The sequence below is a fragment of the Nyctereutes procyonoides genome, unplaced genomic scaffold (genome assembly GCF_905146905.1).
Source record: "Nyctereutes procyonoides isolate TBG_1078 unplaced genomic scaffold, NYPRO_anot_genome, whole genome shotgun sequence".
Taxonomy (NCBI): domain Eukaryota; kingdom Metazoa; phylum Chordata; class Mammalia; order Carnivora; family Canidae; genus Nyctereutes; species Nyctereutes procyonoides.
In genome coordinates, this window is record NW_026575125.1 from 73,970,072 (window position 1) to 74,041,914 (window position 71,843).

At 40.2% G+C, this 71,843-nt stretch overlaps 3 protein-coding genes and 1 pseudogene across 3 annotated transcripts; 1 reads left to right on the forward strand and 3 right to left on the reverse strand.

The window, feature by feature from the left end:
• Window positions 1–1,274: 1,274 nt before the first annotated feature.
• Window positions 1,275–44,669, reverse strand: LOC129517994 (nuclear RNA export factor 2-like). The gene is given in 22 exon segments (XM_055338067.1): window positions 1,275–1,319; window positions 1,458–1,518; window positions 10,349–10,531; window positions 11,062–11,104; window positions 11,107–11,133; window positions 11,722–11,764; window positions 11,866–11,981; window positions 12,079–12,137; window positions 12,259–12,366; window positions 12,515–12,570; window positions 12,654–12,722; window positions 13,165–13,201; window positions 14,901–15,010; window positions 15,177–15,284; window positions 15,402–15,490; window positions 15,619–15,688; window positions 15,810–15,890; window positions 16,008–16,112; window positions 16,222–16,305; window positions 16,882–17,011; window positions 43,905–44,356; window positions 44,598–44,669. Coding segments are annotated over 22 exon segments (2,148 nt in total).
• Window positions 7,270–9,286, reverse strand: LOC129517631 (aspartate aminotransferase, mitochondrial-like; annotated as a pseudogene).
• A 13,882-nt stretch (window positions 44,670–58,551) lies between the features above and the next one.
• Window positions 58,552–59,830, reverse strand: LOC129518414 (histone-binding protein RBBP4-like). The gene is given in 2 exon segments (XM_055338550.1): window positions 58,552–58,761; window positions 58,763–59,830. Coding segments are annotated over 2 exon segments (1,278 nt in total).
• A 2,172-nt stretch (window positions 59,831–62,002) lies between these two features.
• LOC129517995 (breast cancer metastasis-suppressor 1 homolog) lies at window positions 62,003–67,824 on the forward strand. Its single transcript, XM_055338068.1, has 2 exons — window positions 62,003–62,022; window positions 67,170–67,824. The coding sequence occupies exons 1-2, from the start codon at window positions 62,003–62,005 to the stop codon at window positions 67,681–67,683; spliced, it is 534 nt and encodes a 177-aa protein (XP_055194043.1). The 3' UTR covers window positions 67,684–67,824.
• Window positions 67,825–71,843: the final 4,019 nt, after the last annotated feature.

A 71,843-nucleotide genomic window follows, 5' to 3' on the forward strand; every position in this document is an offset into this window, starting at 1 on the left:
TTACCCCAAAGATACAGATGTAGTGAAATGCCGGGACACCTGGACCCCAGTGATCATAGCACCAATATCTACAATAGCCAAACTGTGGAAGGAGCCATGATGTCCTTCGACAGACGAATGGATAAAGAAGATGTGGTATATATAAACAATGGAATATTACTCAGCCATCAGAAAAGATGAATACCCATGATTTGTTTCAATGTGGATGGAACTGGAGGGTATTATGCTGAGTGAAATAAGTCAATCGGAGAGGGACAATCATCATATGGTTTCACCCATACGTGGAATGTAACGGTGAAAAGAGATTACAAGGGAAAGGAGAGGAACTGAATGGGAAAATTAGAGAGGGAGACAAACCATGAGAGACTCCTAACTCTGGGAAACAAGCAGAGGGAAAATGGGTGACAGGCAATGAGGAGGGCACTTGATGGGATGAGCACTAAGTGTTATACTATATGTTGGCAAATTGAATTTAATTTTTAAAAAAATGTAAAAAAAAAGTGTACCAGGCAAACAGGCTGACTCTTCCTCACTCTCAGGAGCTAATGTGAGATCCCTCCCACCCACAGTGCACCTTCAGAGCCGGGTGTGGGCAGTACAGTAGATGGATGAGAAGACAAATGCAAGCATGGTGAGAGGTGTGAAAGGCCCATTTCCCATTCACCTGTGTGCAAATCATAAAATTGTTGGTGGTATGCCTTTGGATGAATTTAAATGATTAGGAATAAAAAGTGAAGTATGTGACTCCTATCTTCCTTTCCACCACCCTCACTAGCAGGAAACCCTTGTAAATCCTCTGTTGTTCCAGGTCACATGTCTGCTTCTAGAGACCTCCAAATAGAGCATGTGACTGAGTCACACTCTTTCCAAAGGCCAATCCCTGGGAACAGCATGTGTCCCCTCTCATCAGAATTTACTGAGATACTACCTATGGAGTCAAGCCTGGTGTACCTGTCAGGGACTGCCAGGGTGAATAATGTGGGAGAGAGGGCAAGGCCTTTCAGTCTCAGACCCATTAGCTCATGTTGGGACAGGGGACGAGTGATCCAGGACACACAACATTCAATCTACAGCATCACTTTTTATTATGAAAATAAACAGCAAACATGAATGGGGAAAATACATGGAACAACTGATCCTTCAGGTGGTTATAATACCTGGCCTGCAAGGTAATTTTGGCTTCTTGGTCAGCCAGGCCTCTATCCCCAGTTATGGGCATGGCCTTAGACTAGAGAAAAGAGAAACAAAGATGATATGAACATCCAAGGCTTCTTTTAGGTGATTTGTTTGAAGGCCTCCTCTGGGATCTTGCTTTCCTTCTGGAGGGAAGGAGTTGAGACATCAGAAGAGCCAGATACCAGAGTTTCATCCCCAAGCCACCCAGCCTCCATCTTCTTGGCTTTTCCATGGCCCAGAAACACCCTCCTCTAGCCTGCTTAATGATTTCCACACCTCACCTTGAGCTTTGTGAAGACCTGACCAGCTTTGGTGTAGTCCCACTCGTTGTCCTCAAGGTACCTGGAGTGGGAGAACAGGTGATCTCCATTAGTACTGCAGCACAGACATGCTGACCATGCAATGCTTAATCTATGCTACTTTTTTGATGGGATACATATACTGGTATGAGCACAATGTGTAATGATGAAGAAAGACCTAGTGAAAATGACTATTACTAGCTTCCATACCCACTAGAATTAAAAAGTAGAGTTGTTAAATATGTATATATATGTATATATAAATATATATATACATATAAATGTATATATGTTAAATATGTATATATACATATATACATTTAAAACTTAACAAGTCGTTTTAAAATACAATCATTTTAAATTGATTTTTAATATACATACCAAAGTATTCACCATTCTAAGGTGAATCAACTGCATTTCAGTGGCTTTCTAGTATATTCAGAAGATTTTGCAATAATCACAAACCCACAACCTAATACCAAAGCATTTTTTGTCACTGTAAATAAAACCCCTTACTCAGTAGCAGTCACTCCCTAGTCCCCCTTTTTCCTTGACCTTGCTAATAATTAATCTGATATCTGTCTCAATGGATTTGTCTATTTGGATTTGAAATATTTGGGTATTTCATATAAATCGACTCATACAATGTGTGGTCTTTTGTGCTTGGCTTCTTTTACTGAGCATAATAATTTTAAGGTCTATGCATGCAAAAACATATATGAGAGCTTCATTCTATTTTATTGTTAAATAATATTCCATTGTATGGGCATAACACATTTTATTCATCCATAAATAGTTGGATGTTTGGTTTGTTTTCAATTTTTGGTTATTATAAATAATACTGCTATAAATATTTTAATATGTTTTTGTATGAACATATTTTTTCAATTCTCTAGTAGTAGACTGGCTGGGTCATATGGTAAACATATGTTTAATATTTGGAGATACTACCAAACTTTTTTAAAGTGGATATACATTTTCCACTTCTACCAGCGATATATGAGGGTTCCAATTTCTCCACATCTTTACCAACATTTATTTCCAGTTAAAAATTACAGCCATCTTAGTGTGTGAAATGGTATTTTGTGAAATGATACAATGGTATCATTGTATTTTGATTTGTTTTTTTTTAATTTTTTTTTATTTATTTATGATAGTCACAGAGAGAGAGAGAGAGAGAGAGAGAGAGAGAGAGAGGCAGAGACACAGGCAGAGGGAGAAGCAGGCTCCATGCACCGGGAGCCTGACGTGGGATTCGATCCCGGATCTCCAGGATCGCGCCCTGGGCCAAAGGCAGTCGCCAAACCGCTGAGCCACCCAGGGATCCCTGTATTTTTATTTGTATTTCCCATATGACTAATGATCTTTCCATGTGCCCTTTGGTCATTGACATGTCTTTTTTTTGATGAATGTCTTTTGAGATTTTTGATCATTTTAATTGAGATACTTTTCTTTTTTAAAAAAATTCTTTTTTTTATTTTTTATTTTTTTTTATTTATCTTTATTTTTTTTTCTTTTTTAAAAAAATTCTAAGAGTTCCTTCAATCACAAAAGGAAATTTGGAAGGAAATAAAATACTTGAAGGTTAAAGAGCATCCTATTAAAGAATGAATGAGTCAACAAGGAAATTACAAAAGAATCAAAAAAATTCATGGAAACAAATAAAGTGAATACACAACTGTTCAAAATCTTTGGGATACATCAAAGGCAGTCTTAAGAGGGAAGTACATAGCAATACAAGCCTTTCTCAAGGAACAAGAAAAGTATCAACTATGCAATCTAAACACACACCTTTAGGAGCTAGAGAAATAACAGCAAATAAAGCCCAAACCAAGCAGGAGATGAGAATTAATCAGATTAGAGCAGAAATCAATAAATAGAAACCAAAAGAATAGTAGAACAGATCAACAAAATTAAGAGCTGGCTCACTGAAATAATTAATAAGATCAATAAATCCCTATCCAGATTTATCAAAAAGAAAAGACAAAGGACCCACATTAATAAAAACATGAATGAAAGAGGAGAGATCACAACCGACACCAAAGAAATACAATCTGGAAGAAATGAATGCATTCCTAGAAACATATACACCAAAACTGAAACAGGAAGAAACAAGAAACCTAAATAGACCCATAACCAGCAAGGAAATTGAAGCAGTAATAAAAAATCTTTCCCCCAAAAAGAGTCCAAGGCTGGATGGCCTCCCAGAGAATTTTACCAAATATTTAAAGAATTCATACCTATTCTTCGGAAGCGGTTTCAAAAAAATAGAAATGGAAGAAAACTTCCAAACTCTTTCTATGCAGCTAACATTACTTTAATCCTAAGACCAAAGACCCACCAAAAAGGAGGATTACTGACCAAAATTCCTGATGATCATGAATGCCAAAATTCTCACCAAAATACTAGCCAATAGGATCCAACAGTACATTAAAAAATTATTCATCACAACCATCCTGGAATGCAAGGCTGGGTCAACATCCACAAATAAATCAATGTGATATACTACATTAATAAAAGAAAGGACAAGAACCATATCTTTTCAATAGATACAGAAAAAGCATTTGACAAAGTACAGTATCCTTTCTTGATTAAAACTCCTCACATTGTAGGGATAAAGGGAACATACCTCAATATCATAAAAGCCATCTATGAAAACCCCACAGCAAATATCATTCTAAATGGAGAAAGAGAGCTTTTCCCCTAAGGTCAGGAACACGACAGGGATGTCCACTCTCACCACTGCTATTCAACACAGTACTAGAATTCCTACTTTCAGCAATCAGACAACAAAAAGAAATAAAAAGCATCCGAATTGGCAAAGAAGTCAAACTCTCGCTCTTTGCAAATGACATATTCTATGTGGAAAACCCAAGACTCCATCCCCAAATTGCTAGAACTCACACAGGAATTCAGCAAAGTGGCAGGATACAAAATCAATGCACAGAAATCAAGTGTGTTTCTATACATGAACAATGTGACATAAGAAAGAGATATTGAGGAGTCAATCCCACTCAGCGCTTGGGTGCCTGCCTTCGGCTCAGATCGTGGTCCTGGGATCTGGGATCGAGTCCTGCATTGGGTTCCCTGCATGGAACCCTCTGTCTGTGTCTCTCATGAATAAATAAATAAAATCTTTAATTTAAAAAAAAATGTTTGATGAAGTCCAATTGGTCTAAATTTTCTTTTTTATTTTGTACTTTTGGCATTATACATCAGAAAATGCTGCCTAACAAAAACAGACACATAGATCAGTGGAACAGAATCCAGAATCCAGATGTGGACCCTCAACTTTATGGTCAACTAATATTCGACAAAGCAGGAAAGACTATCCACTGGAAAAAAAAAGACAGTCTCTTCAATAAATGGTGCTGGGAAAATTGGACATCCACATGCAGAAGAATGAAACTAGACCACCCTCTTGCACCATACACTAAGATAAACTCTAAATGGATGAAAGATCTAAATGTGAGACAAGATTCCATCACAATCCTAGAGAACACAGGCAACACCCTTTTTGAACTCGGCCACAGTAACTTCTTGCAAGATACATCCATGAAGGCAAGGGAAAAAAAAGGAAAAATTGGGACTTCATCAAGATATGAAGTTTTTGCACAGCAAAAGAAACAGTCAACAAAACTAAAAGACAACCTACAGAATGGGAGAAGATATTTGCAAATGACATATCAGATAAAGGGCTAGTATCCAAGATCTATAAAGAACTTATTCAACTCAACACCAAAGAAACAAACAATCCAATCATGAAATGGGCAAAAGACATGAAGAGAAATCTCACAGAGGAAGACATAGACATGGCCAACAAGCACATGAGAAAATGCTCCGCATCACTTGCCATCAGGGAAATACAAATCAAACCCACAATGAGATACCACCTCACACCAGTGAGAATGGGGAAAATTAACAAGGCAGGAAACAACAAACGTTGGAGAGGATGTGAGGAAAGGGGAACCCTCTTACACTGTTGGTGGGTATGTGAACTGGTACAGCCACTCTGGAAAACTGTGTAGAGGTTCCTCAAAGAGTTAAAAATAGATCTGCCCTATGACCCAGCAATTGCACTGCTGGGGATTTACCCCAAAGATACAGACGCAGTGAAACGCCGGGACACCTGCACCCCGATGTTTCTAGCAGCAATGTCCACCATAGCCAAACTGTGGAAGGAGCCTCGGTGTCCATCGAAAGATTAATGGATAAAGAAGATGTGGTTTATGTATACAATGGAATATTACTCAGCCATTAGAAATGACAAATACCCACCATTTGCTTCGATGTGGATGGAACTGGAGGGTATTCTGCTGAGTGAAATAAGTCAATCAGAGAAGGATAAACATTATATGTTTTCATTCATTTGGGGAATATAAAAAATATTGAAAGGGAATAAAGGGTAAAGGAGAAAAATTGAGTGGGAAATATCAGAAAGGGAGACAGAACATGAGAGACTCCTAACTCTGGGAAATGAACTAGGGGTGGTAGAAAAGGAGGTGGGTGGGGGGTGGGGGTGACTGGGTGACAGGCACTGAGAGGGGCACTTGATGGGATGAGCACTGTGTGTTATTCTATATGTTGGCAAATTGAACACCAATAAAAAATAAATGTATATAAAAAAGAAAATGTCTAATTCAAGGTCACAAAGAATTTACCCTTATATGTTAAGATTTTTTTTAAAAAGTAAGCTCTATACCCTATGTGGGGCTTGAACTCATGATTCTGAGATCAAGAGTTGCATGGTCTACTGACTGAGTCAGCCAGGTACCCCTCTTTTAATATTTTTTTGGGGGTCTGCAGTAACTTTAACAGAGAAACCAGGCTGCAATAAGTCTACGTGTTTGGAGCAGATGGTGGTTATCTTTTCAAAGGGTGAAGTGTTGTTATCCCAGTTGCCAGCACACAAAGTCCAATTGGGTAGAGGCGACATCCTGACAGGAGACAATTAAATGATCATTGCTGTTTATAAAGTACAGTTACCTACTCTCTGATACTCTTTGATGAGGAAGGTGAGGATATTGGATGAAAAGTAAATTATATTCTTCATTCTTTAACTAAGTTAATCCTACAGGATTGGGTTGATGGTTAATCAAGCAGTAGAATAGGATGAAAATCTAGACTAGTTATATAGATCTCTGTGCTTAAAGAAAAGAACAGCAATGATAAAGAAGAGAGGAACATTAAAATGCCCGAAAGTATTAAAAAGAAGAGCACTTTTTTCTTAAATAAGACAGGAAACAGCATCTTTTATTTTCCTCACTGCAATGGCAGCAGACTTACTGGTTTTCATGAATCATGATTTCTGAAAGTTTGTTGATAAGATTGCTCAATCACAGGAGGACAAACATGAGGCTGACTGCTAATGTTAGAACTACATCTTCCCACAAAGCCTCTTGTAGGTGCTATTCTCATGCTGGCTCTACAGAGGTACCCTCAGCACCATAAGGTTCTTCATTTAAAGCCTCTGCAATGACATGATTGACAGGTTTTTTGTGGGCTATGTCTTTCTTGTACATGTAAACTCTTTTGGTTCAGCTGGAGTTAAAGATGAGCAGGAGTTTGGTTTTGAGAGACAAAGTTTCAGACACCAGCCACACATGCCTCTGCCCTATTTCATTACATGTTCTTTTCTGAGAAACACATTCAGTGATTGAGTGTTAAGTCCTGTGGTTGAGAGAAATGACCTGCTCACCACCATCCACCCCCCCGTTTTTCCCTCCAAGTGAATCTCACAACAGTGAAGGCTATAGATAGGAAAGTTGTCTGTGTTTCCTTTTAACCAGGGAAATTACATGGTGACCTTGTGAATGGCATGGGCAAGATAATCCATGTTCCCCAAGGTGAGCCCTGCCACAGAGATGTGGCCATCCTTTGTCATGTAGATGGGAACTCCTTGGTCATCCCTTCCACCTGTTCAGGCTTTATTCTTGTGAAACAAAACCTGCCAATCTGGTCAGTGATGTGCTGTCAGTAGTGTGGGGAGCCTTCCTTCTTGAGGTTGGAGACCAGCTGAGTCCACATGCTAATGATGTGTTGGGCTATGCCTTTTACTTCCTGAAACTATTATTTTGGGGATCCCTGGGTGGCTCAGCGGTTTGGCGCTGCCTTCGGCCCAGGGCGTGATCCTGGATTCCCGTTATCGAGTCCCATGTCAGGCTTCCTGCATGGAGCCTGCTTCTCCCCCTGCCTGTGTCTCTGCCTCTCTCTCTCTGTGTGTGTCTCTCATGAATAAATAAATAAAATCTTAAAAAAATATCTTGTTTTCACAGGTCAGGGCTGATCGGATGGTCAAGGTAATCCAGGCTCCGTTGATTGGAGAGTTGGAATACATGAGACGAAACAAGATCTTCAACTGTTACTCCACCCTTTTGGCTTCATCAGTGTCTTTGCAGACCACAGTAAAGGCTCCCACATGCTTACTGTATAAGCCCAGGTTCTTGGTATAGGTTTGGCAGAGACAAACATTAATGCCCTGCTCAATGAAGATGAAGTGGCATATAGCCCAGGCTTCCTTGTTGCAATCACTACTGGCAAAGTCTTGGCAGGCCATGCCAAAAAATGCAAAGAGATTATTTTTCTTCACGATTGTTATTACTTCCTTCTATTGCCCAGGATGAAGTCCACTCCTATGTGATTGTGGGCACAGGCATGCAGGAGAACATTTTACTGTAGCATTTTTGAAATGTTCTTTATAGTGCCTATGAAGTCACAGATGCATGTCTTGGTTCTTAGTGTTGATAACCATGTAGCTGCATATCAGTTTCCCTAAAGAATGGATGTATGATTTCCTAGAATTCTTTAGGCAGAAAGACATCTCTGCTGAACTTAAAAAATCTTTGCAATAAACTGTCTCCAACCTTCAAGTTCCAGGTTCCAGAAATGATCTGCATAGTGACATATTGTCTACTTTTCAACACTTCATTGTTCTCAACCAGGGCTAGTTCTACAGATGCCTTACAAAATTCAGCTAGTTCCATAATGGGCAGGTATTCTTTGTCCAAAATTTTTTCAGCAATGTGGGTCTTTGCCTTCTGGACACTAAGGAGCACATAAGGCTTTCCATTATCATCCTGGTAGGCACCAACTCCCAGATTCATTTTCTTTTTTTTTTGCTGTTGGTGTCTCTCTTAAAGGCTTCTGTGACGCCCACGATGGGCTCTGGGGGCACAATCTCCACATGGATTCACCAGGAGCTGGCTCTGGCAGAAGTCATGGCAGTGAGGCCTGGGTAGAAAGCAGTGATGATCCCAGAGAGGACGTAGCTGGGGTTTGTAGGAGGCCCATAGTGGGTGGTGAGAAGATAGTGGGTAGCTGAGAATGGAGCAGCAGGCACAGACGTCTTTTTAAATATTTTTAGTAATTTGTTTGTATATGGTGTGAGATAGGGGTACAAATTAATTCTTTGGTGAGTGGATGTCCAGTTGTTCCTTAACTAGTTGTTGAAAAGACTATTCTTTACTCTGAATATTTTTGGTCCTCTAGTTGAAGTTAAATTGTCCATAAATGTGAGGGATTTTGCGTGTGTGTGTGCACGTGTGTGTATACTTTAATTTTATTACATTAATTTATATGATATCTTTAAGTCAGTACCATTTAGTGTTGATAACTTTAGCTTTGTAGTAAGTTTTGAAATAGGGAAGTATGAGTCTTCCAACTTTGTTCTTCAAGAACATTTTGTCTATTCTGGGTCCATTTCCTTTTCATATGAATTTTAGGATTAACTCATCAATTTCTATAAAGAAATGAGCTGGGATTTTGATATGAAATACACTGAATCTGTATATTAATTTGCGGTATATTGCCATCTTAACAATATTAAGTCTTCTGATTCAGGAGTATGGGATTATTTCTACTTACTTAGGTCTCTTAAAATTTACTTCAACAAGGTTTTACAGATTTTGGAGTATACATTTGGTATTTCTCTTGTTAAATTTGCTTCCTAAGTATGTTATTTAAATTTTTTATTGAAGTATGGTTGACACACAGTGTTACATTAGTTTCAGGTGTACAACATAATGATTTGATAAGTCTATACATTATGCTATGCTCGCCATAAGTGTAGCTACCATCAGTCACCATAAAATGCTACTATAATACCATTGACTATATTTCCTATGCTGTACCTTTTGTCTCTGTGACTTATACATTCCACAACTGGAAGCCTGTACCTCCCACTCCCTTTCGCCCATTTTTAAAAAAGATTTTATTTATTTATTCATGAGAGAGAGAGAGAGAGAGAGAGAGAGAGAGAGAGAGAGGCAGGCACACAGGCAGAGGGAGAAGCAGGCTCCTTGCAGGGAGCCTGACATGGGATTTGATCCCGGGACTCCAGGATCACATCCTGGGCCAAAGGCAGGCGCTAAAGCATGGAGCCACCCAGGGATCCCCCCTTCACCCATTTTGACCACCTCCCCACTCCCCTCCCCTCTGGTAACCATCAATTTGTTATCTGTATTTATGGGTCTTTTTCCTAAATATGTTATTTTTCAGTGCTGTTATAAATGGAATTATTTACTCAATTTCATTTTTTTTGATCATTCATTACTAGTGTATAGTAATAAAATTTATTTTTGTATATTGATTTTATATCTAGAAACAATGTTGAACATGTTTATTAATTCTAATAGTTTTTTATTTTCCTTAGGATTTTACATATATATGCTCATGTCATCTGAACATTATATTATTTAAAAATTATTTACATATGTCACAATAAAATTAATATGTATTTTTCATGAGATTATTTTTTGGAAGCACAGCATCCAAATAGTTATTTTGTTCAAATTAACTACAGTTCCTATTATTCTATCCTTCACTTTTTCATTCTTCCCAGCTCCCTCCTATCCTTAGAGACTCTAAGCACTCACTTCTGAGACCACTGGAGGTTTGTTCCAGACTGAGCAGAGAAAGCCTGCACCATTTCCTGCTGCTTCTGGGAGAAGGTAGGCATGGAGCTTGTGGAGGGCATGGGCACTGGAGTGGAGAAGGTGCTTTGTGTTTCTTTGGTCCTGGCATTTCCCACAATGAGTTCATCATTCATGATGCGCAGACTAGAAGAAAGTTGGGTCCTCAGACAACTGGAGAAATGGATAAACTCCACCCCCAACAACCCTCCTGCTCCCAATGCCACTCAGCAACCAGATTCCTTCCATATCCCTACTGTGCCTGATCCCTGGATTCCTTGGTTGATACCTCTGGCCTCCCACAGAGCCCACTTTTGGAGGGACTGTCTACTAGATTCACCAGATTTATAGATTTAATTCTAATGTATATGCCCTTTATAGCAGCACAAAGAATGGTCACTCCAATCCCTATTTTCAGAACAATACATTGAGTCACTGAGGTATTATAACTTGACAATATCATTCAGCTAGCTAGTAAGTGTTGAGGTCAGGAAAAGAATCTGGTATTCTGACTCCAGAGTCCACACTCTTAACCACACTCTTAGACCTTTCCTTGGGTCTGCCTGTTGGCTTTCCACTGAGGAAACCTCTAGGCTGTACCACTATATTCCTACACCATTGTCCTCAGGCCGGGATGGGTGTTTGTCCCCGTGCTGTACCCACAATACAGCACTTACCTGGAATTGCTATCAGAAGTCAAGATGAAGGTCCGAGTGAAAACATGACAGAACCTTGAGAATTTCCTTCTACTTCAATGACAACAAACAGCAACATCCCTTTAGAGTTGTACTTTTCACACAACCAGTATTCCCCTTTCAGGGACTTACTTGATAATCTTGTAGCACCCTTATGGGAGCCAGACAGGGGCAAATTTTCACTGGGAGGTAGAAGGGGGCTTTAAGGACTGAGAGGGCAACAATAGGGATAATCAGGGATAGGACCCCCAATATGTATCAGATCCTCTGACAAATACATGTTCACTTGATTCATTTATTTTAGAGCAGCCCAAGATAAGGGTATTATTAGCCTCTTTTGCAAATAAAGAAACTGAAAGGTTATATATTTGACCCAAGGTCACAGAGTAAGGAACTGAAATGAGAGCTATAAAATGCCACAGCCTGTGCCTCTAACATGTGAGCTGGGTTGGGTCGGAAAGGCATGGATGTATGTCAGACCACGATAGTCTGTGGGCAAGGTGGGATGGGAGAACACAACGGGAAGGGATGGAAAGGAAGGGACGGAAGGGAAGCAACTTGGAAAGCTGGGAGAATTGGGAGGTAGTCCAGCCAGGAGAAGGACATAATGGGGGATCTGGGGAGGACTCTACAGATACTTACCATCCTTAAAAACCCCATTGACAGAAAAAACGAGCATTGTTTCCTGAAAGGGGAGAACAGTTACTAAGGCTTTCAGTATCCTTCTAAACCTCCTACCCACTTCTGACTTTCTTGGTTGGCCCAAGGGAGGAAACCCATGCTCACCGTCTGGACGCTCAGGTCAACCACAAAGGAGTTAAGGTCATGCTGAGTTTTGGGCAACATATTGAGGGAGTCAACAATGTCATATTTTGTATGCTTTAGCAGTAGAACTCGCAGGACTTTGGAGGAAAGAAGGAAAGGTCAGGCCCATGGCCCCTATATATGTTCCCTTCACACCCCTTTTCCCATGTTGATCTTTTTGCTTTTCACATTTACCAGGGTCCTTGACCTTCTTAATATCCCTGCTATCCTTGAAGTATTCTTCTAAGCCATTTCTAGGAAAAATAGAGGAAAAGGAGGTGGTGGCCCAGGCAGTGTAGATGTTTACAGGAACTGATTATGTGTTTGCTGGGGAGACACATGGCCCAGGAGCAGAGTCTGAGCTGTGATACTCACAAGGCTGCATCTTCAGGGTTGAAGGGAGTGGTCAGGGAGAAACAGGCCTCATCATGGTAAGCATTGAGGAGACCCTGTCGGTCTCCAGAGTCAAAGATCAAGTAATACCTGAAGAAAAACAAAGACAATAGGCTATCTCTGTGGTCTGGGCACCCAAAGGGACTTGAAAGCTCCTCTTAATCCATTAGCATACCTATGCTTGGGTGGCCTGTCCCATTCCAACCCTCTTCTGCCTCATGGCCCCAAGGGTACTTACTGAAGCAGGAATTGAAGGATTAGATTCTTAAGAATCTCGGATCCTTTATAGCTTTCCTGGAATCAAAAGATACCTTGAAACTATGTGGTAGACAAAGCTTCCATTGTAATATCCTAAATCATGCTTGCTCCATCCTCACCTTACAATGTTTTATTATTTGGGGGGCTTCAGTGCAAATTACAGTTCTTGCTGGTAACACCTGGCCATCCTGAAGAAAGGAAGAGGAAATCAGAAGTGCAGACCATGGAGATTGCAATGGGTGAAAAGGGGCATATATAGGTGCAGGGGAAACAAGAGCTAGGGTCAGGTGTGAAATGGCCCCCAAAATTCTATCAGCAAGACTACAGTAGGAGTCTTCAACAGAGGGTCAGTCCTGTAAGCCTCTATTATTATATGCAACTTTGGGTAAATAAGTGAATGACAGAAAGTTTGTGAGTAAGGGTGTGTGTGTGTGTGTGTGTGTGTGTGTGTGTGTGTGTGTGTGTGAATGGGCATTTTCTAGGAAGAATGGTCATGCTTTTTTCAGGAGTCTATGCACCCCAATGGGTCAGATACAAAAACATAACCTATGTAAGTCCGCCAAAGCTTCCCGCTGGTGTGAAGGTCATCACTATTAAAAAGAGGAGACAATGATGAATGTAGGCACTTACCAGGTGTAACAATGTGGGGAAACAATCCCTGATAGCACTGTTCAAAACCAAAAATAGAAAGAAATGAACTGCAGTTTAATTTTAAAGGTTTTCTGTCTTTCCTTCCTCTTGGGTAACTCCTACCTAGATTGCCCTTACTCTCTTCCCAATATCTCAAGAAGCAAGATTTGGAGCCCAGGCTCTAGGGATGCCTTCCCCTCCCGGCCTCCCTTTCTCCCCGCAAGTTCCAAGTCCCCACTAAAGGCTCAAGAGAGAAGAGGGAATGGGGTGGGAGCCCAGGGCTCTGTTACCTCACTGGGGGTCCAGCATTCTGCAGGACCATGATCTGCCGGCCCCAGTGATGGTCCTGGATGTTGGGCCAGGAAGGTGAGTAAGGCAAGACCCAGGGTACAGGGAGAGAGAGGGAGGGGGAAGAAGACAGAAAAGGGGGTAAAGGTAGGAGGGGAGAGGTAAGAGAGACATAGGGGAGTAGAGACAAAGGATGAAGAGAAAGCAAAGTAAAGGGAAAGGAAAGAAGCTCTACCATGGTGGTGGGGGTCAGGAAGGAAGGAGAATGAGAAGGAGAACTCCATATTCTCCATATCTTCTCTCAAGGATAAAATGGCTCCATGGCTGCATCCCTTTCCTTCATCTGTCCTGGCAGGCCCTGGAACCTGAGGTAGGAATGGAAAGCATGCCAGTGTTGGGCTGGGGGCCCATTGGTGCTGTCTGAAACTGTCACCTATGTGAACTCAGTGTGAGCTGGGCATGGGGAATGAGTTAGCTATTTGGGCAGACCTTCCCCAGAAGGAGTAGAGGGTGAAGCCCCAGGTCAGCATGGTGATGAGGGTCTGTGGCCCTGTCTTATGATCACTGCCTTCCTTCCTGATGGCCCCACTGCAACTGTGCCAGGGGACACATTTTCCCACATTGTTCCTGGCACAATTCATGTCCAGTTCCTAGACTAAGGGATTATACCTGTGTCAGGTTATCTAGGGCTTCTCTGAAGGACCAGTCAGGATTATGTGATGTATGGAGGGAAGAAAAGGGGAAGTACTTGTGAGAGGTTTGTCTTCTCTCCTCAAGCACCTCTGCCATCCACCCTTCATTTATGCCTCAGGAAGCCCTCTGCTCACTGGCAGTCACCCACTTCTAGCCTCTCGACTCAGGGAACCCTGGTTTCTCTCAAGGAGAGGCCAGCTCCTGACATTGGGCGAGAGGAACATGACCTCAAGGAACAGCCCCCTAGGATCTTAGCCCTCAGCATGAGGCAGAAAAGCCATCATAGCAGCCTGGAATTAGAGAGTGGACCCATTTGTTTCAAGGGAAAGAGGGCTCCTCTTGGGGATGAGGAGGGAACCCCATCTCAGCAGGGAGTAGGAAGGCCTGTATCGGCATGAGGCCCTGGGCTGGAGGACCTTTGTCAGTTCAGGTCACAGTATCTGGCTCAAGGTGGTCACTCCTGGTCCTGGAGAAGATGATCCTTGCTTCCTGGAGCATTCTCAATGGAAAGAATGCTAGAGACAGCTGGGTGCAGAGTGAGGAAACAGAGCCCAGGCCAGGAGAACAAGTGAGTAGGTCATAGGAAGGAAAAGACCTCTAAGCACAGGTAAGGGACACAGAGAGAAGTGTGAGGGGGCCCATGATCCTCCTAGAGGACCAGGGCTGCCACCTCCTGCAAGGGGGCACTGTCAAGGGTAATTTAGGCTCCCAAGGTAAAAAGGTCCCCAGGAGGGGTGACAAAAGTTACCACAGACCTTACATAGGTGTACTGGTTTGGGAAAGTGTTGCACAGAGGGTTCCCTTTCAGCCACAGCTCTTCAAGCTTCAGCCCTTTTATCTTGCATAACTCCAAGACTGACTGCACCTGAAAAATATGGGAAAGTAACTAGAAAAATGTTCTGGAAATAGACACCCTTGAACACCTAGTCTCCACCCTCCTGCTCAGGTAACTTCTCTTGACACCTGTCATCACTCTGATGAGCATTACCACCCACTCTCAACCCCAAATTTAATATGCACCCCCTTCCTACCGCATTTTTTGAGAGGTTCAGACTCTTGATTGTAGGGGACATCTCCACAATGTCAGACAAGCCATCCAGCTGGTACAGTTTGTTCTTGCATAAGTTCAAGGCCAAGAGCTTTGGGGGAAGAAGTTAGAGTGACATTTACTATCTAGGGACTCAGAGACAAATCTTCTCTCCACCTCATGTGTTCCATCCCATATCATAATACCAGCACTGGGCAAAATGCCTCACCTCAGGGAAATTCTCTTTGATGATCTGCAGGGTGGCAGCCATGCAGTTTCTTCGATTCAGGATTATATCCATATCATGGTCCATCAACTCTTCAAAAAGGTGGGAGGAGGCATCAGAAGGCTGAGAGGGGTCCAGGGCCAGTACCAAATTTACCCTCATTACCACCCCTAAGTGTCACACCCAAGAAGACCCCTAGAATTACTGCTGTCATTCGTACCTGGGTCAAAGCGGAGTTTATGGAGGTCAAGAGCTCTTTGGGAGATATCATAGCGTTTGCTCATGGTCAGCTGCAGAGAGGGATGGTTAAGAGCCACTGTGAGTCTGTCATGGTGATAGGGAAACTGGGGGCTGGGAGAAGAAGAGGTAGGTATGGGTGTTTGCACACAATGGGCCTTGTGTCTTAATTACCTTTAGCTGCTCCATTTCTTCTGGATCCAATTTATTCTGTACAGAGTAGGGTACAGCAGAGGGACTGACATGTATAGATAGCTACAAGAAGGAGAAGTGGGATAAGCACTAGGAATTCTCATTTAAGGAAGATGATCAGCCACTTTGGTCTGTGTTCCTGCCTTGGGACCAGGTATGGGTAATATCCTCAACACATACCTTTTGATTTTCCTCATCAGAAATCTTGCAGTTGATATCCTTCAATGCAGAGGCAGCACAAGCATCCTGGATAAAGAACTGGGCCCCGTCTTTTAAGTAATGGAACTACAGGGATTGAAGGCAACGGCAATAGTGTCAGAGGCCAGTGGCCTCTGCTTAGCTGTCTCTCCCCCTTCCCTGAGCCCACTCATCTGACTTCACCATTCTTTCTTACATCAACCACGGTGAAGGGGACACTACAATGGCTTTGTATTGAATTTATTATCCATGTCTTGTTATACTTTATTCCATAAGGAATCTAAGGATAAAAAGAAGGGATGGGAGAGAAGGGAGACAACAGGGCATTAAGACTGTAGAACAGACTCAATCTGGTGTTCTATTCTACTGACCTTCTACTGAGCTTTAAAAAGGCTTCCAAAGTAGGAACTATTGACATGATTTTAATTTTTTCTTTTTGCTAGACATGGATTTTCTAATTTTTCCGTTCCCCCTATTTGAATATTTAACTCCCAAACAATCAAATTTAGATATATAAAATGATATTCCTTTAATAAGTTTCCAGGAAATCCTGTTTATCCAACCAGGAATTTAGAGTCTACACCTTCACACTCATCCTGAGCCAAATTGTGACATCTGGTGAGGAGTTGCTCCATTTCCTTGGCAGTAGTCTCCACCTTTGCCTTTAGTCAACTTCCGGTGACCTTCCTTCAGTTAACCTGTTCCCTTTGTATTGTTTGTGTGAACCTGCCCTCAGGTCAAGGATGTTAACTTCTCTTGTCCTCAACAAAGTTCCCAGCATCTCTATATGAGACCAACACAACTCTCCTTGACCTGCTTCTCCTGCACATTCCCTATTTTTTGTCAGGATACTTACTGTGACCCTGAACCAGCCCCCTGAGTTTCCATCCTGCTTGTTCTCCATATCTCTCTCTGGAAATGCTCTGTCTTGGCATTCATTATGCCATTTCACACTGCTATCGTTGGGTTGGAAGGTAGAGACAGTGCTGTGGGGAAGTGGATAAAAGGGAGTGTCCATAAATACATAGAAATGCAACGAAATCTTCTATATAATTTTACTTCAATAATACCAGGTCTACAATTAGGATTACTCAGTTGTTATTCCAGTCCTATCACTCTTCACTTTCAGTGAGAGGAGAAAAAGACCATGGAGAACAAAAACTTTAGAGAGTCCCAGGGGCTGCTGCATGCAAACCAGGCTACCTGGTCACTTATTGTCTTATTTAGGGGTTCTACTGGGAACCCCTCATTACCATGTTTCTATCATCCTTCTGAAGGTGGAAAGGATGAAGCTCATATCCACATGTTCATAATTAAAGTTCCCTTTGCCAAAATTACCCTGGGAAGAATCCCCACCTTTATTTTTCTTTGAGGAGAGCTACCACCATCAATTTTATTTTAAATAAAAAATAAATTTAAAATCAAATTTATTTTAAAATTGAGAAAAAAATACAACTTTGAAGACACATTAGTGGTCTCATACCATTTACTTCATCTTGGCCTAACATCATGGTAGGGCAAGCAAAGTGTCAACCTGCTTGGTTTTAACATTTAAGGTTCTCTAGGCTTATGTGTTGTACATTGTACATTAATTACTCTGTATTGTCTCAGAGCATGGTTATAAGGAAAGATCTGTTCACTCCTGGTCATTCCATGATTTACTGATTATGAAGAGGCCTTGGATTAACTCTTTGGGTTACTTTCACTGTGTGGCCTGGTGTCAGAAAAGTCCTGTTACTCACAACTTTTGATATTTTCCTTATATGGCACATGGAAGTGAAATCATTCAAACCAGAAATTCCACATGCTCAGTGTCCAAAACTTGGAGTTAGCCTAAAGTACTCTCTCTCATACTCCACACCTAACTTATCAAAAAGTTCTCTTGGCTTGCCCTCAAAATATGTCCAAAGTCTAGCTACTTCTTAACTCCTCTATTGCTACCAACCTGGTTGTTATCAACATCAATCTTCTGTATTATATTGCCTTCCAAATGGTCCCTCTGTTTTCATCCATGCTCCCTCACTATCTATTTTTAACTCAGCAGGCAGAGTGAAATTTTAAAGTATAAGTCAAATCTTGTCATTCTTTTGCTATAAAAATCCTATAAAAGGATTTGAAGTCCATCAAAATGTTAAAAGGTGAGTTCATCATGATAACAACATCAACAAAAAGAAATCTCATTGGTGAATTTGGAGAAGGCCAGTAAATGAGCTTATTTTTATGAAAATTTATAAATAAAGAGGAAGAATCAAATATATTTGTTCTTTTTTTCTGTATAAGGTGTACATAAAGATAGCCAATTTATTGATGATAGAGTTTCTCTTTATATGTGTAATGTAGTTAATATAAAAAGAAGGCATGATAGAATTTGAGTATCGTCATTTTAAAACTTATAATTAAGTAAAGAACCTATATAATGGTGATAAATGGCTGGTAAATATCACACACATACACACACACACACAGACACACACAACAACAACAAAAAACAGGCATCATGTACTTTGTTATAGGCACTGACTATGCAGAATTTTTGTCAAAAGCATCAAATCTGAATCTGATCAAGTCTTTTAGTTCTTATTTCAACATTGGGATGCAATTTCTTAAACAAATGAGGGGGAGAGATATGTGAATGTATTTAGTATTTTATGTTTGTATGCTATGGGATACATTATGCATTTATGCAAATATATATGTTAAATTTTGAGACAATTATATACTCATGTAGAAATAATGATTTCTGATTTTTATATAATTTGTACATTAGATTATCATTTCAGTTAACATCCTAATCGTCACAAACTTTAACCTACTAATACAGTTGCAATTTTACAAATCCAAAGTTTTGCTACAATAAGCTACTATGAAAAAGGATATACATACATTCCATATATTTTATAGTTTTCCATGCAATAATTCCCATAAGTAGATTATTTTGGTCAAAACATGAATATTTTCAATTTCAAAAATTTTTATAAGTGACATTTATAAATATATACATATACATATATTTATTTATTTATTTACACCTATTTGCATGCTAATCAAGAGTGAGGGGGATGCCTGGGTGGCTCAGTGGTTGAGTGTCTGCCTTGTCTTCCAGATTACCGGAATCAAGTCCCACATTGGGCTCCTTGCATGGAGCTTGCTTCTCCTCCCTTGGCCTGTGTCTCTGCCTCTCTTTCTGTGTCTCTCATGAATAAATAAATAAAATCTTTAAAAAAAAAGAGTGAGGGAACAAGCCTATTTACTCACCACCACAAATATAAAAAGTTTACATGCTGATAAAACAATCAGCCTTTTTTGAATTTATATTTGGAATAGCATTGCCTCTTAGAATATAGTGGTGATTCAGAATCTGTTGTCACTGGAATGGTTGAAATATGAGAGTGGCTGAAGGCTGGAACTGACCTGAGGGCCTCAGAAGCAGGAGCAAATAGTCAAAAGTGGGAGAATAAGATGATGATGTGCACTTATAATACAATAAAACAAGAAAAATATTGGAGATACTGACTCTATGCTAGCCAGACATATCCATCTGGAAAACTTAATGAAAAGCATATTACATGTGTTTTCCTATTTTTGTTACCTTATCTTCCAGACATTAGAGAAAGTGCAGTACAGAAGATAGCAATGATAATAAGGAGTATGCTAAACTCAGCATGAAAAATAAATAAATTTATTTTTAAATACATTTTTAAATAAATTTAGATTAAAATAGATTTTTGCTTCCAGCATTGACAGATGAGCTAAATTGGATCAAACATCCAACTAAAAACAACTAGAAGAGCGTTACAAATCATTTAAAATAAAATATTATTTGAAGGCATCAAACAGCTAGCAGTGCTGTAGGATGTTACAGAGCAAGGATTAGAGGCTACAAAATAATCCAGAAGACAATCCCAATGTTTGGGGTTATTTTTCTTTTAGAAGCAATTGATGATTCCTAAGGAGTCAAGTTAAATGTTTAAATGCTACAAATTTGTGTCAGATTTTCTACAGAGTCATAGGGCTGAGTACATAAATGTTGAAAGTGGGGCTTCCAAGGGGAGGTGACCATGGCAAAACACTCAGACTTAATAGGTTACCTTCAAGAGCTATGCCAGGCAAGTAAAGGTAAACTGGAAATAGGTTGAACAACTCACCTATGGTGTGAGCTGAAGGCAGTCACCTGTCATCACTGTCCACACAGGGTGTTCCTGAAGAGAATATGTAGGGTCTGGAGCTGGGAATTTGTCGCAGATCTGATTACAGCTCTTGAGGAAAGTGAGAGCAGGCCCTAAGTCCTTGTGAAGGCTACACAAGTAAGATGGAGTCCTTCCAGGAAATTCCTTCCCCAAGGGCATAGAGAGAAGAGTCCTGGCAGCCAGAGAAGACAACTTCCTGTTGTTACTGCCCCCCTGAGTTCGCTACCAGCCTAGCACTCAGGGAACCGTTTTCAACAAGGCATATCCACAGAGGCATTAAATAGAGTTAGGAGGACTGGGTCACAGGTATTTGTAGCTGCAAAGGGAGAGAATTTTGAGAGTCAGTGGTGGCCAGGCTCTGTATGGGCTACATTACATTGTATTCCTTCATGAATTCCTCACAAGGAGACTCTTACCTGCAGAATTACCACTCTTTGCCCTCCTTGAAGTTGCTAAGGTTTAAGAAAATACAGAAACTGGAACTGAGCTTTATAGAATGAGCATGATCCCACCATGCGTAACTTTAATAAGCTCTCTGTACAATATATCAGATTTACTTAAGAAAGAGCAAAGTTCAACATCTGAAAATAGCCACATGGCGGGAAATAACTCCAGTCCATCTTAGAGAGGTCATAGTAGAGTCTGACCCAGTAACTTACAAAGGAAATTGCAAACAATTTGGTGGGATACTGGAATGAGCATAGAAAAAAAAAAAAACAACCTTTTTCTTTGGGGGGAAAAAAGTTATGTAGAAACCTTCTCCCTGGTGGTCAGGGCCAGAATTGTAGCTCTGAAGGTTTGAATAGAAGGCTTTGTAAAGTTTATCTTTGTGTATGGTGCAAGAGAGTGGTCCAGTTTCATTCTTCTGCATGTGGATGTCCAATTTTCCCAGCACCATTTATTGAAGAGACTGTCTTTCTTCCAGTGGATAGTCTTTCCTCCTTTATCGTATATTAGTTGAGCATAAAGTTCAGGGTCCACTTCTGGGTTCTCTGTTCTGTTCCATTGATCTATATGTCTGTTTTTGTGCCAGTACCACACTGTCTTGATGAACACAGCTTTGTAGTACAACCTGAAATCTGGCATTGTGATGCCCCCAGATATGGTTTTCTTTTTTTAAAAATTCCCCTGGCTGTTCGGGGTCTTTTCTGATTCCACACAAATCTTAAAATGATTTGTTCTAAGTCTCTGAAGAAAGTCCATGGTATTTTGATTCTAACTCTGGGAAATGAACTAGGGGGTGGTGGAGGGGGAGGAGGGTGGGGGGTGGGGGTGAATGGGTGACGGGCACTGAGGGGTACACTTGACGGGATGAGCACTGGGTGTTATTCTGTATGTTGGTAAATTGAACACCAATAAAAATTAATTTATAAAAAAAAATAAAAAAAAATAAAATTAACTCCAGAAATCAATAACACAAAAAAAAAAAAAAAAGAAGAAGGCTTTGTAAAGGGAAAGAAGAGAGACAGGGGCCTGGACTGTAGTGCATCAGCCAGAACTTTCTGGTATTTTTCACCCTCTTGGCAGCCGTCCCTTCCTGGGTTTCTATGCCCTGAGAGAGGACATCCAGCTTCTGAATGAGCTGAAGAAAAGTAAGCATTTAATAATTACATTATTTTTACAAAATTTAGGGGGAGAGAAGCATTAGGACAAAAAACATATATACATACATAGATAAACTGTCAAGATGTATTTTTAAGTACTTCTCTCAATAAATTTGCCCAATTGCAAAATATTAAACCCTATTAAATATATATTTAAAATAAAATCATCCTGCATCTTTCTCTTTCATCTATATTGTCATGATCACCATTACCCAAAGATATTCTCTGTAAAGAGACCGGTGCACATTTTCTAGATGTGCAAGATAGGTGTTTACCTATCTTAAAATATTTGTTAAGTATTATATATACACAAACATAAATATATATACGTGTATATACACATATGTATCTATATATGCATATATATTCCTTTTAAATTTTGCGATCACATAAAAAATTTTCTGCAAATTAGATTTTTTCACTCATTGAGACATCTCTGGATTTTCATTTCTTTGGACTATGTGCTCTAGCCTCTTCAGACACTTATTGGACGATCATTTTGCTTTTCATTTTTATTTTTTTTAAAGATTCTATTTATTCATGAGAGACAGAGATAGAGGCAGAGACATAGGCAGAGAGAGAAGCAGGCTCCCTGGAGGGAGCCCGATGTGGAACTTGATCCCAGGACTCTGGGATCATGCCCTGAGCTGAAGGCAGATGCTCAACCACTGAGACACCTAGGCGTCCCTCATTTTGCTTTTTAATTAAATTAACTACTGATATTTTTGTCTCTCTCACTCCTGATTTGCCAAAGTCCCTTATGTATAGGCATATTAGTAGAAGTCTGAAATACTATTTGCATATGTGTTCTCCCTGCTTTTCACATTTTTTTCTTTTGGAACTATAGAAAGTATTTCTAGATTTTAATTAAATTTATGATTTAAAAATAACATACACCATCCTTTGGGGCAGAGTGGGGACTGAAAAACAGAGGGAATAGAAAGAGAAAGGAAGGGATATAAGATGCTAGAAGGGTTCTCAGAGGAGGCCCAGCCAGGGGGGCAGGGAGCAGTGGGGCATTAGGGAGGGGGCGCTATGCACATTCACCTTTCTTGAACACCCCATTGACAGAGAAACAACACCATTTCCTGAGAGGGAAGAGCCCAGGTGCTCAGTCACCACCTAAACCCCCTACCCACCTGTGGCTGTCTGTGGCTGCCTATGGGAGGAAGCAGGCACTCACCATCCTGAGCCACATGTCTACCACAAAGGAATGGAAGTCATGCTGAGTTTTGCATAACACACAGAGGGATCCCATAATGTCGTTTTTTTTCTCTGTTTCAGCAGGTGAATCTTCAGGCCCACAGAGAGGGGAGAAGCAAGCAAAGGTCAGGGATTGTGACACCCTGGGCCCTATGATTGGCCACTTCAAATCCTCTTTCCCCGCCCAATCTTGCCCATCACACTCTTAAACACACACCAGGTTCTTGAACTTATTCATATTCCTGCTATCCTTGAAGCATTCACACAAGCTGCTTCTATGAGAGAAAAAGGAACAGAAAGTGGTGGTCTGGCCAGTATAGGTATTTTGCACACTGTATGGTGGGAAGTCATATGGCTCACAACCAGAGTCATGGATCAACTAGTAATTGTTGGGGAGTAATGAGAACAGTCTACCTCTGTGGTCTGGACACCAAATGAGATTTCAAATACCTACTCAGCAGTTCTGACCTTGAGTGACCTAACCATTCTGATGGGCACTACCACCCACTCTCAACCCAGTTTTGATCTAATTTTCTCTCCTGACCTCACTTTTGGTGAGGTTTAGGGGATGCCTGCATGGCACAGTGATTGAGCATCTGCCTTTGGCTCAGGTCATGATCCCACTGGGATGGAGTCCCACATCAGGCTCCCCACAGGGAGCCTGCTTCTCCCTCTGCTTATGTCTCTGCCTCTCTCTGTGTGTGTCTCTCATGAAAAAATAAATAAAATCTTTTTTTTAAATAATCTTGGTTGTATGGGCCATCTGTATACTAACGGACAGGCCACCCAACTGGTATGGTTTGTTATTTTGCAAGTTCAAGGACAACAGCTTTAGGGGAAGAAGAGTTAGAGTGACAGTTATTAAGTAAGAACTTGGAGATAAATCTCTCTTCTTTCCTTTGCATTTCATTGGTGTAGTCCTGTCCTCCTCTCCTCCATTCTTTGACCTCAGAGGACCCCTAAGGAACTGAGGACTGTCAAAGAAAATAGTGTCTTGATTTCTCTGGAGGCTGATTAAGAAAGATTCAGCAGGGATCCCTGGGTGGCGCAGCGGTTTGGCGCCTGCCTTTGGCCCAGGGCGCGATCCTGGAGACCCGGGATCAAATCCCATATCGGGCTCCTGGTGCATGGAGCCTGCTTCTCCCTCTGCCTGTGTCTTGCCTCTCTCTCTCTATCTGTGACTATCATAAATAAATAAAAATTAAAAAAAGAAAGATTCAGCAGAATAAATGGTTAATGAGAGTCTACATAGAGAGAGCACTGCAGTGAAAACCAACCAATTTCTTTATACAGGACATTGGGTAGATCCCTTTCCCTCTCATGTCCTCCAGTCTTATATAGGACAGGCGACACATACAGCTATATTTGTGTGTGTGTGTGTGTGTGTGTGTGTGAGAGAGAGAGAGAGAGAGAGAGACAGAGAGACAGAGAGAAAGAGTGTCTGTGTAGTCATAAAGATGTAGAAAATTGCTAATATTGCTGAGTAGAGGAGTAATCATGCTTTTATTTTTCTTTAATAAATTAATTTTTTATTGGTGTTCAATTTACCAACATACAGAATAACACCCAGTGCTCATCCCGTCAAGTGTCCCCCTCAGTGCCCGTCACCGACTCATCCCCACCCCGCCGCCCTCCCCTTCCACCACCCCTAGTTCGTTTCCCAGAGTTAGGAGTCTTCATGTTCTGTCTCCCTTTCTGATATTTCCCACACATTTCTTCTCCCTTCCCTTATATTCCCTTTCACTATTATTTATATTCCCCAAATGAATGAGAACATACACTGTTTGTCCTTCTCCGATTGACTTACTTCACTCAGCATAATACCCTCCAGTTCCATCCACGTTGAAGAAAATGGTGGGTATTTGTCGTTTCTAATGGCTGAGTAATATTCCATTGTATACATAAACCACATCTTCTTTATCCATTCATCTTTCGATGGACACCAAGGCTCCTTAAACAGTTTGGCTATGGTGGACATTGCTGCTAAAAACATCGGGGTGCAGATGTCCCGGCGTTTCATTGCATCTGAATCTTTGGGGTAAATCCCTAACAGTGCAATTGCTGGGTCGTAGGGCAGGTCTATTTTTAACTCTTTGAGGAACCTCCACACAGTTTTCCAGAGTGGCGCACCAGTTCACATTCCCACCAACAGTGTAAGAGGGTTCCCTTTTCTCCGCATCCTCTCCAACATTTGTGGTTTCCTGCCTTGTTAATTTTCCCCATTCTCACTGGTGTGAGGGGGTATCTCATTGTGGTTTTGATTTGTATTTCCCTGATGGCAAGTGATGCAGAGCATTTTCTCATGTGCATGTTGGCCATGTCTATGTCTTCCTCTGTGAGATTTCTCTTCATGTCTTTTGCCCATTTCATGATTGGATTGTTTGTTTCTTTGGTGTTGAGTTTAATAAGTTCTTTATAGATTTTGGAAACTAGCCCTTTATCTGATAGGTCATTTGCAAATATCTTCTCCCATTCTGTAGGTTGTCTTTTAGTTTTGTTGACTGTATCCTTTGCTGTGCAAAAGCTTCTTATCTTGATGAAGTCCCAATAGATCATTTTTGCTTTTGTTTCTTTTGCCTTTGTGGATGTATCTTGCAAGAAGTTACTGTGGCCGAGTTCAAAAAGGGTGTTGCCTGTGTTCTCCTCTAGGATTGTGATGGAATCTTGTCTCACATTTAGATCTTTCATCCATTTTGAGTTTATCTTTGTGTATGGTGCAAGTGGTCTAGTTTCATTCTTCTGCATGTGGATGTCCAATTTTCCCAGCACCATTTATTGAAGAGACTGTCTTTCTTCCAGTGGATAGTCTTTCCTCCTTTATCGAATATTAGTTGACCATAAAGTTCAGGGTCCACTTCTGGGTTCTCTATTCTGTTCCATTGATCTATGTGTCTGTTTTTGTGCCAGGACCACACTGTCTTGATGACCACAGCTTTGTAGTACAACCTGAAATCTGGCATTGTGATGCCGCCAGATATGGTTTTCTTTTTAAAAATTCCCCTGGCTATTCGGGGTCTTTTCGAATTCCACACAAATCTTAAAATAATTTGTTCTAACTCTCTGAAGAAAGTCCATGGTATTTTGATAGGGATTGCATTAAACGTGTAAATTGCCCTGGGTAACATTGACATTTTCACAGTATTAATTCTGCCAATCCATGAGCATGGAATATTTTTCCATCTCTTTGTGTCTTCCTCAATTTCTTTCAGAAGTGCTCTATAGTTTTTAGGGTATAGATCCTTGACCTCTTTGGTTAGGTTTACTCCTAGGTATCTTATGCTTTTGGGTGCAATTGTAAATGGGATTGACTCCTTCATTTCTCTTTCTTCAGTCTCATTGTTAGTGTATAGAAATGCCATTGATGGGATCCCTGGGTGGCGCAGCGGTTTGGCGCCTGCCTTTGGCCCAGGGCGCGATCCTGGAAACCCGGGATCGAATCCCACGTCGGGCTCCCGGTGCATGGAGCCTGCTTCTCCCTCTGCCTGTGTCTCTGCCTCTCTCTCTCTCTCTCTGTGACTATCATAAATAAATAAAAATTTTAAAAAAAAATTTAAAAAAAAAAAAGAAATGCCATTGATTTCTGGGCATTGATTTTGTATCCTGCCACGCTACCAAATTGCTGTATGAGTTCTAGCAATCTTGGGGTGGAGTCTTTTGGGTTTTCTACGTAGAGTATCATGTCATCAGCAAAGAGGGAGAGTTTGACTTCTTCTTTGCCAATTTGAATGCCTTTAATGTCTTTTTGTTGTCTGATTGCTGAAGCTAGGACTTCCAATACTGTGTTGAACAGCAATGGTGAGAGTGGACATCCCTGTCTTGTTCCTGATCTTAGGGGAAAGGCTCCCAGTGCTTTGCCATTGAGAATGATATTTGCTGTGGGCTTTTCGTAGATGGCTTTTAAGATGTCGAGGAAAGTTCCCTCTATCCCTACACTCTGAAGAGTTTTGATCAGGAATGGATGCTCTATTTTGTCAAATGCCTTCTCTGCATCTAATGAGAGGATCATATGGTTCTTGGTTTTTCTCTTGCTGATATGATGAATCACATTGACTGTTTTACGAGTGCTGAACCAGCCTTGTGTCCCTACTTGGGATAAATCCTACGTGGTCATGGTGAATAATTTTCTTAATGTGTTGTTGGATCCTATTGGCTAGTATCTTGTTGAGAATTTTTGCATCCATGTTCATCAGGGATATTGGTCTGTAATTCTCCTTTTTGGTGGGGTCTTTGTCTGGTTTTGGAATTAAGGTGATGCTGGCCTCATACAATGAGGTTGGAAGTACTCCATCTCTTTCTATCATTCCAAACAGCTTTTGTAGAATAGGTATGGTTTCTTCTTTAAATGTTTGATAGAATTCCCCTGGGAAGCCATCTGGCCCTGGACTCTTGTGTCTTGGGATGTTTTTGATGACTGCTTCAATTTCCTCCCTGGTTATTCGCCTGTTCAGGTTTTCTATTTCTTCCTGTTCCAGTTTTGGTATTTGTGGCTTTCCAGGAATGCGTCCATTTCTTCTAGATTGCCTAATTTATTAGCGTAGAGCTGTTCATAATATGTTTTTAAAATCGTTTGTATTTCCTTGGTGTTGGTAGTGATCTTTCCTTTCTCATTCATGATTTTATTTTTTTTAATATTTTTTATTTATTTGTGATAGTCACACACACACACAGAGAGAGAGAGAGAGAGGCAGAGACACAGGCAGAGGGAGAAGCAGGCTCCATGCACTGGGAGCCCGACGTGGGACTCGATCCCGGGTCTCCAGGATCGCGCCCTGGGCCAAAGGCAGGTGCTAAACTGCTGCGCCACGCAGGGATCCCTCTTTTTTAAAATTCCCCTGGCTATTCAGGGTCTTTTCTGATTCCACACAAATCTTAAAATAATTTGTTCTAACTCTCTGAAGAAAGTCCATGGTATTTTGATAGGGATTGCATTAAACGTGTAAATTGCCCTGGGTAACATTGACATTTTCACAATATTAATTCTGCCAATTCATGAGCATGGAATATTTTTCCATCTCTTTGTGTCTTCCTCAATTTCTTTCAGAAGTGTTCTCTAGTTATTAGGGTATAGATCCTTTACCTCTTTAGTTAGGTTTATTTCTAGTTATCTTATGCTTTTGGGTGCAATTGTAAATGGGATTGACTCCTTAATTTCTCTTTCTTCAGTCTCATTGTTAGTGTATAGAAATGCCACTGATTTCTGGGCATTGATTTTGTATCCTGCCACGCTACCAAATTGCTGTATGAGTTCTAGCAATCTTGGGGTGGAGTCTCTTGGGTTTTCTATGTAGAGTATCATGTCATCGGCAAAGAGGGAGAGTTTGACTTCTTCTTTGCCAATTTGAATGCCTTTTATGTCTTTTTGTTGTCTGCATTGCTGAGGCTAGGACTTCTAGTACTATGTTGAATAGCAGTGGTGAGAGTGGACATCCCTGTCTTGTTCCTGATCTTAGGGGAAAGGCTCCCAGTGCTTTGCCATTGAGAATGATATTTGCTGTGGGCTTTTCGTAGATGGCTTTTAAGATGTCGAGGAAAGTTCCCTCTATCCCTACACTCTGAAGAGTTTTGATCAGGAATGGATGCTCTATTTTGTCAAATGCCTTCTCTGCATCTAATGAGAGGATCATATGGTTCTTGGTTTTTCTCTTGCTGATATGATGAATCACATTGACTGTTTTACGAGTGCTGAACCAGCCTTGTGTCCCTACTTGGGATAAATCCTACGTGGTCATGGTGAATAATTTTCTTAATGTGTTGTTGGATCCTATTGGCTAGTATCTTGTTGAGAATTTTTGCATCCATGTTCATCAGGGATATTGGTCTGTAATTCTCCTTTTTGGTGGGGTCTTTGTCTGGTTTTGGAATTAAGGTGATGCTGGCCTCATACAATGAGGTTGGAAGTACTCCATCTCTTTCTATCATTCCAAACAGCTTTTGTAGAATAGGTATGGTTTCTTCTTTAAATGTTTGATAGAATTCCCCTGGGAAGCCATCTGGCCCTGGACTCTTGTGTCTTGGGATGTTTTTGATGACTGCTTCAATTTCCTCCCTGGTTATTCGCCTGTTCAGGTTTTCTATTTCTTCCTGTTCCAGTTTTGGTATTTGTGGCTTTCCAGGAATGCGTCCATTTCTTCTAGATTGCCTAATTTATTGGCGTAGAGCTGTTCATAATATGTTTTTAAAATCGTTTGTATTTCCTTGGTGTTGGTAGTGATCTTTCCTTTCTCATTCATGATTTTATTTTTTTTAATATTTTTTATTTATTTGTGATAGTCACACACACACAGAGAGAGAGAGAGAGAGAGGCAGAGACACAGGCAGAGGGAGAAGCAGGCTCCATGCACTGGGAGCCCGACGTGGGACTCGATCCCGGGTCTCCAGGATCGCGCCCTGGGCCAAAGGCAGGTGCTAAACTGCTGTACCACCCAGGGATCCCTCATTCATGATTTTATTAATTTGAGTCTTCTCTCTCTTCTTTTTAATAAGGTTAGCTAATTGTTTATCTTATTAATTCTTTCAAAGAACCATCTCCTGGTTTTGTTGATCTGTTCCACAGTTCTTCTGATTTCGATTTCATTGAGTTCTGCTCAAATCTTTATTAACTCTTCTGCTGGGTGTAGGATCCATTTGCTGTTTTTTCTCTAGCTTCTTTATGTATGTGTAAGGTTAGCTTTTGTATTTGAGTTGTTTCCAGTTTTTGAATGGATGCTTGTATTGCGATGTATTTCCCCCTCAGGACTGCTTTTGCTGCATCCCAAAGATTTTGAATGGTTGTATCTTCATTCTCATTAGTTTCCATGAATCTTTTTAATTCTTCCTTAATTTCCTGGTTGACCTTTTCAGCTTTTCGCAGGATGGTCCTTAACCTCCACGTGTTTGAGGTCCTTCCAAACTTCTTGTTGTGATTTAGTTCTAATTTCAAGACATTATGGTCTGAGAATATGCCGGGGACGATCCCAATCTTTTGGTATCAGTTCAGACCCCATTTGTGACCCAGTCTGTGGTCTATTCTGGAGAAACTTCCATGTGCACTTGAGAAGAATGTGTATTCAGCTGAGTTTGGATGTAAAGTTCTGTAGATATCTGTGAAATCCATCTGGTCCAGTGTATCATTTAAAGCTCTCATTTCTTTGGAGATGTTGTGCTTAGAAGACCTATCGAAGGTAGAAAGAGCTAGATTGAAGTCACCAAGTATAAGTGTATTATTATCTAAGTATTTTTTCACTTTGGTTATTAATTGATTGATATATTTGGCAGCTCCCACATTCAGGGCATATATATTGAGGATTGTTAAGTCCTCTTGTTGGAGAGATCCTTTAAGTATGATATAGTGTCCCTCTTCATCTCTCACTGTGGTCTTCCGGGTAAATTTTAGTTTATCTGATATAAGGATGGCTACACCTGCTTTCTTTTGAGAACCATTTGAATGGTAAATGGTTCTCCAACCATTTATTTTCAGGTTGTAGGTGTACTTCTGTCTAAAATGAGTCTCTTGTAGACAGCAAATAGATGGGTCCTGCTTTTTTATCCAGTCTGAAACCCTGCGCCTTTTGATGGGGTCATTAAGCCCGTTCACGTTCAGAGTTAGAATTGACAGATATGAGTTTAGTGTCATCATGATATAAATTCAGTCCTTGTTTTTATGGATTGTTCCACTGAACTTCTTCTTAAAGGGGAATTTTAAGAGTCCCCCTTAAAATTTCTTGCAGAGCTGGTTTGGAGGTCACATATTCTTTCAGTTCCTGCCTGTCTTGGAAGCCCTTTATCTCTCCTTCCATTCTGAATGAGATTCTTGGTGGATAAAGTATTCTTTGTTGCATGTTTTTCTCATTTAGGACCCTGAATATATCCTGCCATCCCTTTCTGGCCTGCCACGTCTCTGTGGAGAGGTCTGCTGTTACCCTAATACTCCTCCCCATAAAAGTCAGGGACTTCTTGTCTCTTGCTGCTTTAAGGATCTTCTCTTTATCTTTGGAATTTGCAAGCTTCGCTCTTAAATGTTGAGGTGTTGAACGGTTTTTATTGATTTTAGGGGGGGATCTCTATATTTCCTGGATCTGAATGCCTGTTTCCCTTCCCAGATTGGGAAAGTTTTCAGCTAGGATTTGTTCAAATACATATTCTGGCCCTCTGGCCCTTTCGGCTCCCTCAGGAACCCCAATTAAATGTAGGTTTTTCTTCCTCAGGCTGTCATTTATTTCCCTTAATCTGTCTTCATGGTCTTTTAATTGTCTGTCTCTTTCTTCCTCAGTTTCCCTCTTTGCCATCAACTTGTCTTCTATGTCACTCACTCGTTCTTCAACCTCGTTAACCCTGGTCGTTAGGACTTCTAGTTTGGATTGCATCTCATTCAATTGATTTTTAATTTCTGCCTGATTGGGTCTAAATTCTGCAGTCATGAAGTCTCTTGAGCCCTTTATGCTTTTTTCTAGAGCCACCAGTAGCTGTATAATAGTGCTTCTGAATTGGCTTTCTGACATTGAATTGTAATCCAGATTTTGTAACTCTGTTGGAGAGAGGACTGTTTCTGATTCTTTCTTTTGAGGTGAGGTTTTCCTTTTAGTCATTTTGCTCAGTGCAGAGTGGCCAAAAACAAGTTGTGTTGGGAAAAGGAGAAAAAGAGAGAGAGAGAAGGAAAGAAAAGAGAAAAAAAAGAAAAAGAAAAAAAAGGAAAAAAGAGAGGAAAAAGAGAAAAAGAAAGAAAGGTGAAAAAAAAAGGGTGGGGGAAGCAATCAGAAATCAAAAAGAAAAAAAAAAACAAAAAACACGGGGGAGTATCCTCTGATTTTGTATACTTTAAGTCCCTTGACTTCCCCTGGAACTGGTCCGTCTAGCTGGTCTTCTGGGGGAGGGGCCTGCTGTGCTGATTTTCAGGTGTTAGCACTTGGGGGAGCTGCTCTGCCCCCTGCCTGCTGCAGGGCTCAGTGGGGGTTGTTTACCCCGTGAGGCCCCAGGAGGAACAACCCCCGTGACTGTGGCAGCTCTGGAGACCTGGATTCAGTTCCCGCAGTAACTACGGGGCTCTCTGTCTGCAGGGCCTGGAGGCTCCGGGGCGGGGCTGCTGATCTGCTCAGCTCTGGGCAGGAGAGTCCTTGCTGTCCTGAGCCCTCCTGGCCTCTGCCTGTCTGGGGGGGAGGCCGGATCCTGGGCTGTGCCCCAGCGCCCTGTGCTCCGGGGCCTGCGCTGGTGGATTCGCGCTCCCGCCCTGCAGCTCCCTCCCTGGAGCCGCTCAGAGCCCCTCCGAGCTGCTCCAGTGCGCGCTGCAGCCCTTAGGGAGCTCGGCGCACTCTTCCTGCGCTGGCAGGTGTCTGTTAGTGTCCCCGGGAGCCCGAGGGCATCCCCGCCCTCCTGGGTCCTGCTCCAACTCCCTGTGAGCCCCTTTCTGCCCGGGAAGGTTGGTGCAGCTCCTGCTCCTCCGGGACGGGACGGGGCTCTCCTGTCCTGGGGACACTCGCCCCGGCCTCAGCCCGGCTCCTCGCGGGGCCCCTCGCCCTCGGAGGCCTTTTGTTTCTTTATTTCTTTTTCCCCGTCTTCCTACCTTGATAGAAGCGTGAACTCTTCTCACTGTAGCATTCCAGCTGTTCTCTCTTTAAATCTCAGGCCGAATTCGTAGATTTTCAGGATGATTTGAAGTTTATCTAGATAATTTTGTGGGGACAGGTGATTTGGGGACCCTACCATTCCGCCATCTTGCTCCTCCCCCGTAATCATGCTTTTAAATTTTAAAAGTTTATTGTATTGTATGTTTATTCATAATATACATTATGTTTGAAAAATACTCACGCACTTATATTTTATATAATTTATAGACCTCAAAACTTGCAGAAATATTTCTAGGAATTCATCATACATAAATTTTTATTTTCTGAATTATATTAATAAAAATATTATGAAAAAATTTAACATACACCAAATAATATAGAACTACACTCTCCAATAAAACAGCCACTATCACATATGGCTATTGAATATTTGAAATTTATCTTATTGGGATTAAGACATGTTTTAAATGTAAAATACACACCATAAAAGATTAACACTTATTTTGCATCTAAGTCCTGAGATGGTATAGTATATTAAGTTCTACTTAATTTGGTAAGGGTTTTGAAAAGCCAATTTTTGGAAAGTGGATAGGGCTTACAATTATATAATCACGTAATAATGTCAAAATATTTCTAGTTATTCCAGACCTAATGCTTTCCTTCGATGCCATTAGTCAACAGACCTTCAATGGGCATTTTTACGTTTGGGGGATAAAGTGTGGTGACTAAGGGCAGATCTATTTTTAACTCTTTGAGGAACCTCCACACAGTTTTCCAGAGGGGCTGCACCAGTTCACATTCCCACCAACAGTGCAAAAGGGTTCCCCTTTCTCCACATCCTCTCCAACATTTGTGGTTTCCTGCCTTGTTAATTTTCCCCATTCTCACTGGTGTGAGGTGGTATCTCATTGTGGTTTTGATTTGTATTTCCCTGATGGCAAGTGATGCAGAGCATTTTCTTATGTGCGTTTTGGCCATGTCTATGTCTTCCTCTGTGAAATTTCTGTTCATGTCTTTTGCCCATTTCATGATTGGATTGTTTGTTTATTTGCTGTTGAGTTGGATAAGTTCTTTACAGATCTTGGAAACTAGTCCTTTATCTGATACGTCATTTGCAAATATCTTCTCCCATTCTGTAGGTTATCTTTTAGTTTTGTTGACTGTATCTTTTGCTGTGCAAAAGCTTCTTATCTTGATGAAGTCCCAATAGTCCATTTTTGCTTTTGTTTCTCTTGCCTTCGTGGATGTATCTTGCAAGAAGTTGCTGTGGCCAAGTTCAAAAAAGGGTGTAGCCTGTTTTCTTCTCTAGGATTTTGATGGAATCTTGTCTCACATTTAGATCTTTCATCCATTTTGAGTTTATCTTTGTGTATGGTGCAAGAGGGTGGTCTAGTTTCATTCTTCTGCATGTGGATGTCCAATTTTCCCAGCATCATTTATTGAAGAGAATTTTTTCCAGTGGAAAGTCTTTCCTCCTTTATCGAATATTAGTTGACCATAAAGTTGAGGGTCCACTTCTGGGTTCTCTATTCTGTTCCATTGATCTATGTGTCTGTTTTTGTGCCAGTACCACACTGTCTTGATGACCACAGCTTTGTAGTACAACCTGAAATCTGGCATTGATGCCCCCAGATATGGTTTTCTTTTTTAGTATTTCCCTGGCTATTTGGGGTCTTTTCTGATTCCATACAAATCTTAAAGTAATTTTTTCTAACTCTCTGAAGAAAGTCCATGGTGTTTTGATAGGGATTGCATTAAACGTGTAAATTGCCCTGGGTAACGTTGACATTTTCACAATATTAATTCTGCCAATCCATGAGCATGGAATATTTTTCCATCTCTTTGTGTCTTCCTCAATTTCTTTCAGAAGTGTTCTGTAGCTTTTAGGGTATAGATCCTTGACCTCTTTGGTTAGGTTTATTCCTGGGTATCTTATGCTTTTGGGTGCAATAGTAAATGGGATTGACTCCTTAATTTCTCTTTCTTCAGTCTCATTGTTAGTGTCTAGAAATGCCACTGACTTCTGGGCATTGATTTTGTATCCTGCCACGCTGCCAAATTGCTGTATGAGTTCTAGCAATCTTGGGGTGGAGGCTTTTGGGTTTTCTATATACAGTATCATGTCATCGGCGAAGGGGGAGAGTTTGACTTCTTTATATGGTCTCATTCATTTGGGGAATATAACAAATAGTGAAAGGGAACAAAGGGGAAAGGAGAAAAAATGAGTGGGAAATATCAGGGAGGGAGACAGAACATGAGAGACTCCTAACTCTGGGAAACGAACTAGGGGTGGTAGAAGGGGAGGTTGGCGGGGGGTGGGGGTAACTGGGTGACAGGCACTGAGGGGGGCACTTGATGGGATGAGTACTGTGTATTATTCTATATGTTGGCAAGTTGAACACCAATAAAAAATAAATTTATATAAAAAAAGATTTTCATGATGGCCTAAGGCATGGTCTGCAATTTTAATTGGTCCCTGTTAGACTATAAGCTCTGTGGAAATCAAAATTAGAAAATTTTAATTATGTTGACATACTTTAGTTATAAAAATGTGGGTTAAATCGTATTTATGGACATATGTACTTGAAAAATGCAAATACTCTGTTGAAAATTTCTTCTCAGCAAGACAAAAAAATTGAAGGAGCAAGAATATATACATCTTGTAACCACAGTAATATAAATGAAGATCTAGCCAGATGGAAAATGGCTTTTTGAAAGATGAAATAGTGCATGCTTTGTTTCTTGTCAATGTTGATTAAGACGGCTTTTTCTTTTTTTTATAAATTTATTTTTATTGGTGTTGAATTTGCCAACATACAGAATAACACCCAGTGCTCATCCTGTCAAGTGCCCCCCTCAGTGCCTGTCACCCATTCACCCCCCCCTTCCACCACCCCTAGTTCGTTTCCCAGAGTTAGGAGTCTTCTTATTCTGTCTCCCTTTCTGATATTTCCTACCCATTTCTTCTCCCTTCCCTTCTATTGCCTTTCACTATTATTTATATTCCCCAGATGAATGAGACCATATAATGTTTGTCCTTCTCCGATTGACTTCTTTCACTCAGCATAATACCCTCCAGTTCCATCCACGTTGAAGCAAATGGTGGGTATTTGTCATTTCTAATTGCTGAGTAATATTCCATTGTATACATAAACCTATATCTATCAGTAATTGGTACAACAATATAAGACTTTCTGAGAAGGATGAAAGCCTGACTACACATCTTCCAAATGTAAGAGTTTAAACAATTTTGTCAAGCATGTCTGATAGGTTATATTTGTTCATTTAAATTATATATTTGCATTAAAATCTGAACTTCCTCTCTCACTTGGTAAAAAAAAAATGTTAGTTCTTTTCCTTCCTCTTCCTGATATTTCACATAATTTTTGGAATTTAAAAACACTTTTAAGAAGATGAAAGTCCTGATTTGTGAGCCACAGATGTCCAAGGCTGGGAAGCTAACTGATACTCTGTTAAGCAGCCTACACAGTAATTGGGGATGTGGATCATCTATCTGTACAAGCTGGTTTTTCATTATCATCCAAAATTGACCACAACTTATTTTGGAGTTGAATCCTACATATAAGCTTTCATAAACCTGGTTGCTGTAGGAGGTCATTTCTAAGCTGGTATTACGGTGTTGTTTAGAAACAACCTTGTATTATTTTCTTTATTTTCCTGTTAACTAAGTCTCCTTTTGTTTAGAGTCTGATTAGCAGAAATTTTCAGCACATTTAAAAAATCCATTAAAAAACTGAGAGCCAAAGAATATTTGAGAAAATTCCATGAGCTCATTCAGAACTTGCTTATACTATCTAAGACATAGTTAGCAAGAAATCCTTCCCTTTTGAGTAAAGAATAATCTCAAAGGTGACTTTGGGCTCTAAAATTTTATTTTAAGTAAATAGGATTTTAAGAGATTAAGCTTTTAAACCATATGGTCAGTGAATATGAAACTGTAATCTGTCTTTCAGAAATTCATTTCAAGGTATTTATTTATGTCTTCATTATCCATCAAAGTCCACATCTGTACCTAACCCATGGAGAAAAGCATCTTTAGAAGGTGTGCCATTAGCATTTTTGACCTAGGTTCACAATATTGGTGAATAAGAAATGTTTTTAGCTGATCAAATGTTCACTACCCCCTTTCACCCCGGCTTAGTATAAGAAATGAAATGCAATGTTTTCTGATTTTTAATTGTACTTTTAATCAAAATTCTTATTTGTTCTCAGATTCAATTCTAAATTTAAGCTCCTCTTAAATACTTTCTACACAGAATTCCTGAGTTGCTTCAGATAACCAATACACTTAATGATTAACATCAAAAAAGGTAGTCAGAGTCAAGTTTGGATGATCCTCTCAAGGATTTTGAGAGGATCAAGTTTGGATGAAGCTCAGCTGAAATGAAGAAACTGAATTAAGACAGAATAACAATAACATGCTAGACACTGTTCTAAGTGTCATACCCAAATTCTTTTAGTCTTCATAATTATCCTAGGAAGTAAATACAATTAATATCACTATGTTACAGATGAAGAAAGGTGAGGTAGTTTCCCGAGGTTACACTGCTATGAAATTGTACAGTCTAGTTACAAACCTTAGGGTCAAACACTACAAAATCTCTGTGTGAGACAAATTTCCTTTGTGCCTATCCCCAGAGATTCTGATTCAATTTTGTGGGATTAGGATTGGGGTTGAGGCAGTGGTCCACTGAAGTCAACTCCTACTGGCTCAGGAGATCTGGTTAGACCAGCTGATTGAATTCACTATTCCACATCGATAGGTTAAAATTGGCCATCATGGGATTGTTTATGCCCTGAAAATCAACAAAGGCTTATAAATCGTCCTCTCTTATAGAGCAGTTATTAAACCTTTAGCAGCAGACTGCTGGGTAGAAGCCAGATATCAGCATTTTAAAAAAACTCTTCAGGTGATAATAAGATGCAGTTGAAATGGAAAACTGCTTGCACACTATTAACTGTCAATTTTTGAAGGAATGACATAAGAGACGGGAAAAGATGCAATGCTCGCTTTTTACCATATAATTTACTTGATAAGCACATTTTTTCCATAAAATAATATACCACAATTAAAGATACCAACAAAGAAATATCTTTTTCAAGATTGCCTCTTTCTTCAACTTGTAGATATAGAAATAGGAACTGATGCTAATTTATGTTATGGCAATGGTGTGAATGTAGTAGGTAATCATGGGAAATTCTTTACCATAGTCTATAAAGAAATGTTAAGAGTAGAAGAGCCAGTTTTTTGAAGAGTCAAGAATGGATTCTGGTCAGCAGATAGAGTACAACTCCAGGGAACAGACTTTGGCTTCAGTTAGGAGATGAGATACAGAAAAGTAGGCAGTGAAATATAGGGAGATTTAATACTAGGGAACTAGAGCCCAGAAATAAGAGACTAGATGGTATTATTGGCAAGACCCAGGAGGAAACTTGGTTCATGAAGAAATTTGGTACTAACAGCAATGCAATGGGGAAAAATATGGGTAAGTAAGGCTGAGCCAATTTCTTAGAGCTGGAAGACAAAAGTTCAATTAACTAGCCAAGATCAGGTGAGCACCAGCAACAAAGGTAGCTTAATTATGAGCCTTAGTTTGTATCATGGCTGTAGGAACAAAGATGATATGGCTACCAGAATTAAAAATATGTGGAAAAAGAGTGATCGTAAAATTTTTTTACATATAACCTCATGTAAACAATTGTGATACCCCAACACTTATAGGTTTACCTTAAGGTGTGACTTCACTTACATAGACCAAAAAGAAAATGTTGCTACTACAAATGCTCCACAAAATGAGGATGCCCCGTCCCCATTATACTCTGCCTTTAATGCAACAAACATCTTTATTTTGGTCTCATTTCATGATTTTTAGCAAAGACCAACTAGTGTAGTAAAAGTGAATAAATAAGAAAGGGTAGGTAAAAACAGAACACTCTAGACTTGAAAGATAAGGAATATATATCATATAAAAGCCAGGATATAGAGGGGATGTTATGGCCTCATTGTGTTCATATAATAATGAAGTCATGCTTAAATTTACAATCAACACAGTAGAGGAAACTTTTGAGACTGTAAAGGGACTACTAATGCTGAATTCTAATAAGAGATATGTTGATAGAGAAACAACCTTATTGGTGAAACTTTTTCAGTAGTCTATTCAGATGCATCCTTTAATGCTGACACATTTGCTTAAAGGCAATAAGTGGTAATGATAGATCAAATAAACTTAATGCCTGCAAAACCTCAAATTTATGGAGCTTCTTAGACACTCCAGTAGTACCTACCACATTGTAGATATTCAATAAATTTGTATTGAACTGAAAGAATGGTGTGTGGGAATCTGTATATTGAAAATCACTAGAGCAGACTTGTTAAAGTAAGTTTTAGAAGGAATTTAGTTGGTCTTCAGAGAGGGTTCTTGATGAAGGCACTTTAGTTACTGTGATATGTCAACTTGGCTAGAAACTCTGTTGCAAGACTGCAGCATTAATTCCTGCAGGAGTGTGTTGCCCCACTCTGGGGACTTCAGATTTGCCAGTCCGCACAGTTGCATAAATCAATTCCTTGAAATAAATGTAAAGAAATAAAATTATTTGAAAGAAATATATCCTACTGGTTCTGTTTCTCTGGAGAACCCTGACTTACACAAGTCCTTGGCTTAACACTTAATAGAATAATATGTAGTTCAGACCTTTACAGTTTTTTTGAAATGATATTCTCTCCAGTCTTTTAAATCTTTGACTTGGTTCATGCCATATATTTACTTATTTCCTTATTAATTTAATGACATAGTTATCTAAAACCAACTTTACCAAAAAATTTTTCCAAAATGTATTTTTTATGGCAGGTTTAATTCCTCCTGAGATTTTAAAATATCTTTTTTAGTTTTCTTTTTATATTTTGACAATCCAAATAATCCCAAAATGTCTTTAGTCAATGTTAGGACACAATGGCTTTATTTTCTTATTTCTAAAAAGCATTTAAAACTTACCAGAATTCTGGGATGCCTGGGTGGCTCAGCAGTTTGGCGCCTGCCTTCAGCCCAGGGCGTGATCCTGGAGACCCAGAATCGAGTCCTGCGTCAGGCTCCCTGCATGGAGCCTGCTTCTCTCTCTCTGCCTGTGTCTCTGTATCTCTCATTAATAAAAAAATAAATAAAATCTTTAAAAAATAAAATTTAACAGAATTCTACATATACTAGCACATTTTACAGTTCCTTGACATTTCTGGCATCCTTTCAAGGATATCCTTTTCTTTTTAACTCATATTAAATATTTTTGGCTAATCATAAAATAACATTTTTGTGTTTGTTAATTTTATGTGTCAACTTGACTGGGCTTAGGGATGCTCAAATCTGGTAAAATATTATTTCTGAGTGTGTCTGGAGGGGTGTTTCCAGGAGAGATTAGAGTTTAATCTGTAGAATGAGTAAAAATAATTGCCCTCACCAATATCAGTGGGCTTCATCCAATCTGTTGAGAGCTCAAAGAGAAAAAAAAAGTGCAGAGAAAGGTCAAATTTATTCTCTCTGCTTAAGTTAAGACGTTTTTCTTCTCCTGCCCCTGGCATTAGTACTCTTGGTTCTCAGCCCTTTGGACTTGGACTGAGATTTATACTTTTGCCTGCCCGCTGCCTCCTACCACCATCCCCTGGTCCTAGGTACTCAGGCTTTCAGGCTTGGACTAGTTCATCACTAGCATTCCTGGGCATCTCGCTTGCATTTAGTAGATTGTGGATCTTCTCAGCCTTTGTAATCACATAAGTCAATCCCTCATAATAAATCTACATATCTATCTCTATATATCCTATTGGTTCTGTTTCTCTGAACAATTCTGACCAATAAAGATATCAACAAGAAGGCTATGTATACACAGATGCAGGTGTGGGTAGGTGAAGTGATGTGGTGGTAGAAGTCAGTGAAAGTTCTCTTTTGATAGATACAATCTTCTAGTAAAATAGAAAGTAACAAAAGTTAGGGTGGGATTTGCCTTGATGTAGATGGAACTGGAGGGTATTATACTGAATGAAATAAGTCAGTCGGAGGACAATCATCATATAGTTTCACTCATATATGGAATATAAGAAATAGTGAAAGTGATTATAAGGGAAAGTAGGGAAACTGAGTGGGAATGAATGAGGGAGTAAGACACACCATGAGAGACTCTTAACTCTGGGAAACAAACAAAGGGCTTTGGAAGGGGAGATGGGTGGGGTGATGGGGTAACTGGGTGATGGGCACTAAGGAGGCTCTTCATGGAATGAACACTGGGGGTTATACTATATATCGGAAAATTGAATTTGAATTGAATAAAAAAACTAAAAAAAAAGAAAAAAAGAGAGAAAAGTTTGGGTGGGGAGGTGGTATTGGGCATTTGGGGAGAGAGAAGGTATGAAATCATAACTTGGAACACTTGGAAAATTAAGGGACCAGAGGCCTATTGAGTAATTGGCAGCATTATGGGCCAGATTGAAGTTCATGTCAATAAAGTTCAACTTAATCATGTGGTGGCGCATTTTCCTCCAGCCCGGTTTAGCTGGTTGTTCTTGGGGCACCTGGGTGGCTTAGTGGGTGAGCGTCTGCCTTTGGTTCAGGGTGTGATCCTGGGTCCTGGGATCAAGTGCTGCATCGGGCTTCCCGCAAGGAGCCTGCTTCTTCCTCTGCCTATGTCCCTGCCTCTCTCATGAATAAATAAATAAAATCTTTTTTTTTCTGGAGTTCAATTTGCCAACATATAGCATAAGACCCAGTGCTCATCCCGCCAAGTGCCCCCCTCAGTGCCCATCACCCAGTCACCCCAACCCCCCGCTCACCTCCCCTACCACTATCCCTTGTTCATTTCCCAGAGTTAGGTGTCTCTCATGTTTTGTCACCCTCACTGATAGTTTCACTCATTCTCTCTCTTTTCCCTTTATTCCCTTTCACTAATTTTTATATTCCCCAAATGAATGAGACCATGTAGTGTTTGTCCTTTTCCGATTGACTTATTTCACTCAGCGTAATACCCTCCAGGTCCCTCCATGTCGAAGCAAAAGGTGGGTATTTGTCGTTTCTAATGGCTGAGTAATAAGTAAAATCTTAAAAAAAAAAGATTGGTGGTTGTTCTTGAACTCACCAGGAATTAAGACAGTTCTACTTCATTGAGAGTGACCATGTTCCAGCAACTAAAATCTTCAAGAAATAAGGAGAGATGGGAAACTGAAGTTTGGTAGATGACAACAACCATTAAGGCTAGTTGGTGACAAGTTGCCAAAAGCTGACGGTTTTCAAGGATGCAGGAGACGAGTTACCTAAAGCAGCAATGAAAAGCAAGAGAAGCATTTATTCAGCCTTCAGGCTCTGTGGTACAAAGGTGGTAGGAGAGAAAAATCATCTGGTCCTCTTGAGTTGGCTTCAGGGGCACGAATCCTCAGGGGAGAGCCTGGTTTCTGTTAGGGGAAGGCAATAAAGGGCATATTTACAGAAGAGGTTGAAGATATAGGGGATTACTGAGGGTGCATTATGCTTTAGGAATAAAGAATGGGTGTGAGAGGTGAACTAGAAAAGGGGATGTGGTCACAGCCTTATGGAGGTTAAAATGAGGGCATTGAGGGGTATCATGGGAGATTCTCAGGGTTGTTGTGGTAACTGGCATAAATGAGGATAAACAAAATAATTACATGAGTTCTGATGGATTCAAGACAGATTCAGGGCATATTTTAAACTGTGGGCTATGGTGGGGTGGGTGTCTGCAACGTCCTTGATGACCCCAAGTAATATGGAAATTCAATCTTACACCTGGACACAATGCATCATGTCATTCTTGGAAACAGAGATTGCATAAATCTGTGATGATAGCAAAATGGCCTAGAAACTACACTTCACATTCAAGATAGGACTACCTCTGAGGAAGTGGAAGAGTAAATGGACACAGGGAAAGGGTCAAGGGAACCTCAAATTTTCTGTATTATTTTTACTCTTAAAAAAAAGACAGTAAATAAACCCAAATGTTAAAATCATTCAACTCTGAGTCATGGAAACATTGGTGTTTATTATATTTAGTGCCTGTGACAATGTAGGTATTCAATAAATATTATTTGTTGAATGAAGGTGGCCTTCTGCTTTAAAAATTTCTCCAACAAACGCACAAAATTTTCAAATTAACATGAAGTGCTACAAGAGCACAGAAAAGGGAATAGATGTTTTGTTCTATGTAGAGTATTTCTACCACCATACATGAGCCATATGGAAAATACAGGAGACAAGCTATAATCCTATCTCCATCTTACTTTAATGCTCTAAGGTTCTGGGTGAGTATCCAGAAAATAACTTTGGGCATTTAGTCCTTTCAAGTAACTATGGAATCCTCACTTTTCCCCTCCAACATGGACACTGGGTGGTGCTGCTGTCCAAAATTACTGCTCTATAATGGATGTATTACTTCAATCTATAGACAGGTATTTAGTGTTGCCTATGGGCCAAAGTGCTAGGGATTGAGGAGATATAGATGAATAGCCTCAGTAGATCCTCCTGTGATTACCCTAAACTGACTACTACCATGTTCAGTGGCTGAGAAAATTGAAAATGTGACTTTTATTTTTTTATTTTATTTTTAAAATATTTTATTTATTTACTTGGGAGGGAGACAGAGAGAGAGAGAGAGGGAGCAGGGCAGAGGCAGAGGGAGGAGCAGACTCCTCGCTGAGTAGGGAGCCCCATGAGAGGCTCCATCACAGGAACCTACGATCAAGACCTGAACCAAATTAGATGCTTATCAGACTGGGCCACCCAGGTGCTCCCAAATGTGACTTTTATAAAGGAGAGCACCACTGTCACAGAAATGCTCAACTGTGAGGGTGAATGACTCTGAACTGCCCATCCTCTCAATGAGCTCCCCTCCTCCATGACCTGGTCAAGGATTAGAACAGATGCTACTGAGCGTTGCTTCCAAACCATTGTGTGGTTATCACAGTGTACTTAGGCTCTCTGGCTATAAAAAGCCAGTTCCACACGTTGGAAGCTAACTGGGAAAGAAGTGTTTGCGTATTTAGAGGTCCCAGTTACCTTGAAGGAGTGAGAAAACTTGGGAAGAAGGGAAGTGGATCCTCAGCACAAGAATAATGGGAGAGACCAGGGTCTATGTAGGCGGCTCTGTTATGATGTCATCAAGATACTAAGGCAGGAGAGAGGTCTTGAGTAGAGGTGAGACCAAGGGCTCAAGCCTACAAGACAAAGCAGGGGGTAGGGGCGAAGGGGCGGGCCTAGGATCCATCAGCCAATCAGAGATGGCTGGGGCATGGCCTGACCCACAGCTTATCACCGCAGGGTCCCTGGTGGGAAGTCTAACCTCGCACTGTGTGTGGAGCCGCGTGGGTCCGAAGTTCGGCTTTCTTTTGTCTTCAGGCCATCAGGTGAGGAGGACATGTGGTCCTGCTGGAGCCAGAAGACTATGGGGACAGGAGGGCGCAGTGGCTGCGGGGCCGGGGCTGACGGTCTCTCGGGAACTGGAGGAACCTGGTTGGGACTAGCGTTTTGTAACTGCGCCTCCTGGAGAGTCCACATTTTTGTTTTCTGCAGCGCCGCCTTCTGCGCTTTACAGAGTCCTCGCTGGGTGGGTCCTTGGAAGGCCCAAAGGGGCGGCCCCTCAGAACTGCCGGTACACTGTGGCTGCCAACTGGAGGATGGGAGGACGAGGAGTTTGGGGGGTGCCCGGAATGGGCCGTCTGGGGCCCCGCCCTTCGTGCTTTTCCTTTTTGTGGTCAAAAGGTGGGCTTCGCACCTGACAACAATGATAGTTATCTTAAAATGTAAGCAAACTGCTCCGGACAAACGGGCCCATGCGCCCAGCCTTTTATGATTTGTTAGTCCCTGTTTCCCTCCCTCTGGAGATGGGCATCTGACAGCTCGTTAGAGGAGGTTCTTAGGGTGACTTTGATGGAATGGAGGCATATTCAGGACTTCTGGCTGCTTGGGGGCCTCACCATTCTACTCTGGGCACTAGATGTGCCTTACCCCTACCAGGATGGGACCAGGCACATACTCGTTTTCCAATCTCTGGGGTCTTCTGTTGTCTCGGCTCGGAAACATCCAGGATGGTCACAGGGCGCCTCATTTCCTAACCTCTCCTTTTTCAAAGAAAACATGATGTAATAAAATCAACTCTATTTGGCTTATCCTATTCTGCTGAAGTCATTTGGTCTGATCCTAATTAGCTGTGCCTTCTTACAGCATTTACAAACCGGCACCATAAGGAGCTATTATGAGACATGTAATTAGTTACAGCTGGATTAAATACCCTACCTCTCTTATTGTAGCTCCTGAATCTGCTATCTTTGGGCAGATAAAGTGGAAAGAAACTAATAAAACTTATGCTACTCTTTTTTATGTACTGCTTCCTACTGCCCAAGAAAAATACCCCCCCCATTAATTGAATACAAAGTGAATTTGCTCAAATTGATACTATTTTCTATTAAACTTGGATTTTAGAGCATCTTGGTTTGTAGTGCATCCTGATTCTGTGGCTTTTACTGCCTATCAGAAATGGGGCAGTGGGTGGTCCTGAGAAGATGGTGGAGAAGTAGGGAACGTCAACTCACCTGGCCCCACCAACTTACCTAGGTAATTGTCAGATCATCCTGAACACTACAAATTCGACCTGAGATTTAAAGAGAGAACAGCCAGAACGCTTCAGAGAGAATGGTTTTTGCTTCTAGCAAGGTATTAAGGCAGAAATAAATAAAAAAGAATCCAGTAGGAGAGGGACACTGCGAGGAGCTGAGCTGAGGCCGGGAGGCGAAAGCCTCCAGGAGAAGAGAGACCAGCCCCAGAAAAGTGGGAACTTTAAAAATCTGCACTAGATTCTTCCTGGACGGAAAAGCACTTAGCAGGGAAATCAGGCAGAGTCGCAGGAGGGGCAGTGAAGCCTCCAATTTCCCCGAGTCAAAATAGAGGAAATGTGCCCTGGGGGTAAGCGCTCCACAAACTGGACCAAACTCGGTAAAGTGCTACAGCGCGCAGTTGACAGGACATTTGGGAGAAGTCACTTGGTTAGGTGGGTGGCTTGGGATGGAGGTAGCTGCCCTGCTGCCTCTGGGGGCCATGAACCTGGGAGCGCAAATCCAGCACCACAGGGCCCCAGATCCCAGGGGACTTGGCGGACACAGACCATGATCCTGTACTCCCCCCAGGACAGGGGGAGACAGGGAGGGCCCAGGACAGCAAGGACTCTCCTGTCCCTGGGTGCCCCCAAGCTGTGTAGATAAGGACACCTGCACCTGCCCCAGGAGTATCTAGGCCGGTGTGGACTTGAAGAATGCATTAGTTACTAGTGGGGAGCTGACTCCAGAGCTGGAATTCTAGCTGCTGCCAGTATTGTTGTTCCTCCTTGTTTCACCCTGTGCCTGGGAGGGGTGGGGCCACCAGGGGACAAAGGCCTCACAGGATAAACAGCTCCAACTGAGCCTGGCACCCAAAGGGGGCAGACATCTTCCCCAGGTACACACACCTAATGATCGGCACAGCAGGCCCCTCCTACAGAACACCAGCTGCAAGAACACGGGAAGAGCAAGTTCTTGACTAAGCAGCACTGGAAAGCTCCAGGGGGAAGTCAAGGGATTTATAGTATATAGAACTAGAGAGCAACCCTTCTTTTTTTTCTTTTTTTCCCTTTTTACAATACAACTCGTTTTTATATCAGACTAAAAATTTCCAATATTTTTTTCTCTATTCCCACCTTAACTACAATATTTTATCAGCTCTTCATTTTTAAGTTTCTTCCTTTTTGACTTTCATATGTCTACAATTACATGTCTTAGATATATTTTCCACTTCTAGATTCCCTTCAACATACTCAATTTAATTTTGGGAGATATACGAGGTTTTTGTTTGTTTTGTGTTTTTTGTTTCCTCTGCCTCATTTTGTTCTGCAATGGCGGAAGTTAATACCTTCTGAAACATGACCAGCATGCACCCAGAACCATGTGGTATACTGTGCTGGTTCATTCTGTGAGATTATATTCTCTCTTCATTCCCATCGGGCCCCCTTCTTTTGTCTCATTTATGTTTTGGTGGTTCAATGTTCGGGCTTTCTACAAGTACTGCTGGTTTATATAAATTTGGGACTAAGCATCTTCTAACATACAGAACTTAATATACTCAGAACCAAGAGGATCGCCCTCTAGGACTCAGGTAGACTACATTCTCCCTCCACTACAACTTCATCACCACCACCATCTCCCAGTCCTCCCCACTTTTTTCTTTTTTTTCCTCTTTACTTTTGCTTTCTTCTCTTTCTATTCTTTTTTCTTTTTTTCTTCTTCTTTAGGATTCTTCACCTTTTATTTATTACTACTTTATTTAAAATCTTTTTTTTTCACTTTAGTGGTCCTTTTGTTTCTTTTGCTATGATCTATATTTTCTGGTCTCTGACCTTGTCAGAATCATCTAGGGTGAAATTTACTCAGGTCAGGGTGGATATGCTTGACTCAGCCCACTCATATAGCAACACTGCACCAAGCAAAATCACTAGAAGGAAGAACTCACCAGAAAAGAAGGAATCAGAAACAGTACTCTCTGCCACAGGGTTACAGAATATGGATTACAATTCGATGTCAGAAAGCCAATTCAGAAGCACAAGTATAAAGCTAACGATGGCTCTGGAAAAAAGCATAAAGGATTCAAGGGAGTTCATGACTGCAGATTTTAGATCTAATCAGGCCGAAATTAATCAATTAAAGGAGATGTAATCCAATTGGAGGTCCTAACAATGAGGGTTAATGAGGTGGAAGAAAGCGTGAGCAACATAGAAGACAAGTTGATGTCAAGGAAGAAAGAAAAAAACAAAATACCATGAGAGGGATCCCTGGGTGGCGCAGCGGTTTGGCGCCTGCCTTTGGCCCAGGGCGCGATCCTGGAGACCCCGGATCGAATCCCACATCGGGCTCCCGGTGCATGGAGCCTGCTTCTCCCTTTGCCTATGTCTCTGCCTCTCTCTCTCTCTCTCTCTCTCTCTCTCTGTGACTATCATAAATAAATTAAAATTTAAAAAAATTCCTTAAAAAAAAAAACAAAATACCATGAGGAAAGGTTAAGGGAAATAAATGATAGCCTCAGAAGGAAAAATCCACATATAATTGGGATTCCAGAAAGCACGAAGAGGGCCAGAGGGCCAGAAAGCATATTTGACAAATCATAGATGAGAACTTCCCTAATTTGGGGATGGAAACGGGAATTCAGATCCAGGAGATAGAGAGGTCTCCCCCCCCCCAATCAATACAAACCATTCAACACCTTGACATTTAATAGTGAAACTTGCAAGTTCCAAAGGTAAAGAGAAAATCCTTAAAGCAGTGAGAGACAAGAGATTCTTAACCTAATATTTCTCCCCGTGTAAGTTAAGAGCAGTCCTCTCCACAGAGACCTGGCAGGCCAGAAAGGGCTGGCAGGATATATTTAGGGTACTAAATGAGAAGAACATGCAGTCAAGAATACTATATCCAGCAAGGCTCTCATTCAGAATAGAAGGAGAGGTAAAGAGCTTCCAAGATAGGCAGAAACTGAAAGAATATGTGACCACCAAACCAGCTCTGCAAGAAATATTAAGGGGGACCCTGTAAAAGAAAGAGGAAGCCCAAAGAAATAATCCACAAAACAGGGACTGAATAGGTATTACGATGACACTAAATTCATGTCTTTCAATAGTTACTCTGAATGTGAATGGGCTAAATGATCCCATCAAAAGATGCAGGGTTTTGGACTGTATAAAAAAGCAAGACCCATATGTATGCTGTCTAAAAGAGACTCATTTTAGACCTAAGGACACCTCCAGCCTGAAAATGAAAGGTTGGAGAACCATTTACCATTCAAATGGTCCTCAAAAGAAATCTAGGGGAGCAGTCCTCATATCAGATAAAATTTATCCCAAAGACTGTACTAAGAGATGAAGAGGGACACTGTATCATACTTAAAGAGTCTATCCAACAAGAAGACTTAACAATCATGAACATTTATGTCCCTAATGTGGGAGCTGCCAAGTATATCAATCAATTAATAACCAAAGTAAAGACATACTTAGATAATAATACACTAACAGTAGGAGATTCCAACATGGCACTTTCTGCAAATGACGCATCTTTTAAGCAGATCATCACCAAAGAAACGAGCTTTAAATTTTTTTTCAATTTTTATTTATTTATGATAGTCACACACACACATAGAGAGAGAGTCAGAGACACAGGCAGAGGGAGAAGCAGGCTCCATGCACCGGGAGCCCGACGTGGGACTCGATCCCGGATCTCCAGGATCGTGCCCCGGGCCAAAGGCAGGCGCCAAACCACTGTGCCACCCAGGGATCCCAAGAAACGAGCTTTAAATGATACACTGGACAAGATGGATTTCACAGATACATACAGAACTTTGCATCTGAGAGCAACTAAATACACATTCTTCTCAAGTGCACATGAAAGTTCCTCCAGAATAGACCACATACTGGGTTACAAATCAGGTCTCAACTGATACCAAAAGACTGGGATTGTCCCCTGCATATTTTCAGACCACAATGCTTTAAAACTAGAACTCAATCACAAGAAGAAATTTGGATGAAACTCAAACATGTGGAGGTTAAAGAGCATCCTCCTAAAAGATGAATGGGTCAACCAGGAAATTAGAGAAGAATTAAAAAGATTCATGGAAAGTAATGAACATAAAGATACAACCATTCAAAAATCTTTGGGATACAGCAAAAGCAGTCCTAAGGAGGAAATACATTGCAATACAAGTATCCTTCAAAAAACTGGAAAACCCTCAAATACACTAGCTAACCTCGCACCTAAAGGAACTGGAGAAAAAACAGCAAATAGATCCTACACCCAGCAGAAGAAGAGAGTAATAAAGACTCGAGCAGAACTCAATGAAATAGAGACCAGAAGAACTGTAGAGCAGATCAACAAAACCAGGAGTTGGTTCTTTGAAAGAATAAGATAGATAAACCATTAGCCAGCCTTATTAAAAAGATAACACTCGGATAGCCTGGGTGGCTCAGCGGTTTAAGTGCCTGCCTTCCGCCCAGGGCGTGATCCTGGAGTCCCAGGATCCAGTCCCACGTCAGACTCCCTGCATGGAGCCTGCTCCTCCCTGTGCCTGTGTCTCTGCCTCTCTCTCTCTCTCTGTCTCTCATGAATAAATAAATAAAATCTTTTTTTAAAAAGACTCAAATTAATCATGAATGAAAAAGGAGCGATCATAACCGATGCTAAGGAAATACAAACGAATTTAAAAACATATTATAGCAGCTATATGCCAACAAATTAGGCAATCTAGAAGAAATGGATGCATTTCTGGAAAACCACAAATTACCAAACCTGGAACAGGAAGAAATAGAAAACCTGAACCGGTCACTAAACCAGGGAGGAAATTGAAGCAGTCATCAAAAACCTCCAAAGACACAAAAGTCCAGGGCCAGAGGACTTCACAAGGGAATTCTATCAAACATTTAAAGAAGAAATAATACCTATTTTAAGGAAGAAATAATGCAAAGATAAACTCAAAATGCATGAAAGATCTAAGTGTCAGACAAGAATCCATCAAAATCCTAGAGGAGAACACAGGCAACACCCTTTTTGAACTTGGCCACAGTAACTTCTTGCAAGATACATTCATGAAGGGAAGAGAAACAAGCAAAAATGAACTATTGGGACCTCATCAAGATAAGAAGCTTCTGCCCAGCAAAAGAAACAGTCAACAAAAGTAAAAGCCTACAGAATGGGAGAAGACATTTGCAAATGACCTATCAGATCAAGGAATAGTTTCCAAGATCTATAAAGAACTTATTAAACTCAACACCCAAGGAAAAAAAAAACAATCCAATCATAAAATGGGCAAAAGACATGAACAGAAATCTCACAGAGGAAAACATAGACATGGCCAACAAGTGAATGAGTAAATGCTCCGCATCACTGGCCATCAGGGAAATACAAATAAAAACCACAATGAGATACTACCTCACACCAGTGAGAATGGTGAAACTTAACAAGACAGGAAACAACAAATGTTGGTGGGGATATGGAGAAAGGGGAACCCTCTTGCACTGTTGGTGGAATTGTGAACTGGTGCAGCCACTCTAGAAAATTATGTGGGGCTTCCTCAAAGAGTTAAAAATAGAACTGCCCTACGACCCAGCAATTGCACTGCTGGGGACTTACCCCAAAGATACAGATGCAATGAAACGCCGGGACACCTGCACCCCGATGTTTCTAGCAGCAATGTCCACAATAGCCAAACTGTGGAAGGAGCCTCAGTGTCCATCGACAAATAAATGGATAAAGAAGATGTGGTCTATGTATACAATGGAATATTACTCAGCCATTTGAAATGACAAATACCCACCATTTGCTTAAATGTGGATGGAACTGGAGGGTATTATGCTGAGTGAACTAAGTTAACTGGAGAAGGACAAACATTATATGGTCTCATTCATTTGGGTAATATAAAAAATAGTGAAATGGAATGAAGGAGAAAGAGAAAATGAGTGGAAATATCAGAGAGGGTGACAGAACATGAGAGACTCCTAACTCTGGTAAACAAACAAGGGGTAGTGGGTGGGGGTTGGGGTGACTGGGTGATGGGCACTGAGGGGGGCACTTGGGGATGAGCACTGGGTGTTATGCTATATGTTGGCAAATTGAACTCCAATAAAAAAAGATTTAAAAAAAACCCTAAATTCTCAAGACTAAGCATCTTGGCCAGTTGAGGGATAACTGTATTGATGGAACTTTTCTATCTCCTCACTACATCAATATCAATATGCTGCTTATGATAATGTACTAATGTTCTGCAAGATATTACAATTTGAGGAAACTGAGTAAAGGGTAAAAGGAATCTATGAATTTTTTATTACAACTGTAAATTTACAAGGATCTTAAAATGAAGTGTTTAATCTTAAAAAGTGAGAGGAAAATAACCATGTTTTCTGATTATCAAAAAAGTAGTGTTAACATTTTGTAGTGGAAATGGGATGAGACAGATTTGTTAACTCAAAAGGAATATTACAAAATGCTTTTCCAGCCTGTGTGTTTATGAAAAAACATATATATACAATTATATATATATATAATTGTATAATACTACCATATATACCTTTACCATTATAGATATCCTCAGTAACCAGTACTTTCTGCAGATGATCTCATTTTCTCCTTACCACAATCCTCATTTTTTGTCTTTAATTGCCTCCTCAGTAACAATAAATTTTTTTAAAGATTTTATTTATTTATTCATGATAGTCACACACACACAGAGAGAGAGGCAGAGACATAGGCAGAGGGAGAAGCAGGCTCCATGCAGGGAGCCCAACCTGGGACTCAATCCCGGGTCTCCAGGATCATGCCCTGGGCCAAAGGCAGGCGCCAAACTGCTGTGCCACCCAGGGATCCCCAATAACAATAAATTTATTCACTTTATTTATTATTTTTATTTTGTTATTTTATGAATATATATTACACATATATATGTGTTCATGTGTATATGTGTGTCTATGTATATACATTTATAAATATATATATATACACACATACATATCCTAATAAAAGTACCCACTTACTGAATACCTATTATAACAATTGTTAACAGCAAAGAGGCCACAACCTTCAGGGACTACAATACCACAGCTAAAATAACAAGGATCACAAGTCCAAGCAGTCAATGCCAGGCAGTTATCCTCCTAAAACCACCAGTACCAGTCAAACCTCAGCAATCACCAATCCAGTGCACAGCATAGAGCATTTACCTTCCAGTAGAAGCAAATGAGGGTCCAGAAGAAGCCATCTGAATTCTAGGAGCCTTTTCTCCAGTGCCAGGGCCAAATAAGCCACCAATGACTCTTGTCTCCCCACCCCACCCTTCAACCATTTATGTGCCCAATATCATAATAGAATGACTTGGTGAATGGCAAGGCCATTGTGAGAAACTGGTTTGTCAACAGTACAGTCAGAGGGTAATGAACTAAGCAAAGCCGGGTGTGGATGGATCCAATGAGGATGGCCAAACCAGCTATACACAGATAAAGGCCCTACATATTTCCACATATCTGAGTGTACAGTAAGCAAACTGGAAGTACCAGATAGATTTGGCAATAGAGTTTTTCCTGTCACTCTCAACTTAAAACTCAATATATGAGTACATCACATTTAATCTAGTGTGTCCCTTTGATGCAGCCACTGGAAGAAATAGAATAGATCTCCACCTATAATTTGATGCAGATATCAAGACTGATGATGCCAAACATACAGCAAAAGGATATGTAAAAGTTTATTATTCATATAATGAGGCTACTAGGGAGAGCATGGTGGAACTCACAAGCATGTTAAAAAATGTATTGAGAAAATAAGGAAAGGAGACTGACTTGGGATTTTTAAGGTATTTAAGGGTTGGGGACAGAGTAAGGATTTCTGTATATAGGCTCATGTGGCTTGGTTCTCCACCTGGTGCTAAAGAAGGGTTCATTTAAAAGCTTACCAGATATGGGGCAGAAGAGAGAGACAGAGGTGAGGTTTAAAAGTTGTCATCAGTCAAATATTAAAAAGGGGAGCTTTAGCTGATTTTTCTAATACATGGAAACAAACACAGAGGGTTAAACAAAATAAGGAGTCAGAGGAATATGTCACAAATTAAAGAACAGGACAAAATCACAGCAATAGCATTAAATTAAATGGAGATGATCAATATGCCTGATAGAGAATTCAAAGTAAAGGTAATAAAGATACTTACTGGACTTGAGAAATGAGTGGAGGATCTCAGTAAAATCTTCAAGAAAGATATAGAAAATATTTTAAAATAATCAGAAATGAAGAGCTTATTAACTGAAATTAAAAATACACTAGAGGAGATAAAAAGTAAACTAGAGGAAGCACAAGAATGGATCAGTGAGCTGGAAGAGAGAGTAATGGAAAGTAATCAAACTAAATAGGAAAGTTTTTTTAAATTATTTAAAAAATAAGAATAGATTAAGGGAACTCAGTACCACCATCAAGAGTAATAACATTTGCATTATAAGAATTCCAGAAGAAGAGAGAGAAAAGAAGGTAGAAAACTCATTTGAAGAAACAATCACTGAAAAATTCCCTAATCTAGGAAGGAAACAGACATCCAGATCCCAGAGGCACAGAGAGCTCCCAGCAAAATCAATACAAGGAGGTCCACACCAAGATATAATAATTAAAATGGCAAAAAGTGATAATAAAGAGAGAATTTTAAATTAAATAAAAGAACAAGAAAACAGTTACGCACAAGAGAAATCCATAAGGCTATCAGCTGATTCTTCAGCAGAAGCTTTTCAGGCCAGAAGGGAGTTTTATGATATATTCAAAGTGCCAGAAGGAAAATAACCTGCAACCAAGAATACCCAATCCAGCAAGGCTATCATTCAGAATATAAGGAGAAAAAATTTCCCAAAGAAAAGTTAAAGGGGATTCCTGGGTGGCTCAGCGGTTTAGCACCTGCCTTCAGCCCAGGGCGTGATCTTGGAGTCCTGGGATCAAGTCCTATATCAGGACTTGCATGGAGCCTGCTTCTCCCTCTGCCTCTCTATCTCTCATGAATAAATAAATAAAATCTTTAAAAAAAGAAAAAAGAAAAGTTAAAGGAATTCATCACTAAACTAACCTTACAGGAAATGTTAAATGGGGCTTCTTTGAGTGGAAAGGAAAGGCCATAATCAGGAGTAAGAAAATTGAGAGGGAAAAAAAACCCTCAAAGGAACATACAAACATAATGAATGTAATATATTAAGTATTTATAAAACCAGTACAGAGGTTAAAGCACAAAAGCAGTAAAATCAATCATATCTATAAAAATCAGGCAAAGGAGTCACAAAATAAAAGGATGTAAAGAATGACATGTGCATGAAACATGGAAGAAGGGAGTATAGATTTAGTGCTTTTAGAATGGGTTCAAATTTAAGTGACCATCAATTTAATATAGAGTGCTATATGCATAGGAAGTTATATATTAACTTAATGATAATAAAAAAATCTATAATAGATATGCAAGAAATAAAGCCATCCAAACATATCACTAATGTAAGCAATCAAATTAAAAAGGAAGAGCGTAAGAGAAGAAAGGAACAGAGAAGAACTACAAAGAAACTGTAAAAGAAGTAACAAAATTGCAATAAGGACATATCTATCAATAATAACTTTGAATATAAATGGATTAAGTGCTCCATTCAAAACACATAGAGGAACTGAATGAATAAAAAAATACAGCTATGAAACTAGAAATTAATCACAACAAAAAAAGTGGAAAGGACACAAATACATGGAGGTTAAATAACCTGCTACTAAATAATGAGATAACCAGGAAATGAGAGTAATGAAGAAATACATGGAGATGGATGAAAATGACAACACAATGGTCCAAAATCTTTGGGATACACCAAAAGTTGCTCTAAGAGAGAAGATGATAACAGTGAAAGCCTACCTCAAGAAGAAAAATCTCAGATAACCTAACCTTACACTTAAAGGAGCTAGACAAAGATCAAACAAAGCCGCTAGAAGGAAGGAAATAATGAAGATAGAGCAGAAATAATGAAATAGAGAATAAAAATACAATAGAACAGATCAAGGAAACCAGGAACTTGTTCTTTGAAAACATCAACAAGGTTTATAAATCTTTATACAGATTCATAAAAAAAGACAATCTAATAAAATCAGAAATGAAAGAGGAGAAATAACAAAGGACACCACAGAAATACAAAGGATTATAAGAGAATATTGTGAAAAAATGTATGACGACAAATTGGAAAACTAGAAGAAATAGATAAATTCCTAGAAACATTTGGCCTTTGAAAACCAAATCAGGAAGAAACAGAAAATGTGAACATAATAAGTATTAGCTGTAAAAGTGAATCACTAATCAAAAAAACTGCCAGCAAACAAAAGTCTAGGACCATATGTCTTCACAGGTGAATTCTACCAAACATTTATAGAAGAGTTAATACCTATTCATCTCAAAATTTTCCAAAAAATACAAAAGGAAGAAGAGATTCCTAATTCATTATATGAGGCCAATATTGCTGATATTGGAGTTCTGATACCAAAACAAAATAAAGAAATTTCAAAAAAAAGAAAAGAAAGGAGGGACACCTGAGTGCCTCAGTCAGTTAAGCATCTGCTTTCAGTTTAGGTCATGATATTGGGGTCCTGGGATCAAGCCCCACATTTGGCTTCCCTGCTCAGCAGAGACTCTGCTTCTCCCTCTCCCTCTCCTTCTCCTCCCTGCTCATGCCAGTCTTTCTCTCTCTCAAATAAATAAGCAAAATATTTTTTAAAAGGAAAGGAATTGAAAGGAAAAGGATAAAAAGGAAAAGAAAACTGCAGGCCAATATCTCTGACAAACATGGATGCAAAAATCCTCGACAAAATATAAGCAAATCAAATCCAAAAATGCATTAGAAAATAGTTCACTACAATCAAGTAAAGTTTATTCCAGGGATGCAAAGGTGGTTTAATACTCTCAAACAACGTGATACATCACATTAACAAAAGAAAGGATAAAAAACATATTATCTTTTCAATAGATGCAAAAAAAGTGCTTGACAAAGTACGAAATCCATTCATGATAAAAACTCACATCTATCAAGGTTGCGACAATATTGTGTCACAATCCCTACATATACAAAATTCACTCAAAACATTTTTGTCGTTGCCTAAAAAAAATGGTAAATTTAAGTGAATGTCTGGAAAAGCTGTTGCATATATCTTCCATTTGAAAAAGCAGAACAGTTAGTTCATAACTTATACTAGGATTCTGAAGCAGTGTCGGCACAAACCTGCATTGAGTTGGCCTCCTAAAATTGTCATACCATCTCATGTAATAAAATTATCCATAAGAGAAAGTAGTTCAGTCTGAAAATAATTGGTGAGAAGGAATGAAGCTCTGTTTATATAAATCATCTTTGTATTTAAACAGAAGTTTGTAATAGAAAGGCTTTTTGGTAACCAGAAGGAGCCCAAGACAGAGACAGTGGGTTGAACTCTGTACCAAAGGACAGTGTACTGGAAATAATTTACTCCAATGCCCACAGTGCTACCTGTGATGACCAAAGAGCTGAGGGGATAAGACACGTCTCAGCAAATTCCTGCTTTGGCAAAAGATTCAGAGACAAGAAAGTAGTTCACTATGTCTTGACTCTTTGGAAGATCCCCTGGAAGTTTCCTCAGTCACATCCCTAGAAAATTAGAGCAAAGTGACATAAGCATATCAGTGACATACATCTGACCCAACATAGGCAATGTGTGCAGACTGATCAATAGAGACCAAAGACCCTGGCAGAACTTCTTTTTAAGAAGTACAACATGTAGGGGGAAAAGTCACTCCATGGGGTTTATGGTAAGGTAATGGTGCCCTTCCTTAACACCTTCTCCTGAGGTGCTCCCAATCAAATCATTCTTTAAGAGTTTTAATAGTTAAGCTGTTTGTAAACATGGGCTGTTGTGGCTAGATTTAAAAGATGAGATTACCCATACATTTGTTTGGGTCACTAAGTAGAATGTTGAATGGGTTATTTTCTGCTTAAATTCACACCTTGCCACAGCAGCAAAGCCAAGTGGAAAGGAAGAAGCTGAGGAGTTCTCCCCTTTATTCTTGAGTTAATCTCTGTATCACACATATCCTCTGCCAAGTGTTCCAGATGATCTCAGAGGCATCTCTGCATTTAGATCCACACCACTTTCATGAGATATCTTGACATCAAAGTTGTGTAACTCAAAACTGTCAGGGAAGCTGGTCCAAGTATAATTTCTCCTATACAGAAGTCATGTCTATTGACAGAAACCTGGATCTAGACAAGGGAGAAACCTCAAGATGGCAGCCATGACATGCATGAAGCAGAGAAAATAGTTCTTTTTTTTTTTGTAGAAAAGCAATTTATTCCATTATAAGCACTTACACAGTCATGGAGAGTAACAGGACTGCTGGTGAAACAGGTCACCCAAAATAGAGATGGTACCAAACTAGTGGTCAAGGACTAACTCCTAAAAAAAAAAAAAAAAAGCAACTCTTATCCAGGATTAATTTAATTTTAAAAACAAATACAAGGTATCAATTCACTCTTCTCAACTCAACTGCACAGTCAACCTGTGCTATAACAGGTAAAATCATACATCTTTACAACTTGGCGTTCCCAAGTTTTTTAAAAAACCATTTCACAGAGAGGAAAGAAATATGAAAACAGCTCAAGAAATACACTAACAAGCAAAAATATATGGGGAAAGAGGAACACATAGTTTTGACTTAACTGAAAAAACTGAGAGGGGACTGGCCTACATAGGAAAATGTGCATTCTAGAAAGTCAGGTGTGAAGATTTTAGAATAGAAATTTTAAATGACTTGAATCTCCCCTATTTCCTGAATAAAATAACATCTTGTGGTATTTGTATTTCATGTCTCAGACACCTACCTCACTTGGCTCTATTGCTTCCTCACTTTAGCCTTTACTTAAAGGAGTCTGAAAAACTTGGAGATTTGGCCTAAGAAGAAAAATAACCACACACAATATTCCCCTTTCTGTGGCTAGACCTTTAGACCTTTTTTTATGATAGTCACACAGAGAGAGAGAGAGAGAGGCAGAGACATAGGCAGAGGGAGAAGCAGGCTCCATGCACCGGGAGCCTGACGTGGGATTCAATCCCGGGTCTCCAGGATCGCGCCCTGGGCCAAAGGCAGGCGCCAAACCGCTGCGCCACCCAGGGATCCCCCTTTAGACCTTTATTACTAGAAAATTCCTAAATAAAATTTAAATATAAGTCTGTGGCTTTACTGAATAAAGTCCCCCAGTTAATATTTAGAAAACACCCTCTGTTTGGGCTAATAACATTGTTGATGGTATCTATCATAGAGGGATAGCCAAACAAAGTCTGTGTCTCTAAACCAGTGTTAAATCAATCTCAGGGTTGAGAGGGGAATAAAGGGGGAGTCTAAAATCACAATAAGTGCAGACATATCTAGGACCTTTGTCCTTCTGGATTCACACTTCCTTCAGGTTCTTCATCATTATAAATGTTCTCTGCCATTTGCCAAACTTGCATGATATTATCTTCTGATACAGAACAAATTACCCAAGGTTCATTGGGATTCCAAGAGAAATCAGATATCTTGGCAGTGTGACCACCATGAATAAACAACAATTCTGGTGGCCCATCTTCTGCATCTTCTTGGGGATTGTTCCTCTCCAATTTTACTTAAATCCCAGACATTCAGTCTGTGATCAGTACCACTGGAAGCCAAAATAGTCTCATTGTGAGGTGACCACTGGACCTGGAATATTTCATCCTTATATGATTGAAAGGAATGCAACTTAAGTTTCAGATTTCTCAGATCCCACAAGGCAATAGTCTTGTTGGCTGATCCTGCGGCAAGAATGAACTCACTATAAGGATTGAAACATAGGCAGTTCACTTCAGCAGTGTGAGCATCAACTGAGTGGCTTGGTTTGGAAGTATTGTTTGAATGAGTATCCCAGATCATAAGTTTCTGATCATCAGCAACTGTCCCAAACAGAGACTCATGAAGCAGATGCCACAAAACATCTTCTACCATTGCAGTATGCCCTATAAAGATGGTCCTTGCATCCACAACTTTTCCTTCCTTCGGAACAGCACTGATGTCCCAAAGGCAAATGGTGTGGTCATCTGAAGCACTAAGTAAGTGCCCACTGAGATTTGGGTTCCAAGAAAGTCCATAGCCTTCCTTTTGATGTCCATGAAGACACAAGTCTGGGTTGCACTTTCCAGAAGGGTCTGGTTTGGAAGGATGTTTTGTATAGTCAAAAATAAGAACATCACTGGATGGAGTCTTTGTTGAAATGATGCAAGGGTTCTGGGGCATATACCGTGCCCGGTTCACTTTTCCTTCATGGTTGATTTTTATTTCTATTTCAATTTTTCCACTAACTGAGCCAAAACCTCCAAATTCTCCTTTCTCACTGTTGTAGTGTGAAGCATCAAACTGAGCATCATCATTAGGGAGCTGCACACTGGCTATCACAGGATGGTTTTGTTCATCTGACGGGTGTGTTCCCAGGACAAGTCAATGAATGCTGAAGTCTTTCCCTTCTGGTCTGGTTACATCTGGAAGCCACTGTGCAGTTAGGCTAGGCCACTTCAGAGCATGGGTCATCACCAAATCATAAAGAAAAGGGGTGTTCTTTTTCCATATTTTGTACTCTTTGCTGATCACACATTCTTCTACTGCATCATCAAAGGCTGCTTCCTTGTCAGCCATGGCGGGCAGGCGAGCCCGGGGGTGTCCTGGGGTCGAGACCTATGGGAGGGGTGGGGAGGCTACAAGGCGAAAATAGTTCTGTGTATGCATACACACACACACACACACATATACACTTAACCAATTTTATATTTGAAAATTAAATCAAATGATAAAAAACGGTAAATGATTACCAAAATTTACAATGAAAACCAACATGTTATATATTAGGGGCTGTTTACTCACATCTGGTACATATAATGCTTTCAAAATTTTGCCTCATTTGCTTTTTCATGACTACAGGACAAAATACCTTCCAAAATGGATAAACACTTATGTAAAATAGGAAACTATATTACATATACTAATAATAATATACATATTATATTACTTCTCTTTCTATCAAATGTATCCAAAGTTAACAGCTTGGGATATATGCTCTATATATCTATATATCCATAAATCTATATATCTATATTTATTTGTATATATAACTACACCTATATTGATATATAGATAACTGCATGAAGCATATGTACATCTTGATATCTTCCATTCTACATTATTTTTCTCATTTCACTTTTTTCAGGCTGAATATGTTTATTTTTATTATTTTCTTAAAGTTTAATTCCAGTATAGTTAACATACACTGTTATATTAGTTTCAGGTGCACAATATAGTGATTCAACAATTCTATACATTATTCAGTGCTCATCATCATAAATGTATTCTTTAATACCGATGACCTATTTCATCTATTCCCTTCACCTACCTACCCTCTGGTAATCATCAGTTTGTTTTCTATAGTTACAAGTCTCTTGACAAATACCATATGATTGGTTTGTCTCTCTTTTCTTTTGCTCATTTATTTTGTTTCTTAAATTCTACCTATGAGTGAAATCTTATGGCATTTGTCTTTTACTTACTGATTTATTTTGCTTAGTGTTATACTCTCTAGCTCCACCCATGTCATTGCAAATGGCAAGAATTCATTTGTTTATTGAAGTTTTTATTTAAATTACAGTTAATTAGCATACAGTGTAATATTAATTTCAAGTGTACAATATAGTGATTCAACACTTCCATATAACACCCGGTACTCATCATAAGTGCATTGCTTAATCCTCATCACCTATATAACCCATCTTCCCACCCACCTACCCTCTGGTAACCATCAGTTTTTTTCTCTATGCTTAAGAGTCTGTTTCTTGTTTGGTTTCAAATAAATTTTAGGATTGTTTATTATAGTTCTGTGGAAAATGCTGGAGGTATTTGATAAGGATTGCATTAATGTGCAGATTGCTTTGGGTAGCATAGACAATTTTTTCTTGTTTTAAGATTTATTTATTTATTTATTCATAAGAGACACGGAGAGGCAGAGGGAGAAGCAGACTTCCCACAGGGCAACTGATGCGGGACTCGATCCCGCATCCTGGGATCATGCCCTGACATTTTAACAGTATTTGTTCTTCTATGGGCATGGAATATCTTTCCATTTCCTTGTGTCATCTTCAATTTCTTTCTCTAATGTTTTATAGTTTTCAGAATCCAGGCCTTTCACCTCTTTGGTTAGGTTTGTTCATAGATATCTTATTATATTTGGTGCAATAAATGGGATTGTTTTCTTAATTTCTCTTTCTGCAACTTCATTATTAGTACAGAAGAGTACAACAGATTTTTCTACATTGATTTGGTATTTTACAAATTTACTGAATTCATTTTCAGTTCTAGTAGTTTTTTTGGTAGAGTCTTTGGGATTTTCTTTCTTTTTTTTTTAAAAAAAGATCTTATTTATTTATTCATGAGAGACAGAGAGAGACAGAGAGGCAGAGACACAGGCAGAGGGAGAAGCAGGCTTCATGCAGGGAGCCTGATGTGGAACTCGATCCTGGGACTTCAGGATCACGCCCTGGGCTGAAGGCAAGCGCTAAACCAATGAGCCACCCAGGGATCCCCCTGGGATTTTCTATAGATAGTATTATGTAATCTGCAAGTAGTGAAATTTTTAGTACTACCTCACGATTTGGATGCCTTTTACTTTCTTTTTGTTGTCTGACTCCTGTAGCTAGAACTTCCAGTACTATATTGAATAAAAGTGGTAAGAGTGGACACCCTTGTCTTGTTCCTGACCTTAGCTGGAAAGCTCTCAGTATTTTCCCACTGAATATGATATTCATTGTGGGTTTTTCGTACATGGCCTTTTTTATGTTGAGGTATGTTCCCTATTGCTGAGGGCTTTTGTCATGAATGGAGGTTGTACTTTTATCAAATGCTTTTTCTGAATGTATTGAAATGATCATATGTTTTTTATCCTTTCTCTTACCAATATGATGTATCGCATTGATTGATTTGTGAATATTGAGCTATGCTTGCAGCCCAGGAATAAACCTTACTTGACAATGGTGAATGATTTTTTAAAATGTATTATTTTAAATACATTTATAAATTTAAATTTATAAATTTAAATATAAATTAAATAAATTTATAAATAAATAAAATAAATTTATAAAATAAATAAATAAATTTAAATATAAATTAAAATAAATTTATAAATTTAAATACATTAAATACATTTTTAAAATGTATTATTGGACTCAGATTGCTAGTATTTTATTGAGGGCTTTTGCATCCAAGCATCAGACATATTGGCCTGTATTTCCCCTTTGTGGTGTCTTTACCTGGTTTTGGTATCAGCATAATACTGGCCTCATAAAATGAATTTGGAAATTTTCCTTTCTCCTTCATTTTTCAGAACAGTTTGGCATAAATAGGCATTAACTCTTCCTTAAATATTTGGTAAAATTTGTCTATGAAGCAATCTGGTCCTGAGCTTTGGTTTGTTGGGAGTTTTTTGATTACTGATTCAATTTCATTGCTGGTAATTTGTATATTCAAATTTCTATTTCTTTTTGCTTCAGTTGTGGTAATAATTTTCTGGGAATTTATCCATTTCTTCTAGTTCATCAAATTGTTGGCATGTAATTTTTTCATAATGTTTTCTTACAATCCTTTGTATTTCTGTGTTGGTTGTTATTTATCCTCTTTCAGTTATTTTATTTTATTTTTTTTCAGTTATTATTTTATTTGGGTATATCTCTCTCTGTGTATTAAATATTGTAATATTTTTATTTCAATTCTGGGTAGTTAACATATATGGTAAAATTGGTTTCAGGTGTAGAATTTAGTGATTTATCACTTATGTATAACATCCAGTGCTCATTACAAGTGACCTCCTTAATACCCATCACCCATTTAGCCTTTCTTCTGCCTACCTCCCTCCACCAATCCTCAGTTTGTCCTCCATAGTTAAGGGTGTCTTATTGTTTGCTTCCCTATTTTTCCCTTTCCTTTTGTTCATTTGTTTTTTCTTCTAAATTTCACATAAGATTGAAATTATATGGTATTTGTCTTTCTCTGAGTCTTATTTTCCTTAGCATAATACGTTCTAGCTCCAACCACTTTGTTGCAAATGGCAAGATTTTATTCTTTTTTATGGTGTAATAATATTCCATTGTATAGATACACTACTTCTTTATCTTTTCATCAGTCAATGGTATTTGGGCTCTTTTCATAATTTGGCTATTGTTGATAGTGCTGCTATAAACATCAGAGTGCATGTACACCTTCAAATCAGAATTATTTTGTGTTTGGATAAATACCTAGTAGTGCAATTATTGGGTAGTTCTATTTTTAACTTTTTGAGGCAGCCCCATATTGTTTTCCACAGTGGCTGCACTAGTTTCCATTCCCTCCAAAAGTGTGAGAGGGTTCCCCTTTCTCTACATCCTCACCAAAAACCTTATAATGGTTTCAATTTTTATTTCCCTGATGATAAGTGATATTGAGCATCTTTTCAGCCTGTTAGCCATCTGTATGTCTTCTTTGGCAAAATGTCTATTCATGTCTTCTGCCCCTTTAACTGGATTATTTACCTTTGGGGTGTTGAATTTTATAAGTTCTTTATAGATTTTGGATACTAACCCTTTAACAGATATGTCATTTGCAAATATCTTCTCCCATTCTATAGGCTGCCTTTTACTTTTGTTCACTGTTTCCTTTGCTGTACAAAAGCTATTTATCTTGATGAAGTCCCAATAGTTCATTTTTGTTTTAGTTTCCCTTGCCTCCCAAAATAAGTCAAACAAGAAGTTACTATGGCCAATGTCAGAGAGGTTGCTGCCTGTGTTCTCCTCTAGAATTTTGATGGTTTCCTGTCTCACATTTAGGTCTTTCATCCATTTTGAATTTATTTTTTCTGTGTGCTGTAAGAAAGAGGTACCGTTTCATTCTTTTGTATGCAGCTGTCTAGTTTTCCTAACATCATTTATTGAAGAGACTTTTTTCCATTGGATATTCTTTCCTGCTTTGTGGAAGATTAGTTGACCAGACAGTTTCAGGTCCATTTCTGGGTTTTCTATTCTCTTTCATTGATCTATGTGTCTGTTTTTTTTTTTTATGTGCCTGTTTTTATGCTAGTACCATACTGTCTTGATTACTACAGCTTTGTAATACGGCTTGAAATCCAGAATTGTGTTGTCTCCAGCATTGCTTTTCTTTTTCATGAAAAGGCTATTTGGGGTGTTTTGTGGTTCTTTAAAAAAAAACAGGCTTTTTTTTTAAGATTTTATTTACTTATTTATTAGAGGGGGGGCAGAGACACAGGCAGAGGGAGAAGCAGGCACCATGCAGGGAACCTAACATGGGACTCAACCCTGGGTCTCCAGGATCAGGCCCTGTACTGAAGGTGGTGCTAAACCTCTGAGCCACCCGGGCTGCCCTGTTTTGTGGTTCTGTACACATTTTAGGATAGTTTGTTTTAGCTCTGTGAAAAATGCTGGCGGCATTTCGATAAAGATTACATTAAATGTGTAGATTACTTTGGGTAGTATAGACATTTTAACAATATTTGTTCTTCTAATCCATGAGCATGGAACATTTTTCCATTTCTTTGTGTCTTCCTCAACTTCTTTCATGAGTGTTCTATAGTTTTCTGAGTACAGATCCTTTGCCTCTTTGGTTAGGTTTATTCCTAGGTATCTTATGGTTTTTGGTGCAATTGTAAATGGGATCAACTCCACAATATTGTTCGTGTAGAGAAATGCATCTGATTTCTGTACATTGATTTCATATCCTGCCACTTTGCTGAATTCCTGTATGAGTTCTAGCAATTTTGAGGTGGGGTCTTTTGTGTTTTCCACATAGAGTATCATGTCATTTGCAGAATGAGAGTTTGACTTCTTCTTTGCTGATTTGAGTGCTTGTTACTTATTTGTTTTGTCTGATTGCCAAGGGACTAGTACTATGTTAAATAAAAATGAGTGGACATCCCTGTCTTGTTCCTGACTGTAGAGGAAAAGCTCTCAGTTTTTCTCCATCGGGGTTATTTGCTGTGGGTCTTTCATATATGGTCTTTGTGATGTTGAGGTTTGTTCCCTCTATCCCTACTTCATTGAGGGTTTTTACCAAGAATGGATACTTTACTCTGTTGAATGCTTTTTCTGCATCTATTGAGAGGATCATATCATTTTATCCTTTTTAAAATTAATGTATGTATACTGTTAATTGATTTGCAGATATTGAACAGCCCTGCAATCCAGGAATAAATCCTACTTAATTGTGGAGAATAATTTGTTTAATGTGCTGTTGGATCCAATTTGCTAGTATCTTTTTGAGAAGTTTTGCATTCATGTTCATTAAGAATATTGGCCTATAATTCTCCATTTTAGTGGGGTCTTTGTCTTGTTTTGAAATCAAGGTAATACTGGCCTCATGGAATGAGTTTGGAAATTTTCCTCCATTTCTATTTTTTAAAAGATTTTATTTATCCATTCATTTTTCGATGGACACAGAGGCTCCTTCCACCACTCGCTTCAACATGGATAGAACTGGAGGATATGGGATCCCTGGGTGGCGCAGCGGTTTGGCGCCTGCCTTTGGCCCAGGGCGTGATCCTGGAGACCCAGGATCGAATCCCACATGGGGCTCCCGGTGCATGGAGCCTGCTTCTCCCTCTGCCTATGTCTCTGCCTCTCTCTCTTTCTCTCTCTGTGACTATCGTAAATAAATTAAAAAAAAATTAAAAAAAAAAATAAAAAAAATATATTTAAAAAAAAAAGAACTGGAGGATATTATGCTGAGTGAAGTAAGTAAATCAGAGAAGGACAAACATTATATGGTTTCATTCATTTGGGGTATATAAAAAATAGTGAAAGGGATTAAAGGGGAAAGGAGAGAAAATGAGTGGGAAATATCAGAGAGGGTGACAGAACATGAGAGACAAAATTATGGGAAATGAACAAGGGGTAGTGGAAGGGGAGGTGGGCAGGGAAATGGGGTGACTGGGTGACAGGCAGTGAGGGGGGCACTTGACGGGATGAGCACTGGGTGTTATACTACATGTTGGCAAATCAAACTCCAATAAAATATATAAAAAAGATTTTATTTATTTATTCATAAGAGACACAAAGAGAGAGGCAGAAACATAGGCAGAGGGAGTAGCAGGCTCCAGGCAGGGAGCCCAATGCGGGAATTGATCCCAGAACTCCAGGATCATGCTCTGAGCCAAAGGCAGACACGCTCAACCGTTGAGCCACCCTCCATTTCTATTTTTTAAAATAGTTTGAGAAGTATAGCCATTAACTCTATTTTATATGTCTAGTAGAATTCGTCTGTGAAACTATTTCACCCTGGACTTTTGTTTATTGGTAGAGTTTTGGTTACTGATTCGATTTCTTTGCTGGTTATGAGTCTATTCAAATTTTCTATTTCTTCCTCTTTCAGTTTTGGTAGTTTATATGTTTCTAGGAATTTAGCCATTTCTTCCAGATTGTGCAGTTTTTTGGCATATACATTTTTCATAATATTGTCTTATAATTGTTTGTATTTCTGTGGTCTTGGTTGTGATCTCTCCTCTTTCATTCATGATTTTACTTATTTGGGTCCTTTTCTTTTGATAAGTCTGTGACCCAGTATGTGATCTACTCTGGAAGTATATTTCAATACTTGTCTACCTCAAGAAGCAAGAAAAGTCTCAAATACACCTGAAACTTACACTTAAAAGGAGCTAGAAAAGGAATAGCAAATAAAACCTAAAACCAGCAAAAGAAGGGAAATAATAAAGATTAGAGCAAAATTAAACAACATAGAAACTAAACTAAAAAAAAAAAAACAACACTAGAACAAATCAATGAAACTAAGCTGGTTCTATAAAAGAATTAATAAAATTCTATTCCTTTTTCAGTTTTAGTAGTTTGTATGTTTCTAGGAAATATATATGTTAAGTCATCTGATCCAGTGTATAATTCAAAGGCATTATTTCCTTGTTGATTTTTTGCTTGGATGATCTGTCCACTGTTGTAAGTGGGGTGTTCAGGGAACGGCTGAGTCAGCTGAGGGTGCGGCTGGAGGAAGTAGGGGCTGAGAGAGCACCTGAATACACAGAGCCTCTGGGGGAGCTGCAGCAGAGCCTCAAGATCTGCATTCAGGTGACAGGGATCTACAAGGGCTTCTGTCTGGACGTGATCCGGAATAAGTACGAATGTGAGCTGCAGGGAGCCAAACAGCACCTGGAGAGCGAGAAGTTGCTGTTCCGCCACACGCTGCAGGGGGAGCTGCAAGAGCAGATCCAGAGGCTGGAAGAGGACCGCCAGAGCCTGGACATCAGCCCTGAGTGGTGGGATGACAAACTGCAAGTCAGAAGCAGCGCAAAGACCTGGGACTCCCTGCCACCCAGCAAGAGGAAGAAGGCACCTCTCATTTCTGGTCCTTACATCGTGTATATGCTGCAAGAGATCGACATCCTGGAGGACTGGACAGCCATAAAAAAGGCTACGGCAGCTGTGTCCCCTCAGAAGAGAAAAGCAGATGGACCATGACCCTGCTCTTCAGAGCCAAGGGCCCCCTTGGAGCAGCTGGCAGCAAACCCAGGATTTGCGTTTTCCTGCTATAGGAAGGCAGATTGACAAGCCCCTCGGGGTCTGCCCAGCCAGCTTCCCAGTGCTGCTGCATGGCCTTCCCCTCCAGCTATCACTGGTCTGGACTCCTCTGCCCTCCTTGGGGCCTGCACAGCTGTGGCCCAGAGCTGCCTTAACCAGACAAGACTGTCTTCCCTGTCCCCAGTGAGCCCACCCCCCCACCCCACAGAGATCAGCCTTCTCCTCACCCTCCCAAAGATGTGGCTCCTCTTAAGCCAAAGCAACATCTTTCCTGCTGACCTCAGACTAGTCACCGAGCCAGTGAGCTGGGTGGGCCCCATGTCCTGAGAACTCTGAGGCAGAAATTATGTTTTGAGGGGCCTGTCTCTCCTGGCCATTGTTGGAGGTGAGAAGGCAGGCTCCCCAGGTCTTCTCAAGGAGGTTCTTGATGTCTGCCAGATTTCAGGGACTGGAATTAAAACCTTTTCTGGGACCCTGCAAAAAAAATAAAAAACAATCCCATGATCCACAGATCGTGACCTGAGTCAAAATTAAGAGTCAGATGCTCAACCAACTGAGCTACTCCGGTGCCCTGACATTTGGAATTTTGACTCCTAATGGCCCTACAAATGCTAGGAGCTAGTCTGACTGGTAAACCCAACTTCCCAACCCACTCCCGCACTGGGGAAGTAACCAGCACATACCTCCTTTTGCCCAGATTCAGGTGGTTCCTCCCCTTTGACTATTCAGCTGAGGATGAGAGTTCAGGCTCTCTAGGGGCATGATGTTCCCAGAGAGTATGGGAATGGTAAGGGGTTGGGACTGCTATGCAGGGTAGAGGATGCGATATCCAGATAGCAGAATTCTTCTGTTTTCAGGGATATTTATGGCTTCCCTCACCTACCCCTAGTTGAGAGCTGGGCCTGGGCTGCTGCCCAGACTTGAGACATCAGAGAATTGTGCCCTCCTGTAAGATTGATTGTTCTGAGCTGCTGCTGCCTTCTTTCCCTCCAAATGCCCATTCCCTTCCTGACCTGTTGAAATATTTGTTGGCATTAGCCTAAGGCTCTGTCTGGAGCTGACAGAGAAGTCAGTATGTGGGTTAGAGCTCCTGGGACAGTGGTGACCATAGTCACCTACTATTATTATATTCTTATCAATGATTTTATTTGTATATTATTAATCGATGTATATATATTTGGCTACTCCCAAGTTAGAGGCATGAAGATTACAATTGTTAGATCTTCTTATTGGATAGACCCCTTAATTATGACATTGTGCCCTTCTTTGTCTCTTGTTACAGTCTTTGGTTTAAAATTTAGTTTCGAAGATGGCAGAAGAGTAGGGTCCCCAAATCACCTATCCCCACCAACTTACCTAGATAACTTTCAAATCATCCTGAAAAACCTACGAATTCGGTCTGAGATTTAAAGAGAGAACAGCTGGAATGCTATAGTGAGAAGAGTTTGAGCTTCATCAAGGTAGGAAGACAAAAAAAATAATAAAAAAGCATCCAAGGGGGAGGGGGGGGCCCTTGGCCCCCCCCCACAAGGAGTCAGGCTAAGGCCTTGCAGCGAGTGCCCCCAGGACAGTAAAGCCCAGGCCCAGAGAAGCAGGAGCTTTACCAATCTTCCCAGACGGAAAGGTGCTCGCAGGGAGCTCGAGCAGGATCCCAGGAGGGGCAGGGATGCCCTCAGGATCCCAGGGGCACTAACAGAGGAGGCGCACCCCGGGGAGAGCATGCCACACACCGTGGGCCTAGCTCCTTAAAGGGCTGCAGCGCGCTCCCAGCAGGGCCCCGGCAGAAGCTCAGGCGGCGCCTCCGCCCAGAGGGGGCTGTGTGGTCCTGGGAGCGCGATTCCAGTGGCACAGGCCCGGGAGCCCAGGGCACTAGGGGCACAGCCCAAGATCCTGCACTCCCCCTGGGACAGGCAGAGGCCGGGAGGACACAGGGCAGCAAGGACGTTCCTGCTGCCTGGCGGCCCCGAGCTGCACATATCGGTACCCCCCGCCCCCAGAGCATCCAGGCCCCTGCAGACTGAGAGCTGTGGTAGTTACTGCGGGAGCTGACTCTAGGGCTGAAGAGCTGGCTGCCACCACTGTTGTTGTTCCTCCTGGTGTCACCTTGTACCTGGGACTGAGCAGGGGCCTCACAGGATAAACAACTCCCACTGAGCCGTGTACCTAGCAGGGGGCTGAGCAGCTCCCCCAGGTGCACACACCTGAGAATCAGCACAGCAGGCCCCTTCCCCAGAAGACTAGCTAGAAGGACAGGGGAAAAGCAAGTTATTGACCAAGCAGCACTGCAAAGTTCCAGGGGAAGTCGAGGGATTTACAGTATATAGAATCAGAGGTTACTCCCCCTTGTTTTTGTTTTCTGTTGTTTCCCCCACCCCCATATTTTCTTCTTCTTTCTTTTATTTCTTTTTCTCCTTTTTCCAGTACAACTTGTTTTTGGCCACTCTGCACTGAGCAAAATGACTAGAAGGAAAACCTCACCTCAAAAGAAAGAATCAGAAACAGTCCTCTCTCCCACAGAGTTACAAAATCTGGATTACAATTCAATGTCAGAAAGCCAATTCAGAAGCACTATTCTACAGCTACTGCTGGCTCTAGAAAAAAGCATAAAGGATTCAAGAGACTTCATGACTGCAGAATTTAGATCTAATCAGGCAGAAATTAAAAATCAATTGAATGAGATGCAATCCAAACTGGAGGTCCTAACAACCAGGGTTAACGAGGTAGAAGAACGAGTGAGTGACATAGAAGACAAGTTGATGGCAAGGAGGGAAACTGAGGGAAAAAGAGAAAAACAATTAAAAGATCATGAGGATAGGTAAAGGGAAATAAATGACAGCCTCAGAAGGAAAAATCTACGTTTAATTGGGGTTCCCGAGGGCGCCGAAAGGGACAGAGGTCCAGAATATGTATTTGAACAAATCATAGCTGGGAACTTCCCTAACTTCGGAAGAGAAACAGGCATTCAGATCCAGGAGATGGAGAGATTTCCCCCCTAAAATCAATAAAAACCACTTAACACCTCTACATTTAATAGTGAAACTTGCAAATTCCAAAGATAAAGAGAAGATCCTCAAAGCAGCAAGAGACAAGAAATCTCTAATTTTTATGGAGAGAAGCATTAGGATAACAGCAGACCTCTCCACAGACACCTGGCAGGCCAGAAAGGGCTGACAGGATATATTCAGGGTCCTAAATGAGAAGAACCTGCAGCCAAGAACACTTTATCCATCAAGGCTCTCATTCAGAATCGAAGCAGAGATAAAGAGCTTCCATCGAAAGAAGTCTTCCAAGAGTGTCCATCGAAAGATGAATGGATAAAGAAGATGTGGTCTATGTATATAATGGAATATTACTCAGCCATTAGAAACGACAAATACCCACCATTTGCTTCCACGTGGATGGACCTGGAGGGTATTATGCTGAGTGAAATAAGTCAATTGGAGAAGGACAAACATCATATGGTCTCATTCATTTGGGGAATATAAAAAATAGTGAAAGGGAATAAAGGGGAAAGGAGAGAAAATGAGTAGGAAATATCAGAGAGGGTGACAGAACATGAGAGACTCCTAATTTGGGGAAATGAACAAGGGGTAGTGGAAAGGGAGGTGGGCGGGGGGTTGGGGTGACTGGTTGACGGGCACTGAGGGGGGCACTTGATGGGATGAGCCCTGGGTGTTATGCTATATGTTGGCAAATTGAACTCCAATAAAAGGAAATTTTAAAAAATAAAATAAAATTTAGTTTCTCTGATAGAAGTATGGATACTCTGGCATTCTTTTGATGCCCACTAGTGTGATAGATGGTTCTTCATCCCCTCACTTGTTTTTTTTTAATAAATTAATTTTTATTGGTGTTCAATTTACCAACATACAGAATAACACCCAGTGCTCATCCCGTCAAGTGTCCCCTCAGTGCCCGTCACCCATTCACCCCCACCCCCCGCCCTCCTCCCCTTCCACCACCCCTAGTTCATTTCCCAGAGTTAGGAGTCTTTATGTTCTGTCTCCCTTTCTGATATTTCCCACACATTTCTTCTCCCTTCCCTTATATTCCCTTTCACTATTATTCATATTCCCCAAATGAATGAGAACATACACTGT

What these genes read in the sequence shown, in the direction of transcription:
- LOC129517995 (XM_055338068.1), top strand. Translation starts at nt 62,003, where the DNA reads ATGGCCTTTTTTATGTTGAG. An exon ending in ATGGCCTTTTTTATGTTGAG is followed by an intron (nt 62,023 to 67,169) that starts GTATGTTCCCTA and finishes CACTGTTGTAAG; the next exon opens with TGGGGTGTTCAGGGAACGGC.